This window comes from Siphateles boraxobius, unplaced genomic scaffold, assembly GCF_051911475.1.
Source record: "Siphateles boraxobius isolate OS27281-9 unplaced genomic scaffold, OSU_SipBor_1 20, whole genome shotgun sequence".
NCBI classification, from domain to species: Eukaryota; Metazoa; Chordata; class Actinopteri; order Cypriniformes; family Leuciscidae; genus Siphateles; species Siphateles boraxobius.
The window spans coordinates 3,829,494-3,901,582 of record NW_027508811.1 but is presented as its reverse complement, the minus strand read 5'-3'; the positions used below and the strand labels follow the sequence as shown (position 1 = coordinate 3,901,582).

The 72,089-nt window shown below is 40.4% G+C and overlaps 1 protein-coding gene and 1 long non-coding RNA gene across 2 annotated transcripts in view; one reads left to right on the top strand and one right to left on the bottom strand.

Annotated features, from left to right (window-relative positions):
- LOC143744667 (uncharacterized) overlaps nucleotides 1-984 on the top strand; it is a 1,865-nt gene extending 881 nt beyond the window's left edge. Inside the window, exon 3 of the long non-coding RNA XR_013205877.1 lies at nucleotides 791-984. This is a non-coding gene — a long non-coding RNA (uncharacterized LOC143744667). The remainder of the gene's footprint in view (nucleotides 1-790) is intronic.
- A 20,087-nt stretch (nucleotides 985-21,071) lies between these two features.
- On the bottom strand, nucleotides 21,072-59,494 carry loxl4 (lysyl oxidase-like 4). Its single transcript, XM_077236408.1, has 15 exons — nucleotides 59,373-59,494; nucleotides 57,102-57,417; nucleotides 53,454-53,779; nucleotides 52,843-53,057; nucleotides 45,949-45,987; nucleotides 45,603-45,816; nucleotides 43,610-43,790; nucleotides 33,485-33,639; nucleotides 32,057-32,224; nucleotides 31,169-31,331; nucleotides 30,837-31,080; nucleotides 26,795-26,910; nucleotides 26,574-26,710; nucleotides 24,245-24,356; nucleotides 21,072-24,148 (listed from the first exon to the last, which is right to left on the bottom strand). The coding sequence occupies exons 1-15, from the start codon at nucleotides 59,385-59,387 to the stop codon at nucleotides 24,078-24,080; spliced, it is 2,472 nt and encodes an 823-aa protein (XP_077092523.1). The 5' UTR covers nucleotides 59,388-59,494; the 3' UTR covers nucleotides 21,072-24,077.
- Nucleotides 59,495-72,089: the final 12,595 nt, after the last annotated feature.

Genomic DNA, 72,089 nt, shown 5'->3' with positions numbered 1-72,089 from the left:
TAAATAGTACCAGACAGATCCTGGTAATGGATCTGATAATTATTTTCCACTATGCATGCTACCATTAATGATGTCTCCAGATTCCTGCCACCTGCCTGCAGGGAATTATCAGCTTTCCGTGTGTTTTTTGCTTCGCTTTGCTCTACGTGAATATTCATGCACCGTAACAGCAGCAGTGTGGCCTGCTGGGGAAATTCACTTTCATTTTTTAATTTCAGGATTATTGATCTCGACTCGCTTTATTGCTGTATGACATCCATAATCAGAACAACAGACCGACAGAGGAGATTAATAAGACAGCAGGAGGAAGGAAGGGGAGCGAGTGAGGGGAACTCGAGTCCATCTCTCATAACCTCGCTTTAATTACACATTTCCCTGATCTTGATGGATTCCACTCCATCAGCCATAAATTTTGCCTGTTTTTTTCCCCTGCGTGATATCTGTTTGTTTAAGAACACATTAGATTATGGGGATTTGCCGCAGTTTAAATTAATCAGTTGACTGCTTGTTAAAATCATTAATATGATTATTCCTAAAGTTAAAATGTGTGTGTCACGAACTACAGTCACCAGCCCAGTCACCTTAGCACACTACATTTCCCATCATCCCTCATGTTCCTGACCTGCCCTCACCTGATCCCCATCTTACCTGCAAATCACCATCTCAGTTCCCTCAGCGTCTGGCCTTAAACAAGGAATGTGGACCTATTTCTGTGATCTCCAGATCATCTGTGTATGATCTCCAGTGTACTTTATCCCTAGTGTCTCTCCAATTTTTTTGTTCTCCACAGCGTTACCAACCTGCTCTCCATACTCCATCATTATACTGAGGTGTGTGCTCCACTGGACTGCCAACCATCACATCTGTGAGACAAAGACTTTAAATCTACATCATTCAACCATCCATCAACTGTCACAACCAATATCATCCCCTGCTTTATTCCTGCACCCACTGTGTGATCCAATAAAGTTTGTTTGGAATAACTACCCTCTTGCTCAGTGAGTATATTCTGACACACTGCAAGCTATTGTGCCATGAACTCAAAGCATCTACAATTCAAAACTACAGATACAATTTAATTAATTAGTCAGGTAATTACAGGTAATGCTGAACAAAGGAGAGTGGCTGACCTGTAGCCATTCTCTTAGCAAATGGCATTTCTTCTATTCCAGGTTAATATGCAGCGATGACTAATTCATACCCGAAAAGTGTCAGAGGTCATCTTCAGCTTGCTTGTAAAATGCTAGCTCATAAACTGAAGGGCAGCCTTCCAAAGAGTAACCTGCTGTTTTCCACTCTCTGCTCACAGTAGCCTGCAGAGGGTTTCTGCTCACTGTTTAGTTGGTATGCAGAAAACACTGGCTGCAGGAAGCCATGTGTCACTATCCTCAGTGTTTGCATACAGTAAGCTTATCAGTGCTTAAGATGAATTGAGACGCAGGGCAACAGTACTTTATCTTGGTCAGGAGGGCACGCTTATCCTTGCAGGATAGAAGACATGGCATCATCCCCATCTTAAAACATTTAGGTTTCAAGAACAGGTTCCTTTTACACAGTGTTTATAAAACAATGACTGCTTGAGCTATTTTTGGTACGCTGAAGTTTTTAAAGTTAAATACACAAGAATATAGAGTATATACCCCTAAGCGATTTCTGAGGGTACGTTTACACGACAACTATATGCTTAAACGGAAATGTTTTTCCTTTGAGTTTTCCACGTACAGGCTACACCATTGTCAAAACGATACCCATTCACACGGATCCACAAAAATGACTGAAACCCTGTATTCTGCTGGGAAACACTATAGATTGAACATGTAATGTGCATGTGCATGACGTTTTTTGTTGAAAACGGTGTCGTGTAAACAGCCCCTCAGAAACACTGTTGAAAGTAGAATGGACAAAGCACCACAACATACTTGTAGTCAATCAGCAGTAGAAGATGTTTCCACTGTTGATGAGAGAGGAGAGAGAGTGAGCAGGAGGGAGATTTGAAGAAAGACTGTAGAAAGAGATATGGCTGAGAGACATTACAAAAGAAAAAAGATGAGAGAAATATCACTGGAAAAAGAAGAGCTATGATCAGACAATAGCTTTAAAACCCACGTTAAAATTAGAAACGCTTTCCAGTGCTGGAGAGACCTAAGTGGGAAGGTCTGATAACGGATGCTGAGGTTGTTGCTTCTGCTCCATTAACCAGTAACATTGTTTTCACAGAACTAATATATGCTGTTGTTGTAATGTTAGCTATAGTAACTGGACAGTTTTGAGTGTCATTGTTTGTCTGAAGCTGGTGTACTGCTGGCGAATAATGACTGATTCTTGCTTGTATATAGGCAACTCTTGTGTAGGACTACTGTATGTTCATTTTTGTTCTTCCTTGTCATTTATTTAACTTTTGTGAAGCATTATTTTAGTTCATTTCAACCTAATAGAGACATCAAGTCTTGCATTGTGTGTTCGTGCATTTTGGGGGCGGAGCCATGAAGGGAGGGGTGTGTTTGTTCAGGTTGATTTCAAATATCAACAGTGTTTCTCAAAATCGCTTACTGCACCTTTAATTGGAAAGCTTTCTATTTGTAGAGCTATATAAGAAAAAAAATATTATATATATATATTCTTGCTTGGGTAATTCTCATGCACAAAATCTTGTAAACCCAGTGATTAGTTGCTCTTGCTATTTTTGTGATTTGCATACATGATATACACCATACAATCAGTGTACAGATTATGCATTGTCTGTGGACAGGCTATTTTTTGACTGAATCTATAATAATAAAGGCCTAAACCTTATTAGGCCTGAATGACCTTTGGTATAGTGAATTATAATAATGTTTGTACCCAGTGTAGTTAATGTAAATGTACTGTTTGGGCTGGTGGGCACATTGCAAAGTTAATTGAAAGGAAGAGGAAACAGCAGGAGTAATCTGAGGCAGGTGGGGGCAGTGACAGGATCCCACCAATAAAATATTGATATAAGTCATTTGGCAAGGATGGAGGGTTTTAAAGCTGTGTGGTGATGTGTTTTATTTCAGTGTGGGAGAGGTCAGTCTGGCAGCAGGGCAGAACACAACTGGATCTCACAAAAAGCAGGGGAGGGGCTAAGAAGACCCCGCCCTCTCATGGTTTAAATGACAGCTCCATAATTCTCAATCATAAATGCACAGCTGGAAATTACAAGGCAATAACAGTAAATAATATACTTGAGATGTCTGATGAATGTGTAAACTGTAGAAACTTCCTAGATTCATTTCCTGGCTTCAGTTGGCATCCTTGTTTGTTTACTTTAAAATGATTACCTTTGATTTTCATAGCATAGATTTAACAAGGTGCTGGAAACATTCCTCAGAGGTTTTGGTCCATATTAAAATGATAGCATCATGCAGTTGCTGCAGATTTGTCGGCTGCATATCCATGATGCGAATCTCCTGTTCCAGCACATCACAATGGTGCTCTATTGGATTGAGATCTGGTGACTGTTGAGGTAATTTGAGTATAGTGACTCATTGTCATTTTCAAGAAACCAGTTTGAGCTGATTTGAGCTTTGTGAAATGTCTCAGTTCCCTGTTCTTAGCTGACAGGAGTAGCACGTGGTGTGTTCAAGGTTCGAAATGTTGTGCGTTCAGAGATGCTTTTCTGCAGACCTCAGTTGTAACAAGTGTTTACAGTATGAGTTACTGTTGCCTTTCTATCAGCTCGAACCAGTCTGGCCATTCTCCTCTGATCTCTGGATACAACAAGGCATTTTCTCACATACAGAACTGCAGCTCACTGGACTACTAGATACCACCTAGAGATGGTTGTGCGTGGAAATCCCAGTAGATCAGCAGTTTCTGAAATACTCAGACCAGTTCGTCTGGCACCATGCCATGTTCAAAGTAACATAAATCATATTTCTTCCCCATTCTGATGCTCAGTTTGAGCTTCAGCAGATAGTTTTGATCATGTCTGAGTTGCTGCCATGTGATTGACTGATTAGATAGTTGTGTTAACAAGCAGTTTTACAAGTGTATAAACCACTGGGGAGGGTATATGTTTTTTTTTCAAACAGGATTCTCAAAATGCTCTCTGCTCAAACTTAGGCACATTACTTCACTGGGCTGGTCAAGATCTTTATGAATTGTTTTAAAGTTGTCTTTTACATTAAATTGGAATAGGGAGACGTAGTCTAGCATCAAAAAATGCACACTTCACCTTTAACATCAAGTGTTAAGTTGAAAAGCCCTTTTCTAAGAAATCTGCCCTTGAAATAATTTGCCATCGATATGCCATCTTGGCTATATCTTCATGCATAGGCACTTTCAATTATGCAGGCCAGTGGAGGGAGACAGAGTGTGACGTTTCCAAAGTTTAAGCCCAGCCTATACAGAACGTGTTCCTACAGGACCCTAGAGGGAACAGTTTCACACTTGAGAGATGGTTAAAGGGGAGATCTCTCCACTGCTGCCGCTTCCATTAACTTTCACTGAGTGAGGTTTGGAGATGAAGTAGGGTTATGAGACAGGACTTTTGGAAGCCTGCGAGAGAGAATATGTCATTTCATTTTGCTGTTGTGATGCTTTGGAGGTGACAGACCGTGACTAAAGGAAATACCACCTACTATTCTCTTTACACTTGTAGGCTATTTGGGTATTTCTGCGCAAGAATTTTTTTTTTCTTTTCAAATAATGTATCAAAATGTGTGATAGTGGTGAAATCTGTCATTTTAGGTAACATTTAGGTAACATTTAGTCACATGAGAATATTGTTTAGAACACCCATTTGTTTAGAACAAAGCAGAACATCCTAACTGCAGAGCACTGCACTGAAAATCACTCTGAACACCTTAGCAACTGCATAGGTTTGTTTTGACAACCACTGAAATACCCTAGCATTGTGGAGGCACATTTCTTGATAACATATAAACCCCTATTAAACTACTAGATTTTTATGTGCATGGCATGTGAATCCAGTACAACGCATCTCTGCTTGTCCTCAGGTGCTTGAATTTTGAACAATTGACCACTAGGTGGAGACATATTTGTAATAATCATAGTTTTAATTTATGCATCACTGTAAGATCACCAGCAATGGATTCTCAGTATGCAAACCAAGTACTGTAGCGATGACTTAAACCATGGTAAAAGCAAACTAAAAGAAAGTAAGTAGAAGCTAAGTGTCTTGCTCAGAGGGAGAATGATCATTATTATACACTAGAATTTTCTAAATCAGTGGATCTCAATTCACACCACACACTCAAATATATTTTGCTTGGCGTAACTAGAAAGATGTATAGTCAAACCAAAAATGATTCAGACACCAGATATAAATTTTAATATTTTTTTGCTAGTGCAGGACACTATAGTCTATTTATGTAAGTGAGGATAGAAAAATAAAGTAAACTGTGACATTATACCCACAAATTCTTCATATGGGACTACCAGTAAAATGATTCAGACACTGAACTGACTGTTTTGCTTAAGTGTTTTTTCTTTAATTGCTAATGTGACTCTTTTACACCACAGACTGAACAAAGTTAAGCATTGCTTTGTAATTGGTTGACCTACAGTAAATTGGTATTATCTAATTGTGTACCTAAATTTAACAGCTGACAGCTATTCAACATAATTAATTTGTGAGACAGTCTTAATGGCCAAAACCATATCAAATATATGAAATATCAACTGATTTGAAAATTCTAAGTTCTAAGTCATATTGTATTATCATTTTCTAAACTATAGCGAAAAAACTGGGATAATGTGAGAAATGTTGAAGGTGTCTAAATAAATTTTGGTTTGACTGTATCTAACAATAACAAAATACTAAACACTAGCTTGAGTTTTAGTTGTTTTAGCTAAACTCAATGCTTATTTTGACTTATTTTAAATCAATTTTAATGAATAGGGGGCTCGGGAATAGGGGGAATAGGGAAATCAGTTGGCTAGTGCACTTAATTAATCTGTTATTTTTTTCCAAATAAAAAAGTTTTAAAGAAGAGTACTTTTGAAAAATGTATTGTGAAGATAAATACTTTTTTTAAGATGAATTAAGTTTTTGCAGAAGGATGCATGCTGGCCGCCATATTGAGATCACAATACTATGCTTAAAAGCAGTTTTGCAAGCTACATAATAGTATAATTTTCTTCAAACAAATTAAATTGACAGTCACTAGTGAAGGGCTCGGGAAAATTCATGTTCTTTTGGTGCCATCCAGTGATGTTCGACAAATCACAGATTTAATTATATAATTTGCTTAATTTATTTACTAATTTTAGTGCCAGACTGCCAGTACACTGACACAAATTAATTACTCACTTCGACAATGAACATTATTTATATACAATAAAATTAATCGGTAGCAGAACCAGCGGCTGTAATGGGACTTTGGTAGTTATATTCATTTTTATGGCCACAACATGCACTGTGTTGAAAAGCTTCAAGCAAAGAAGCATTTTGTGATATTGAGAGGAAAGCTTAAAGCAACACCAAGGAACTTTTCCTCTGCTGTCACCCTACAGTTTGGAAGCGGAATTGTCCATTACCGCTGTCGTAAATAATTTAGCCTACCGCAGCCAACTGTCGCACGCACAAGCTCGCTGTATATCCAGCACCGGCTTTGGAATCAACAATGGCCACAGAGAAGGTAGAGTTTGATGCATGATTGTATGAAAGACATCACAAACGAAGAAAAACTGTGTATGCCGTAAAGTAGTCGAATTTTGTAGTTCTTTTTGTGCTCCGGCTACTACCCAAAACCCGAAGTTACATAGTGACAGTAAAAGCGGTACAGACCACGTCAGGCTATGGCAGACGTGTCATTTAACCTATTGTAAGTCGATGTACCATCACAAGGGTCTTGGAAATAGATTATGAAGGTTGAAAAACTACATAGTGTTACTTTAATTTAACCACTACTAGAATCCAGCATTGTCAGGCCGTCATTTTCTTCCAGTGATTAGTCACATGGCAATTTATGGCTCATGTGATTGGCTCAAAAACAGCAGCATCCAGATATCATTGGCTACATCCAAATATGCATACTTCCCTACTCTTAAAAATAAAGGTTCTTTATTGGCATTGATGGTCCCATGAAGAACCTTTATCGTCCATGGAACCTTTCCATTCCACAAAAGGTTCTTTATAGTGAAAAAAGTTTCTGTGGATTATTAAAATGTTCTTTATACTAAGAAAAATAGTTAACTGAAAGATCCTTCAGGGAAGAATAATTTTTCTATGCCATTGCTTCGGAAACCCCATTTTGGAACCTTTGTTTTTAAGTGTATATTTTAGGCAAAATATAATAGCTAATAATGGCACATACTACCGAAATGTGCATCTGATGGATACTTTACTATCCCATGAGGCCACAGAAAATAATTTGTAAATGTCAGTGAGGAGACGCAGCTGATATGTTGACATGACATGGCGGATTTATTACGTATTTTATTGTCACAAAGTAATTATTCAAACTAATTCCCTACTACATATACAGCCAATATGTAAAAAAAGAAAATTGTGTCCAAATTCTTTGATATTAATGGGTAATATCAGATGCTGGCCCTGTCCCAAATAGTAATGTAGGGATGACGTCAAAACCCGAAAGAAAAATTCAACACTGGTTCCCTTGAGATTACGGGGTTTTAATTTATGAGTAAACTAGGACTGTGGTAAACATAACTCGGCGATACTTTGACATTTTGTTCGAGTGTTTAGGGTGCCATTTGGTGCAGGGCCATCATAAACCTTTTAACAGAGCTTCTCTTCTTTCTCATGCCCCCTGCTGGATCCCTAATGGTGTTGCAAAATCCACCTAGATATACTAACAATGCTAGGTTATTAGCACATCTTTAGAGTATTCATTCCTTGCGCGTCCCATAATCCCATTGTGCTGTTTGGGTCTGTGGAGCTCTCAGAGGAAGTCTCCTGGCTCGTCTCTGTGGCATGGGCAGAAAAACGGCTCTGTCCCGATCCCACCCTATAATCAGTGCTTTTAACAGCTCTCATTTTCTGCTGTATATATAACTGTAATTGTCAGGCAATACTCCCATAGCAATGCATATGTTCGGCAGTAAATTTCAGAGCAAAACTGTGAGGAACCAGACAAATTTACTCAAACACGCACACACATACAGTCTAACAAAAAACCTGCAAACAGTATGGCTAAATAATGTCAGCTGAGTATGTTTGCAGAGGAAAATTATAAAAAGCCAACATTTATTTTTATGTAATAGGAATGAGGAATTCACAAAGTTATATAATTCTGTGTTATATGTCAAACATACGAAGTACAAATAAATAAAGAAGAGAATATAGCCAGAACATTACACTTTTCAACAACATCATCTTGATACTGCATTAATATTACCTGATTTAAAAAAAATATGTTTTCATAAATATGATAAGGTCTGAAGTCTGATGCATGGTTTCAAGGGTAGTGAGTGGTTACAGTATGTCATAATTTGATCAAATGAAATGGGACAAATTATTGCCATCTCAGATTATTTTCCATGTTTAAATGTTGCTATTTTCAAAAATAGTGGCAGATAATAGGTTGTATTTAATTTGTGGTCATTTATTAGCTTTTCCTGACACACTTTCATAATGGTTGAGAACAGATTTAACAAAAAAAACAAAATAAACTAGTCTGAAACTGAATGTATAACAGCTCGTAACGTATTCTTGACTTCAGCTGCACTGGTTTTATTGCTTTCCTCTTCGATACAACAGTTTCTTCCCAGTGAACATAAAGCCATACACAAATGACTGTAGAACTGCCATACGCTCTCATAAAAGTGTAACACATCTGTTGATCAAATATAATGTGTCACCTATACTTGTACCATGTGCAGAATAGAGAAAAATGCATTGATATGAGGGCTGAACTGTGGGATGTCTCGTGAGTGTTCAATACTTTCAGTTAGACAGACGTGCTGAATGTGTGCATTGTCCTAAGTGGCAGTTGCAACTTTGGATGAGCATTTTCCATAGCTCTTGCAGGAACTAGGTGACCCTACAGGGAAAATTTAGGGTACTGTCACGGGGTGAAGAATCACAAGACAAGGGGAGCTCATGCAAAGTGCCCAAGAGTGGATTTATTTACAACATGAAGAAAAAAACAAAGAAAAACCCGGTGAAGTGTGTTGCCTCTTCCTCGTAGTGCAGCGAGTCTGAGCTGTGCTTCTTGGAGTCTGAGCTGTGCTTCTTGGAGGCTGAGCGGTCAACTGCTGCTTTCTGGAGAAAGATAGAGTACAGGCATTAACGTTCTGTCTCGTGCAGAGATCTCTCTCCCTTTGACAAAGTCCATGTGGCTTATATAGCTGTTTGCTTGATGGGGCACAGCTGGGGCCGATCAGCCTGTGACGAGGGCATGCAGGTGTTCCTCGTCTGTTTCCAGGGCGACGCTGACGAACCCTCTGGGTGCTCGTCACACTCCCCCCCCCCAAGCGTCGTCTTAGTCCTGTGGATGATTTGAGACAGTAGGGGAGAAATAGGGGGTGGGTGGGCAGTTACCCCTGACAGACCTGCAAAAGCTGCCCAAATCCGAGAAAGGCCGTCAGCATTGGCGTTTGCAGCTCCCGCCCGATGGCGCACAACAAAGTGGAAGTCTTGGAGCGCGAGGAACCATCGGGTTACCCTGGCATTGGTGTCCTTGGCTCGGACCATCCACTGAAGGGGAGCGTGATCCGTGACCAGTGTGAACTTTCGGCCGAGGAGGTAATACCGCAGCTCCAAGACAGCCCACTTGACAGCCAGGGCCTCCTTCTCCACCGTGGCGTAGTTTTTCTCAGCTGGGGTCAGCTTTCTGCTGATATACAAAACAGGGTGTTCCTCACCTTCCTTGATCTGTGACAGGACGGCTCCCAATCCCGTATCGGATGCATCTGTCTGTAACAGGAAGGGGCAGCTAAAGTCCGGTGCTCGGAGTACCGGTTCCGAGGTGAGGGCCGTCTTAATGTTTCGGAACGCTTCCGCCTTTTCTGCCGTCCAGTGAACCTTCTCCGGCTGTCCCTTTCTAGTCAGATCTGTCAGAGGGGCGGCTAAGGAGGAGAAGTTAGGGATGAAGCAGCGATAATACCCCGCCAACCCCAAGAACGCTCGTACCTGGGTCTTTGTTTCGGGTCTTGGGGCTGAGTGGATTGCCTCTACCTTTTTCTCTTGCGGTCGGATGAGACCCCTACCGACCTGGAAACCCAGGTACTTTGCGTCGAAAAGCGCGAGGTGGCATTTTCGTGGGTTAGCGGTGAGCCCAGCCTTCCGGAGCTCTGACAGCACCCTCCGCAGACGGTCCAGGTGGTCTTCCCAGGTCTCGGAGTGCACCACGACGTCATCGATGTAGGCGGCGGCGTAGGCCTGGTGGGGTCGTAGTAAAATGTCCATCATTCTCTGGAACGTGGCCGGTGCCCCGTGAAGACCAAAGGGTAGGGTCCGGTACTGCCAGTGGCCGCTAGGGGTGGAAAAAGCAGTTTTAGGCTTTGCGTTTTCAGAGAGCGGTACCTGCCAGTAGCCCTTGGTAAGATCCAGTGTTGAGATGTACCGGGCCCTTCCCAACCGGTCCAGTAGCTCATCGACCCTAGGCATGGGGTAACCATCGAATTCAGAAACCTCGTTGAGGCGACGGAAGTCATTGCAAAAGCGGAGGCTGCCGTCAGGCTTCGGGACCATCACGATCGGGCTGGACCATGGGCTGCGTGAAGGTTCTATCACCTCTAACTTCAGCATTTGTTGTACTTCCTCCTCAATAGCCTGCCGACGGGCCTCAGGGACACGGTAGGGCCGCTGCCTGACGATGACTCCCGGAGGTGTGCGGATGTCGTGCTGCAGGACGGTAGTCTGCCCGGGAAGAGAAGAGAATACGTCAGAGAACTGATCAATTAGGTGTTGCAGCTCCCCCTTCTGGGCCGCCGAAAGATGGGGGTTGACGTCTACCACCACGGGGTCAGAGGTGGCGAGGGCGGCGAGCTGGTCTCTAGTCCCAACCCATTTTTTTAGGAGGTTGATGTGGTACAGCTGCTCGGCTCGTCTCCTTCCCGGCTGCCGCACACGGTAGGTAACCGGTCCAATTCTTTCTACCACCGTGTAGGGGCCCTGCCATGTGGCCAGGAATTTGCAGGCAGCGTTGGGGACTAGAACCATCACCTGATCTCCGGGCTGGAACTCTCGTGGTTGGGCGGCCCGGTTGTAGTGGCGCTGTTGGGCCTGCTGCGCTTTCACCATATGCTCCCTTACCAGTGGCATGACTCGATCGATTTTCTCCCTCATCTGTTTCACATGGTCCACCACAGAGCGATGGGCTGCAGGCTGTTGCTCCCAGGCTTCTTTTGCTACGTCCAGGAGGCCGCGGGGTTGTCGACCGAAAAGGAGCTCAAACGGGGTGAAGCCCGTTGAGGCCTGGGGAACTTCACGGATTCCGAAAAGGACATAGGGTATCATGAGGTCCCAGTCGTGTTTGTCCTCCGCGACCACCCGTCTCAGCATCTGCTTTAGGGTCTGGTTAAACCGTTCCACCAAGCCATCAGTCTGGGGATGGTAGACGGTCGTCCTCAACTGTTTCACCCGCAGCAGGCTGCAAAGGCTAGCCATTAGCCGGGACATAAAGGGGGTACCCTGGTCAGTCAGGATCTCTGCTGGGATGCCGACTCGGCTGGAGAGCAGGAAGAGCTCCTGAGCGATGGCTTTGGCAGTGGCCTTTCTGAGGGGGACTGCTTCTGGATACCGGGTGGCGTAGTCGACGATCACCAGGATGTGTTCATGTCCCCGGGCAGACTTAGGCAGTGGCCCCACAATGTCCACCCCGATGCGCTCGAAGGGCACCTCGATTATGGGCAGAGGAATCAACGGAGTGGGAGGTGGAGTCCTGGGTGACGTCACCTGACAGGTCGGGCAAGCCTGGCAGAAGCGCTTTACTTCGGCCTCCAAGCCTGGCCAGTGGAAGCGGTCGCGGATCCGCTGAACGGTGTTAGCGGCCCCCAGATGTCCCGCCATGGGGTGTGAATGTGCGAGTTCTAGCACGGTCTCCGTCCTTGTGCGTGGCACGACTAACAACGCTTTCTCTTCTCCCCTTCGTTGAGCGACACAATAGAGCAGGCCATTCTGGACAATGAAGTGTGGGAAAGGATGGGGGCCAGGCTGAGCTTCTTTGCCCTCGATGACACGGACTTGGGTCCAACAGTGTTTCAGCCTGTCATCCCCCCGTTGTTCCTTGGCAAATGAGCCCCCTCGCGTCACCTGTTGGAACACATCATAAAAAGGGTTAGGATTTTGAGAGGGGGACTCACCGTCTCTTCCGCTGTCCGAGGCCAGGAGGACGGGGCGCTAACGAGGTCCCCGAGTCAGCCTCGGTCTTTGGCGGCTTCTTCTACGGCTGGCAGGCAGCGTCGAGGCAGCCAACAGGCGGTCAAACCCGGGCCAGTCTCTCCCAAGCAGAACGGGAACCGGCAGATCCTTCATCACTCCTACCTCCACCGGCCAGGTCCCGGAGCCAGCTGAGATGGTCACTCTGCGAGATGGTACTTGTCGGGTATCCCCGTGGACACAGGTTATAGGGAGGAAGGCGGAAGACTCCGATCGGGGGGACAGAATGTTTGAGTGGACCAAGCTTACCGCACTGCCGGAATCCAGGATGGCCCGAACCGGCTTACCGTTGATCCTGACGTCGGCTTCCGGGGCTCCAATTGGTAGATTGTTATGAACAATGCAGCCAGCGAGCCAAGTTCGGGCCGGAGGCGTAGAGGCCGCCGTTGGCATGGGCTCGTCCCGTGGTGAGGGAACCGCTGGCCTGTCTACTTGTCCCTGAGTGCTCTTTAGCGTGCGTTGCTCGAGGGTCAGCCTTCGAGGAAAGAGCGGCGCTCGCTCCCCAGCCTCTCGCTGTAGGGCAGCATCTGCCAGTTCGATGGCTTCGACAAGTTCCAGGGTGGTGGTTGGGTTTCTCATCCCGACCGCCTGTCGGTGTGAACGGGGAAGAGCACGAAGCAGACGGTCGATGACAACGCGTTCCGCCACTTGACTGGCCGTTGGATCCCCCTCCAGCAGCCAGTGCTGCGCGAACCGCGTGAGTTCAGCGGCCTGGGGACGGGCCGGTCGACGGGGCTTATACTCCCAATCATAGAAGTATTGAGCAGCGCATACTGGAGACAAACCCAGGCGGGCCAGAATTTCCCGCTTTACTTCGTCGTAGCGCTGGGCGGTGGCGGCGGGGAGAGAAAAGTATGTGCGCTGCGCTTCACCAGTTAGGAGAGGGGCCAATACCTGTGCCCAATCCTCGCGCTGCCAACCTTCAGTGGTGGCTGTGACCTCAAACATCTGTAGGTACGCTTCAATGTCATCGTGGGGGGTCATCTTTGGTAACAACTTGGCGGCTTGAGTTCGGGGGTCCGGCAGTGGGACGCGTTGAGCGGCATGCATTGCTGCGAATTCCCTCTCGCTCTCTTCCTGGCGGGTGGCGAGATGCTCAACTATTCGTTGCTGGCGGATGCTAACCTCGGTGAGTCGGTTGAGAAGTTCCTCCATGTTGGGGTTGGATCACTCACCTATGGCAGAACCGGGAGGACAAAAAAAAAAACAAATAAAAAAAAAAAAATAAAAAAAAAAAAACAATGAGACGTGCAGGAGCTCGTTTGTCTGTGATTTTTTTTTTTTTTTTCTTCACTCTCCTGCCAGCATTCTCCACCAAATGTCACGGGGTGAAGAATCACAAGACAAGGGGAGCTCATGCAAAGTGCCCAAGAGTGGATTTATTTACAACATGAAGAAAAAAACAAAGAAAAACCCGGTGAAGTGTGTTGCCTCTTCCTCGTAGTGCAGCGAGTCTGAGCTGTGCTTCTTGGAGTCTGAGCTGTGCTTCTTGGAGGCTGAGCGGTCAACTGCTGCTTTCTGGAGAAAGATAGAGTACAGGCATTAACGTTCTGTCTCGTGCAGAGATCTCTCTCCCTTTGACAAAGTCCATGTGGCTTATATAGCTGTTTGCTTGATGGGGCACAGCTGGGGCCGATCAGCCTGTGACGAGGGCATGCAGGTGTTCCTCGTCTGTTTCCAGGGCGACGCTGACGAACCCTCTGGGTGCTCGTCACAGTACGTTTACATGACAACGATGTACTAAAAAGTTAGCATTTTCAGGCCACCAAAACGCTGCTGTTGTGTAAATGAATGGCCAAAATGAATTTTCAGCTTAATTACTCCAGTCTTCAGTCAAGTGATCCTTCAGAAATCATTCTAATGCTGGTTTGATGCTTAAGAAAAATTTCTTGAGACGCATTTTGTGATGCGATCTGGGAAAACCCATTACATGGTGAACTGTTACCTATTGCAGGTTTTGATACCATATTTAAGCTGGTTTCAGGCCCTTTCCAAATCTGTTTTTATTTCTTTCATCGTTTATCAGTAACAAAAGTTATGGTTATCTGAATTCGGCTGATCGCTATCATTTTCAGGAACGGAATTTTGAGAAAAACGTCTCGGATACTTACGTAACCTCGGTTCCCTGAGATGAGGGAACGAGTATTGTGTAAGGCTAGCTTACGCTATGGGAAAACTCCTTTTCTCGAGAATATTGAAGCCAAATTTTTAAAAGGCAGTGCAGCTGCACAGCAGACACAGATGAGTGACTAGCGCAGTCATTGGCTGTGCTGCGGCAACTGCACGAACCTATGGCGAGGTGACTGAGATGTGAGAACCAATCAGGCTGCTTTGCACCCTGGCGCGTCAGAGCCCGCCATAATGGGCATGGCCTAAGCCTTTATACTGGCCCATTCATCCAAAGGTAGTCAGGTTAACCCCGCCATTGAGAAACGGGAGGGCGCGAGGGGCGGGGTCGCTTTCTGTATGTAAGGAAGCTGGCCGCAAGCGCAGTGAAGAGAACAGCATGTCCTAGTGAGAACAGCCGTTGTGACTGTGAGTGAATGCAGTTTAAGCGTGGCTGTATCCCAGGCAAGAAAACGCATTCATTGTGTCCGTCCGAGTCATGTAGACAGTTAATACATGACGTGCAAATCGGATGTTAAAATGTGCTGTACCCATTTCACCTGCTGTCAGAGCCAGGATTCGAACACGCGTCTCTGGCGCGAAAGTCTTAGATTCCACCACTAAGCCACAGGGCCGGGAATGACATAAGATAGTTAGCGCGAGCACATACGAGAGCGGCATGTTCTCACCCGAGAACAGCTGTCGTGAGAGATGCAGTTTCAGCGTGGCTGGTATCCAGGCCAAAAACTCACTCATAGTGTCCATCTGGGTCATGCAGAGAGCTCGAGAGGACTCTGCATGACGCACTAAATAGAGCGAGGAACGCGGGGACTGGCCTGGCGTGCGTTCGCTCGTGTCTGTCCGCTCTGGCATCCTTTGTGAGCGTCGCTTCTTTTTGCGCGGCTCGATCAAAGGGAGAGAGGGAGCGGGAGCAATGGGTCATCGTCAGCGAAAACAGCCAGTCAAGCACACAGGGTGGGGAGATCCATGTCGTCACACTCAGGGCAGCCGCCCTTAGAGAGTGCAGCTTCCGCGTGGTCCCGGACCAGACAGGAAGCGCAGAGGATGTGACGGTCTCCGCCGAAGAGAGGGCCTCTGCACGGGGCGCATTTTAGAACGAGGCATTTGCAACAATGCCTCGGAAATTGCTCTTTTAGAAAAAGTGTGACGCAGCAGCGAACACACTAATGCATTAAAAGGATATAGCGCACCGGATGGCACAGCAGGCTGAAGAACCAGGAAGCCGGCGTCCACAGAGCTGCAAGGCAGCTGGCTTGTTCCGCTGAAGGCTTTTCAACAGCGGCGAAGGCTTCTTATCGAAAGATCAGCGAAGTTTAGCTTACGCTTCCGGAACACTTTGTCAACGCCGTGCGCGCCAATCATCCACCATGAGACCCCGAACTTTCAGGGGAACCAATTAAGTGGAAAAAATAAGGTGGCCAGCCACGCGGGCCATCACTTGTACATAAGCACACATAGGGAATACAGAGCAACGTGCCGGTCTGTATAGGCACATGTCACATACCCTACTAGTGCACCTCAACCAGGAGTGCTGAGGGACGTGAGAGTCTCAAATCCCACTGGACCACGCCCACGAAGAGGCCATGCCTCTCGTGGAATGAGCCCTGATGCCCAGAGGGCATTGCAGACCTTTTGACGCATAAGCAGCTGCTATAGCGTCCCCTATCCATCTGGACAGGCTCTGTTTCGAGGAGGCGAGATCCTTGGTGTGCCCACCAAACGAAATAAAAAGCTGTTCTGAACGCCTGAAGGAGGCGGAGCGCGTAATGTAAAATATCAGCGCCATGACAGGGCAGAGGAGATTCACCTCACTTTCGCTGTCAGGTGCTGGCAGCGCGGACAGCGAAATAACTTGCGCTCTGAATCGAGTGCCCATCACTTTAGGAACATAGCCATGTCTAGGTCTGAGGATGACTTTAGAGTCATTCGGCCCAAACTCAAGACACGACGCGCTGACAGACAGCGCATGCAGGTCCCCCACACGTTTTACTGACGACAGTGCAGTCAGAAAGACGGTTTCCAGTGATAGACATTTCAATCCCACGGAGTCTAATGGTTCAAATGGAAAGGCTTTCAGGGCCTCGAGGACCAATGAAAGATCCCACATAGGAACCGACAGGGGGCGCGGCTGGTTCATCCTTCTACCTCCTCTAAGGAAACGGATGACCAACTCATGTCTTCCCAGGGACTGGCCGTGCGTCGATTCTGCGAACGCTGCCACGGCCGCCAAGTATACTTTGAGCGTGGATGGGGACCTCCCCTTATCCAACAGCTCTTGTAGGAAGGTTAGCAGATGCGCCACCCCGCATGTCCGTGGGTCCAGACCTCTGTCGGTGCACCATCCCGAGAACACCGACCATTTAGATGCGTAGAGCCTTCTCGTGGAAGGAGCTCTAGGCTGCGTGATCGTGTTCATCACTCCTTCTGGCAGGGCAACGAGTACCCGTTGATCAACCATGCGTGCAGAGATCAGGGCTCTGGATGGGGATACCAGATCGTGCCGCGAGCCTGAGAGAGGAGATCTGCCCTCACTGGAATCGGCCACGGAGCTGTAAGTGACAGCCGTGCTAGTTCCGGGAACCAAATCTGATTCTCCCAACGCGGGGCTATGAGGAGCACCGAGTGGCGCGTTTCCCTGATTCTCTTGATCACCTGTGGTAACAGAGAGACCGGAGGGAAAGCATATAGCGGGAGGCTGGGCCAAACCTGGGCCAGCGCGTCCTCGTCCTTCGAGAAGAACGTCGGGCATTGAGCGTTGTCTTTTGATGCAAATAGGTCAACTTCCGCTCTGCCGAATAGGCGCCACAGCTTCTGGACCGTTTGGGGGTGCAGGGACCATTCCCCTGGGGGAACATTGTCCCTGGACAGTTTGTCTGGGCCGTCGTTCAAATGGCCAGGCACATGCGCCGCCCTCAGCGAACGCAGGTGCATCTGAGACCAAATAAGGAGGCGTGCCGTCAGATTGCAGAGATTTCTGGATCTGACACCGCCCTGACGGTTTACATAGGATACCACAGACATGTTGTCCGAGCGGACAAGAACATGTTGATCCTGTATGAACGGGAGGAAGCGCTTCAGCGCGTTCTCGACCGCTATCATTTCCAGACAGTTTATGTGAAAACACTTCTCTTGGTCTGACCACTGGCCGAAGTTGGACACGTCTGTCGAATGACTTTCCGATAAGAGATGGTTCCCATCATCACTCCCTGCTGGTACCAGTCTGCTACTAACCAGGGCTGCAGAGCCGCTATGCAGGTCTGAGTCACTCTGATTTTCTGGCCGCCAGAAACCCAGGCTCGGCGGGACGCGCGAGCATTCAACCAACGTTGGAGCGGGAGCGGGCGCATGCGCAGTAGGCCCAGCTGAAGCACCGCTGCAGCTGATGCCATATAGCCCAAAATCCTTTGAAATGTTTTCAAAGGGAGAAAGCTGCCCTTCTGGAAAGATGCGGCTTGGTGGCGAACACGACGCGCGCGCTGTGACGATAAACGAGCCGTCATGGTCACCGAGTCCAGTTCTATTCCTAAAAAGAAAATTGACTGGCTGGGCAGTAATGAGCTCTTGGTCCAGTTGACCGTGAGACCCAAGCTTTCCAAGTGACTGAGAAGCACTGTTCTGTGAGATAGCAGTTCTGTCTCAGACTGTGCCAATATCAGCCAATCGTCCAGATAGTTCATTATTCGCAGCCCCTGACTTCTCAGGGGGCGAGCGCCACGTCCATGCACTTCGTAAATGTACGGGGTGCTAGGGACTGGCCGAACGGCAGGACCGTGTATTGATATACCTGACCGTCGAAGGCGAATCTCAAAAATTGCCTGTGACGGGGTATTATCTGAATCTGAAAATAGGCATCCTTCAGATCTAGATAAATAAACCAGTCCCTCGGGCAAACGTGCGCGAGGATTTTCCTGGTCGTAAGCATTTTGAACGGTCTTTTCGCAAGCACTTTGTTCAAATGTCTCAGATCTAGCATAGGTCTGAAGGCTCTGTCCTTCTTGGGTACGAGAAAATATCGGCTGTAAAAACCTGACTCGCTCAGAGAAGGCAGTACCTTTTCTATAGCCCCTTTGCACAGCTGCTTTGCTATTTCTGCGTGTAGTAGGTGTGCTACTTAAGCATTCACTATCGTCGCGGTCCGGGCTTGAAAGCGCGGGGGGCGGCGAATGAATTGAAGTGTATAGCCCTGCTTTATTGTGCTCAACACCCATTCTGAAATCCCTGGGATAGTTTCCCATGCAGCTATGTGAGCCGCTAGGGGGCGAATGGCCTCCGGGTTCAGATCGCCGCCATTTGTGGGCTTGTGAAACTGAACCGGAGCCGAAAGCGCGGCGCGCGCGCTCTCAGTTCTGGGCAATGGCTGCCTGTGAAAGCCAAAACCGGCTGATTTATGTGAGATGTCCCAATTATAAGGGATGGGGAACATTCTTTTTTCACTTTTTGACGCGCGAGCAGCGCTCCGGGCGGAAAAGCTTCCTGTAAGCTAAAGCGCGTGTGCGCGGGCACGAGACTTACAAGTGTATTTGACGCCCCGATCATAATGGATGGGGAACGTCTTATTAATGCCCTGCGTTTTGTGATAACACTTAAACGCGCGGTTGGAGCCCGGGTGGAGGTTTGTGTTAGCAAGTGTGCATCCTTACCACGCATCCAGTACGTCGCGTAAGTTGATGCCCGTCCGGGTCATGCAGAGAGCTCGAGAGGGCTCGCAAACAGCGACGCGAGGGCGGGGTAGCTCTCTTGTAACGTAAAGAGAGCTAGTCGTGTGCTCGATGGTCGAGCAGAACTGGGAACAGTGTTTGTATGAGGGCGCGCGCACTAGTAGTGGGCACGGGACCTTCATGTGACACAGATGATGCCCGTCCGGGTCATGTAGAGAGCTCGAGAGGGCTCTGCATGACGCGCGAAACGGGGGCGCGAGGGCGGGGAAACTCTCTTGTAACGTAAAGAGAGCTAGCCGCGAGGCGCTGTGTTTAAAGACTTCTATTCGAGCCCGCAGGGTCGACATCGGAAGTTCCTCGCAGTGCTCGCATCCTCCATCGAGAGGGCGAGGCTGCGTGTTCCTGGCCCAGGCAGAGAGCGCAGATGGGCGGTCTCCAACGCTGAGCGGCTCTGAATGAGCCATAGGAACTGCGAGACATCTTGAAAAAGACGTCTCGCTGCTCTTTTAGGAAGCGTAGAACACAGAATACAGAGATAAAAGGATATGTCGCCGGATAGCGTAGCTTGCACGGATGGCTGAAGGTGGTGAAGATGGCCGGCTTCCTCAGCGCTGTCCTAAAAAGACAGCGCTGAAGCCAGCGGTGGCTTCTCTCAGATCCAGCGATGCGAAGAGCTCGCTGAAGAGACGAAAAATCAGGGAAGTCAGCCTACAGCCCCTACTTTTATACGCTAAGCCACGCCCATTCTGGCGGGCTGTGACGCTATGAAGGCGCGGATGCCCTTCTTTGGGTGTGACGTCACGCCGGGCTCACTGGTAGGCTGCAGCAGTTGCCCGCAGGGCAGCCAATGAGCACGCTAGATGGCCTGCTCTAGGTCTGCTAGCTGCTGCACTGCGTTGACAATGAATACAAAATTAAGGATAATTTTTTGGCTTCAATATCTCGAGAAGATGAATCTTTCCCGTAGCGTAAGCTAAACTCACGCAATACGAGAGAACCTCTCGTAAGAGAACCCAATTTTGACAAAAAAACTGACATTCAACTTGTTTTTAGACCTTACTGAAAACGTACCAGCGCGACATCTGACAGGTTTTCTCAGACCGCATCACATTTAAGGATTCTTTAATGAATAGGAACTTTAAAAAAGAGCAATTGTTTGAAATAGTTTAGTCTTTTAGATCTTGTGTAACATTATAAATGTCTTAAAAAACGAGAGTTCCCCACCAAAATGTAAATTAGCCCATGATTTACTCACCCTGAAGCCATCCTAGGTGTATATGACATTATTCTTTCAGATGAATACAATCGGAGTTATATTAAATTATAAAATATCATATAAAATGTCCTGGCTCTTCCAATTTTCCCATTCACTGCCGGAAACTAGTTATTTTAGTCGATAAAGTTTTAAATATGAATATTTTTCTCACGCAAACGCATCTCTTCAATTCAGAAGGCCTTTAGAAAGGCTTCAGAAAGCCGTGTGGAGCACTTTTATCATGAATGGATGCACTTCCAAAAAAATATATCCATTAACTCCAAGTATAAAGCGTGGAAGAGCCAGGACAGTTTTTAATATAACTCTGATTGTATTCGTCTTTTTGAAGAATGTAATATAGGATGTCTTCAGGCTGAGTAAATCATGGGGTAATTTTAATTTTTGAGTGAACTATCCCCTTTAATGTCACTTTTGATCAATTTATAAAATAAAAGTTGGTCGTGTTTACTATTATATAACTGATTATATAACAGTTACAGAGATTATATAATTAATTACAACTACAATATAATAGACTTATAAAATATGAGTATTACTTAATTTTATTTGTCAAAGTAAAATGTTTCCATGTATGCCGTCTTTTTTGCTACAACGGTTTCGACCCCCCTCCTCCTCCCCCCTCCTCATCTGAAGCAGCCACTTGTATTACATTTATTGTTATTTGAAAACAAAAACAGTCTTTCACAAACATACATTTATTGATAATGGAGTCCCTGTGCAATGGATCATGGTACACAGTGAGCAGAAAACAGAGTATAGGTAGCTAAATGAGACCTGATACGCCATATTTATTCACATTTGAGATCAGTTTGCATTTACCACTGTAACACTCATCACAGAACATTAACAAGAGTTTTATATCACGTTGGGAGTTTCTGGAATGATTTTGGTATTACTTTCCCATTTATTTGTGTCCTGGCTGTTAAGTGATCTTAAATAATTTTGAACACACATATTTCATCCCTGAGAGTATTGCAAATTACAATAAGAGCTTAAACTCTCATCTACTCCATGAAAAAAACTCCCAGAAAAGTGCACAATTAGCACCAGAAGATAATAATATAAAAAAAAGTTTGCTGTGAATTATGGACATAAATCAATTTATGCACTAATAATACTAAAATTATATGGTAACATGCAAATCATAAATAAAAGTGTAGATGAAATAAAAGTTCAGGAGAAACATGGTGAATGCAAAGCTACACAATAGAGGCACAGAATAAGTCATATTTATGATCTTACAAAAACAGTATTTCGTGAAAAAGGAAAGTACATAAAGTTGATCTATGCACATAAAATGGCCACAGATGATTCACTTAAGAAAAATCACTCGTGTGTTTATGAAATCAACCATTATGGATTATACTGTAAGATAAATAACATGAGGATTTGAGATAAACAGTAGGAACAAATTACATATCAGTTCATTACATGCACAATAACCATTGTTTAACAGCGTCTTGTACTGTGCAAATAATTACAAACATAAAGACTGATACAGTACAGCTCAAAAAAATTACTTTTTAGATTTATAGACTAAGACTATATGTAATGCTCTGGCCCATAAATATTATTCAAGCTAGATGTGAACTCATCATTAAATGCTTTAGTGAGCTCTTCATAGTATTCCCATCATCCCTTTTATGCTTTACACTACTTTTTTATTTTTCAGGACATTATGACAACATACTCCTTTATACTCATAGATGTTAAAAAAAGCTTCAAGTACACGCTAGACTAAGAAAACAAGTTCCATTCATCCACAAATCAAAGCTCCAAGATGTTAAATGACTATTAAAGCAGTCAACCATTTATCAAGCATTTATTAATACTAGGAATTGTCAAACTAATACACCTCTCATCCAGAAACTGTTTTTAACAATGTATCAAATAAATTAATCTTTAGCATATACAACATCCTTTATTATCTTTTAGGATTCAGGAAAGTCACTGAAAAATAATGAAAAGGTCTATCAAAAATGGAAAGAAGGTATACACTAAATTTGTTAATAACCAAACAAACAAACAAACAAACAAACATACAAACAAACAAAGAGATGTGTGTTGAAATATGGTAGTGAATGACCCATTTCTACCAGAATACTGACGGTTCATCAATAAAGTGCTTAACTTAAACAGAAGAATTAAAGATATAAAACTAAAGATATAAAAGTCATGAAGATATAAAACTCATAAATGAGCAGAAAAAGTGAACACACTGCATTTGGATGTCTTATAAAATAGATAATAGTGTAATTAAATGTATTGGGGGTAAATGTAATGAAAAATTAAACATTATACAAATGCATTTATTCTATAACAACATATTTATTATTCTATAATGTCAGGAAATAAATATGTGTACATGTAGACAACAATAAAAAAAAAAGTTATTTTGTCTTATGGTCCCAAGAACTACTAATTGTGCATGTTTTATTTTAAACTCGCAACAATTGCAACTTAGTCTCTTAAAACAATGTCCCAGTTCATTGGATAATAACTAAATCATCAGTTCACCCAAAAATACAAATTCTGACTTTATTTATTATTGGATTCAACTCTTTTGAGTATAATGAAAGTGGGAAAAGACTGTGGCTATCAAACTCTAAAATGACAAATAATGCACTATAAAAGTACATTCCATGTCTTCTGATGCAAAGTGATGTGTCAGGAACAGACTGAAAATTAAGCTATTATTCAATTAATTTTGACGACTGCAACTGATTGGAAAAGAACAACCAGTATGCTACTCAAAAAGGAAAGTCAAATACAAAAGACTAAGAAACATTATGACAGAATTTTCATTTTAGGGTGAACTAATCCTAAAGTTCTATTCTTTCGATTGATTTTCAAACATCTGCTAGACTAAATTCAATTCCATGGAGAAAACCATTTAAAGGGGTCATGATATGAGAAATCAAATTTGCTTTGATCTTATGAGATATGAGGTCTTGTTACCATTACAAAGTCCTGCTAGTTGCATAGTTAAAAAAACAAAGTATTTATTTAATACATCTCCAAAAACGGCTCATTTGGATATTGTGGGATTTGTTGCATCACACAAGCAAATAGATTTGCATATGCCTGACTCCAGAGGAAGACATTGATATAGTTATACATCATCACACCATAGGCCCCAGCCACTGGCGTTCAGTCGCTTAGTGACTATATGTTTGTCCGGAGCATTTTGCTTAGTAAATAAGGAGCACTGTAACGGAGCATCCGTAAAGAAACTTTTGTTGAAAGATGGAGCGGCCAACTTTTTTGAAATTGACAGCAGCTGCACAGACCGTAAGTAAATTATTTCATAATCCGTTGTCTGTAAATTACGGTTTTATGTGGATAAGGTTTTCAGAACACTTACTCGCATGTAATAGCGAGTGGATGTAGATACTGTTTCCTATGCAATGACATTAGCCAATCATAACAGTGGCCATTTTATTTTTTTTTGGGTTTGCAACAAAACTTAATTAACATTATAAGTGAACCTCAAGAAACATATGAAAACAATTAAAAAGAAATCCATGTCATGACCCCTTTAAAAATGTAGCAGATCTCTTCCACTGTGGTGCTACAGGTAGACTGTTCTGAGATCAGTTGACAAGTTCTCTTTCAAACAGTTTATTGTCCAGAAAGCCACATTTTCAGGACCCATCCCCTCCTCTCACCTATCTTTACTATAGGCTCAGATGAAGTTATTGCTGATCTGACGCTGATGTTCAAATAAATCCTCAATTTCAGCGCTGTATGCATCACCTGTTAAAGAAGAGTGCATCAGACAGAGAATTTAGATACTAGTGCGCTTGAGCATGCATGCATGTTGTGAATCATTCATTGATACGGGGATCATACCTGCATGGCAGCCGTACATAAACACTCTGTGTCCATCATATTTACATCGACAACGCATGACGTTGTTCATAAAGTCTGATTCAGCCATATCCAGGGACGGATTTACCTCAACCTGACAACACACACACACACACAAATGAATAGAACTGGTCAGTAATTAGGTCAATTTGTAGGGCAACCCAGAAGGACAAATTACCATGAGTTCCCTCTGGAAATTATTATAATCTTTTTTTTTTTTTTTTTTTTTTTTTTTTTTTTACAGTTTATGGTCTTCTACACCTTGTAATTCTAGAGACTCCAGCTGGTTTGCAGTTCTGGAAAACGGTGTCACTGGAGACTATAGGGTTAATATCTTTCAAATTAATATATTTTCTTCTCAACCTGTTTTTTGTGACCCTGCTGCACCGATGAGCATTTCTTTCCAACGCCTTAAAGGGATAGTTCACCCAAAAATGATAGTTCACCCATTTACTCACCCACATCTTGTTCTAAACCTGTATGAATTTCTTTCTTCTGTTGAACACAAAAGAAGATATTTTAAAGAATGTGTGTAACCAGACAAATGACTTCCATAGTATTTTTTTTTCCCTACTATGGAAGTCAATGGCGTCTGTCAAATGTTTAATTGCCAACATGCTTTAAAATATCTTATTTTGTGCTCAACAGAAGACAGAAACTCATACAGGGTTGGAACAACTTTAGGGTAAGTGATGACAAAATTTCCATTTGTGGGTGAACTATCTCTTTAATTTAGACATTTCTATAGCATCCTTCCCATGGGCATTTAATTATTTTGATAATTATTTGAAAACATTATACTTTTTTGGCCCATTTTACCCGTAAACCCCCCCCCCCCATATATCTCAATAATTACTGTATGCACATCTGAAAGTAAGGTGTTTTACACTTACAGCCCTCGCTAACAATTATAGATCACTTATAAATGATTATATACAAATAATTAAAGTAGTTACTGAGTTTGGAATTAGTAAAATGTGCTTGGGGGAAAAAATATGATCAAAATATAGACTTGCCTAATAATTATATAATGAATTAAAGATGAACTGTATTAAATATAGACTTTTTTTTACAATGCCAGCCTGAAGTAATACTATTGGTATAATTTCATTATGGCACTGTAAAAGTTTCAAAGTTGCAGACATGCAGAACCATTAAGGACGTGGAGCTTGTAAGGAAATGTTATGCAAACAGATTGCTCATTAAACCACTTTACAAATTATCTCCACCAAACCAGACTCTCAAATGAATGTTATAAAATCGCAATATAATAATTTAATAGTCCAAAAAGATGCTGTAAGCAGGGTATGAAGTCAAAAGAGCATCTTTGAGCAACAGTTCGTTATAAATTGAATGTGATTATGCCTACTAGGCTTGAGAACTTTTTAAACGCTGATACAACAGTTCTTATATTTTCAACACTGTTGAAATATTGTTCCTACAGTAGTAGCCAACGGTGATTATTCTGTGAGCACATTCAAGTCTCACTTATCTTTTTTTTTTTTTTTTTTTCACTTTTATTAACAGTGTGCAACTTTAACTCTGGACTGTAGAGATCTGGGTCTGTTTGAGCATATGTTTGAGCTAGAAAGCGCCTGTAAAACTGACGAGCTTAAATTACTCTGAACGTAATTGACCATGTCTAATAGAGGGGGATATAGCATGCTTTTCCCCCTCCAGCAGGGAAAGCTTAGCATTGGGTTATTTTTGGTGCAGAATTAAAGACAAGCAACTCAAGGAAAGAGCAACAAGTTTGTCTGGTTCATGAAGTATAGATGCTTCATTTACACAGCGTCTTTGCTCAGACGGGGTTTGCATGATGTAGCTGGCATCATTCTACATGGAGATGGTAACTCTGACCTTTTGACTATCACCACGGCTCCTTGCTGTGCCATATATAGCAGCATCCCGATGCCGGTTTGTAATTAGCATCTGCCAAAAATGCTTAAAATACAAGCAAATCTATCATGGTGACATTTCGAGCAAATAAATCTTCAAAAAGGTCAGAGCACGAAGGTACACTGTAATTAAAACAAAGCTTCACATCGACCTATATTTTACAACTGGGATGTATAAAAGGCCTCTTGATTGGCCCCTAAAGCGGCTCTTCGATTGGCTGGTTCTGCATGTGAAGCTCAGCTGCGGAAGTGCCCACAGTGATTTGGATGATTAACACGTTTCCAAAGTTAATGACAGAGAAAAAGTGGTAAAACTGCATCCTGAAAAGAGAATCTACTCTTGAAAGAATAGTGCAAAGTGTTTTGTGCGTGACTCCCGTCTTCCACCGTTCAGATTTTCTGAATCATTTCACCTGCATGATGTAGTCTCCAGGTCTCACATCGGTGATGTCTATCCACTGGCAGTCGATGTCGTGGCGGTATGTGTCCCAGCAACCCACTGAAATGCCTTGTTCTCCATAATTGTAGCATGAAAAGCGTTTGTGAAGTCCTGGAGATAAACACAAAAACTGTTTTATTTGCTCTCGTGAACCAATATGCATTACTATAAGGTTTAACATAACTAGTCTTTTACCCTCAGGACAGAAGGTGTCTTCCAGACAGAAACTGGCTTTGTGTCCTTCAGCCACTCTGGTTCCGTTGAGTGTGAGGAGGTCATAATGCGTGAACACTTCAATGCTGTGATAATGCCTGAATAAAAAAAAAAGAATGTAAGTACAAGTAGCATTGTATAATTAAGTGATTGCCAAGGCAAGAACCACAATTACTATTGCCCGTACTGTACATACCTTCACTGCTCGTGCTAAGCACATAAAATATCATTTAAATCATGCAAATTGTTCGAGGACGATATTGAGAATGCATCGAATGCAAACTTGAGAGAATCGAACCATTAGAAGTCCCAGAAGAAGCTGTGGGCAGAAGCCTGTAAGCTTTAAACTTCTTGTATTGACTGTACGATTTCATCAATACTATAAATCAGTGCAAATCACACTATACAAAATGGATCTAATAAACTTTGTACAACATGTATGTAGATTGTACCATGATTACACCTATTGAATCGTAGGCTATGAAGCAAGTTAGTATAGAAGAATAAAACGTCATAATGTATCAAGTGGTAAACAAATAGAGCAACATTAATCACACTTTGGCAATTGTGTTTTTTATGTGTGCTGAAAAAAAGAGGAGGAAGGTAAAAGAGGAGAATATGGATGCGGTCATGGCTAGGGAATAGAGTTTGGCAACTTAGCATGCCAATTTTGCAAATGGAGCTTGAGGTATAGACTTGAGTTTTAGCGCCACGTCGCAATGAGCAATACGCCATTCATGTTGCTTTTTTTTTGGGTTAGTCAGTAAACGTAAGCCGTAGCAGCAAACACACTGAGATGATCATGCTAAATTTCCGACACTGTCAGAAAATTATCGCAGGTCGCAAGACAGTGACAACCTCTCTCACTCGACGTTTAGGAGCCACGAACACAGAAATCACAACGATTAGTCATCTTTCATCTGGGACAGCCCAAAATCGGACAATGGGCTCCGTATTCTTGCTGGCAACCTGGCAAAACAAGTCCGTTCTTTGCGTTCTTGGAATTGAGAAACAGCCTAGTATTAAATGTGTTAAATACCACTCAGAATTCCTTAGCAACTGCATAGTAATGTTCTAGCAACAACGTATAATCATGTTAAATTCTTCAATAAAGGGCTGAGACGATACACCTATCTCCCGATTCGATACTATCACGATACTTGGGTGCCAATAGGCCTACGATATGTATTGGGATTTTTTTAAGAATTGCAATTCTATTGCGATTCGATATTGCAATATATTGCAAATTTTTTTTTAACACTAGACCATTGGGAAAAGTTAAATCATAGGCTACACTTATACAGACTGTACATGATGTATTAGATTAATATTTATCATATTTACAAAAACAAATCATCACATCTTTCTGACTTTTATTTCAGAAGCATAATACAATCCTACATTCTCTTGAATAAATGATTCAATAACAAATACATTTTTAACAGTCCCTTGAAACAATGTAATCGATAAATGCGTATTTTAAGCACCAGGTTTCTATCAAAAGCTGATTTTGATCGCAATCGTAGACAGTGTTCATATTTTAACTTTAAACTTTTATTCAAGTACTTCTATGATAATTTTAACTTTTAACTATTTTAAATCACAGAAATAATGATACAATGAGGTTGTAAAGACTGTTTGTGAAGCTGTTTCATGACAACTCTCTCCGGGTCAGTGGCAGAGTCAGTGACGTTTCCGGCAGTGGCAGAGTGGTCAGTGACCACCGGGTCAGTGGTCAGTGTTGTTTAATTCCCCCATTAATTAAACAACACAGCTTTAAATGTTGTGTTATGATTTTGTCAAAGTTTAATAGACAGACGAATCAAGATTACAGTCTTTAAAAGATGAATCGTGCAGCTCTATTGTCTTATCTCTCTCTCAGCATATGAGTAACGCGAGGGCTTTTCAGTGCTTTCAGTCTCACGTCTCTTCCACGCGTCCACTTTATTACGATATTACGTAATATTACGATTTACGGATATTACGTCTCTCAACACTCAGATAACAACACATTTCATCCTCTGTTGGAACGAAAGTGGCTAACTTCTGTCAACCTCATCTACAAGCAAGGACAAAAATAAGGCAATTCAATTTGAATTAATATCGATTCTGGAATAAAAAAAAATCTATTTTAGAATCGCGATAGCTAGATTAATCGATGCTTTCTCCCAGCCCTATTAAATATGCTATATACTGTACCACCAAAGTCTTTAGATATACAAAGAGAGTGCACTCATAATACTTGAAGAAAGTGCAAAGCACAATATGGCGGAATCAGTGCTGCCTTCTAAATAAAAGAACCAAAATCTAATTGCTAAATTCATTGCACGCCTGGAAAATAAGCTTTTATAACGCCATTTAAGCATTAGAAACAACATTTATGGGACAGTTCATGTCAGATTGTGTTGCTGATTTTAAATGTTATTTAATTGGTAGTTCAGCAAACAGCTCTTGAATTTTTTAGGATTCCCCCATTCAAGTAGATAGGACATGCTCTTGGATGCCCGAAATACAGTAGCTGCCCGGAGGCATCGCAAATATTGGCGCAGAGCGAACAGAGTTTGGCGGGAGTTTTCCCTGACTCTATTCCAGAATATGTAAAAATGTAGTTGACTTATATTTCATGCTGGCTTGTGAACATGGGCAGAACAAAGGTTCACTATGGACCACTGTCTAATGACCTCACTGCTCATACATGAAGGTGTTGGCCGCTATGGTAACACCCTTTACAGGAAGTTGTTGTTATGCTGACAGGGTTACGCTTGCAGAGTTGTTTATTCAGCTCGTCTGAATAGACTGCTTTCAAATGCCAACTTCTCTGGTGTTTTTAAAAGGTTAATAAAAGAGGTTTGGCCTGTGAACACGCAAAGCCCACAACTCCTCCACAACAGAGTGCCTTGTTCCCACAGAATGGGTTTGCAATTATTTTCAAAACACATGTAAAGGGAGTGGAGGTGCTCAAAGCAACTAATTAATCTGAAAGATGACGGCAAGCTTTCTGACCACCCATGACCGGTTTTATAAACAGGAGTCAACGTTCCTTTCATTGCACATTGAAATGACTGAGTGAACTCAACTGAAAGGAAATGTACCCACAAATACTCTTCTAGAATAAAAGATTATCATACGTCAAGAGTTATTCCTACATTATTTGGTTTCATGTGCTGTCTGCATTATTTTAGTACCCAAGTTATTAAAAAGAATATATGCAAAAACTGGTTCTGAGTGTTCCAGTTGTGGAGGATGAGGATGACTCCCATGATGTAATAATCAATGCATTTACTGGGACTGTACACCAAAAACTGCGCTTGACTACACCACATGTCTGGATGGATATATGCTGCACTTATGAGACTTTACATTGCCATGAAAAAAAGCAAGAAAAATAAATTTCATATACAACTCAATTTGAAATTTTTAAGAAATTTAATTTCTTAAATTTAATTCAATTTTAATAAGAATAAGTCATAAAAATAATATATATTATATTATATAGTATATTATATAATATACTGTCACTTTAAGACCTGACGCACGGATCCATTATACTGTTACACATGCATTTTCTTTTTCTCAACTGTTTACGTTCACATAAAACAAAGGACTGTGTTTATGTGAATACTCGTCAAGACCAGCATTATTTTTTTTAACATTATTTTCTGTGTAGTTGACTGTTTAAGAGCAATAAGCAGCGAAAAAAGAACGCAATTTAGTACTGAGAGATGGCTTTATGTGCACACACTTTGGGTGTGAGCACAAAATCTGTGGGAATGAGTAAAATTATGGGAAATACACGCAATCCTATGTCGAAATGCAAGCCCTGTAACACCAACGATATTCATCCAGAGCAAATAAAACGAGTGAGTGAGGAGATGCGGGTTTCAGTTTCCTTTATGCATCATACTCTATTCTCAGATAGGGGAACTTTTCATAAAACAAGATGAGCAAACTATGTTTTCCCAGCAGCTCTCAGGCTGCTGTTTCATTCTGTATAGACATTAAAACAGAAGAAAGAAGGTAACACCTGTGGCACTGGTGCCAGGTCCAGGACTCTCTTGAGGAGCGTGGACGGAAGTCGGCTCTGCCCAAGTTCATGATACGAGAGGAGAAACGCAGAAGCCGGCGGTGTCCGTAGGGCCACTGCATACGGTTGGCAGAGGAGGAGAGACAGTTCTCCTCATGAGCACAGGTGAGCAGGTGCAGAGGCCTGTCTTCCAGGTAAGCGCTCTCCTGCACGAGCTGTGCATCCAAAACCAGGTCAGGTGCCGCTAAAACAAAGATATTGATTCATTCATTGGGACCATTCAGTGCAGATAATTATAATATGCATCAGATTTTGTCATTCCAATCACTTACTTTCAGAACAGGTGACACCTGCTGCTTTAGCCCCGCCTCCTCGAGGACAGTGGACGTGATTATTCCGACGGCACTGCTGGATGGACATTTCTGTTCCCACACAGTGAGTCCCACTCAATGTCACTTCTATTGCCGAAGGGTCTCCTTGCCAATAATATGTGTCCTATACACAGGAAGGCCAAATCTTATTTGTCTGCATATGGAATGCTATGCTTAAAATGCAAGACATTATGTATAGGTAGGTAGTTGACATGAAATACTTTTGGGAAGATGATATGCCCTCTAGTTTCACAAGTTATGAATAATCTTAACTATTTTAATTCAGCACTTCCTACAGTACTTATTTATACCTAATTATGATTTGTACTTAATTAATATGATAATACTGTATGTATGCAGCATTTACTAGTTAAGTGAAGTAACAAGTTGAAGCCAACGAGTTAACCAAAAGAAAATGAAAGAAAGAATAGCTACAAGACTTAGGATACACACACACCTATATTAAGTCTTATTAATTTTAACTTAAAATCTACATGATAATGTTAAGCTACTTATTTATGGCAAATTTAACATTTTTGACATGAAAATGAAGCACATTAATTGTCCAATTCTCCTCCAAAACATAGTATAAATTATACTGAATTTGTACTGAAAACACACAATAATCCTGAATTTATTTAATGCATTTGTTTTGGTGGGGGGGGGGGGGGGGGGGCTAGTCCCACCTCTTCATCTTCACAAAACAACTACTGTATAGCACTTATTTTTCCCAGAAGTATCCTAACCCCTAAACATGCACAGGAAGCTTTCAAATGCACACAGACTGAGGCAACCAAAGCAACATATCCATAGCGATTACTGGAAAACAACATTCTTCAGCAGTCTCACCTGATGAGCACGTGAGGCGAATCCAAAGCCCAGTTGCCTGCACACCACCATAGCTTCATTTATTCCCCAGTTTTCACTGCAAATTGTCCCCCAACGCTTTCTGCCCCCCACCTCCATGAGCACCTCCACACGACCCTCAGCCGAATCCCTGCCGCCTGCCAACCGCACCTGAAACGCAAACATGCTCACAGGAGTGAAAACTACTCATACAGTGGCCTCAAAGAATATACAAACAATTTTGCGAACAAATGATGCTAGAAGTTTTCTCAAAACTAACTTCACTTCCCTATGTGATGTTTAGTGGATTAAGTGTGTATATTTAAAATACATGTCATTATGCATTTAAATGTCCATATTACATGTAGCATTTGGCAGAAACTTTCTTTAAAAGCTTATCTATTTATCAGTTTGTGTATTCCCTGGGAGACGAACCCATGACCTTGGTGTTGCCAGCGCCATGCTGTACTGTTTGAGATACAGGAATTAATAATTATCATATGATACATTATATAAAATAACAAAGTCTGTATATTTATTTAAAATAAATGTAATTTACTGCACTAAACGCAAAGACATTTTAAATAACGTATATTTATGCATTATATAACGCAAAGATATTTTAAGTGTGGCCAAAAGGGGTATTTCACCGCTGGCAAAATGGGCTTTCAATAAAAATGTGCTGCCTATGCAGCATAAAGGTGATTTTTTAAATTATTATTATTGGTTCTTACTTACTATAGAAAACAGAGAAAAAATGCTGTTGAGACGGCGCCGTGTTTACGGATTTTTTTTTTGAACGAGGAAAAAAAAGATCGGATAGGGAAAGCTCTGGCTTCGTGTGGACGTGGCCTTAGTCTAGTAGGTCTGTTTAGTTACTCCAGGTTTGGTTTGTTCAGCCTATGTTAAGGTTATGTTACCTGAGTTAAGTTGACCTCTTTTATGGGCCCAGAACTTTCAGTTTTCTGTAAATTAGTTGTTGTTTTTTTTGTTTTGTAAATAAAAAACTTATATTTTTTTAAAACTTATTTTTTGACTTCTCATGCCTGCCAGCTACTGTCCCTCACAGTAGTAATACAATAACCTTACAATAACGGTTTTGTTATTAACCATCTGTTGATCTGTGGCCAAGTATACAAAAAATGCAGAAGAATAATCTGTAGTTTTCACAAAAGGTCTGGATCTGTAAATAAGTCCTTTTGCTGACAAATAAACATGAATTTCTCTCTCCAGGTAACATGGAGAACAAGTCAACATTATTAATTTACATACTATATACTACCAACGATATTGAAACAATATAAAGCGGGTTGAAAATCTACAAAGCTACACTTTAAGTGTCCAAATATTTTGGGAGACTACTGTGCAGATAACATGACTGATAGGAGCTATCTAAAATATATCAGAGTAGCCTGTGATCGTTTTGCTCACCGTAGTGTCCACGCCTGTCTTAGGAACATAGCACTTGACAGAAGCATCTTGGCTGTGTTTGAATGTCCAGGGAGTGACTTCCTGGAAGAAACAATCCAAAATGGAGCGCTCTGTCCCAGTGCACTGCACAGAGTTAATGTGGATTGGCCCCGTCCCTGTAGAACAAACAAACAGTATATGTAATTGGGGAATCACAAGTTAAAAGTCTCAAATATAAAACAAAATAACAAACACCCGGCCTGTTTGAGTTCTTTCTGCCACAGAGAACACTAGATACTTTCTTACCGACCCTTTCCAAAAATTGCCTTAAAAAAACATTACAGACCAAGTGCTGCCATTTGTCACTTTCTCAAACTAATCTTTGATCTTTACTGATGTAAATCTATTGAGGATCATTACTGAGTAACTGAACAATTCATTGTTATAAAAATGGCAGATAAATAAGCTTTGCATCACAATTCATCCAGCCCTTGTAAGAATAATATCAATTTTTATTACCATGTTGTAAATGGAATCATTCTTATGGGCAGTGTTGGGGGTAACGCATTACAAGTAAAGTGTGTAATCTGATTATGTGATCAGATTACTTTCAAGTAACTAGTAAAGTAACACATTACTTTTAAATTTACAACAAAATATCTGAGTTACTCATTCAAACAAGTAACGTATGTTACTTTGTTTTCCTATTTATAAACGGACACCTCTCCTGACCCCATGTTGAGAGAAACTCTACAAACCTGCAATAATTAAATGTTAAATAACACAAATATACATTATGTAATTAATCTCACTTTATTAACCAATGTCTCTGCTGCTGACCTTTGATGATTCAATACTAATAAGCAAAAACTATTTTAGATAAACCACATTTGTGTATTCTTTTTTTGTTTTTACAAAAACTTTCTCCTGCGTCCTATTCTTCTGCAATCCAGAATGGCAGCACAGCAGAACGGTTTGTTTGAGCCGAGCCCTCTACTGTACAGACGTGAATTTACATTTCCTTCAAACTGAGGCTTATTCATTTCACTTTTGAAATGAGAAAAATTAGAAAAGGTGAAGCAAAAAGTAACTAAATAAAGCAATTAGATACTTTTTAGGGAGTAACGCAATATTGTAACACATTACTTCTAAAAGTAACTTTCCCCAAAACGGGGACGTTCTAAAAGATGTGTAGTGTTAAAGCAAAATTCCTCACACCAGAGGGCCACACATGAGTCTGATCAGATACAGAGGAGTGGATTTGTTCGTGTGAAATCATTATCATCACATTCTTGAGGTTCTATGAAGATAAAAAGCATCAGATGTCACAGTTAATTTCCCTCTTTGTTTACTCTGAGTCCAACATGAGCAGTGTGCTAAAACTTCAGATATGAATCTCACAAGGATGTGAAATCCGCAGCATAAATATACCAGAGCAACATTAGTGTAAGAATAACTATATAGTTTTTCCCCATCTCAGAAATACATGCTGGGGAAATTCAGGGTAAATGAAGTAGAGAGCTGTATGAACTGCTGTGGAAAAAACGTGATTATGTGCTATTGCGGCTAAGTTTGGTAAACGTGCTGATCAAAAACGACAGATTTCTAACAAAGCAATGAAATAATGACCAGCTGTTTAGTTTCGAAGCAAAAATGATAAAGCACTGTAACATGGCAGGTTGGAACATAGAAGGAAGCAGGATCCAAATGCAGCAGTAGTACTTTTATAAAATAAACTAAAGACTAGACAGACTCAAAAACTCAGACATAGCGAACGACAGAACCAGCCTCTAACAACATCATGAACCCACAAACACTGTAACAAGACACAGGGCTTAAATACAGAGACTAACAAGCTAAACAAGATAACAAGAGGGTGTGGTTAATCAGAAACACCTGGGAATACTAATAAACTAGAAAAACTACAAGGACTACAAAACATGACACAGAACAGGAAGTAACTAAAGTTCACACAAGACAAGGGAAACAGACAGGAATCATAACAAGCACCCTATTTGGCCTCACTTGGCCATGCAAATTTCTAGAGATTGGCTAAAACCATGAGGATTAATATGGAAATGTTCCCTCACAGAGAATATTATAATCAATGATTTAAGAGAGTGGAGAGCAAAAGTAAAACTTAAGAGTTACTGAAAAACCCATTGATCAACTACAGAAACAAAAAAAAGAAAAAATGCAATATACGTCTAATTATTGTCCATGTAATTCCTACAGTAGACAGTATGATGACATCATAATTTGGACTCAAATGGCTCAATCAAAACGTTTTCTTTGTGTCATGTGCTACTATATAAATATAGATATACATATAAATAAATAATAGTATATTGTTACAAAATAAATATACACTACCATAATAGTTGGGGGTTTCTAAGATTGTTATTGTTTTTAAAATAAGCCTCTAATGCTCACCAAGGCTGCATTTATTTAAACAAAAATACAGACAAAAAAACAGTAATATTTTAAAATATTATTACAACCTAAAATAGCTGTTCCCTATCAGTCGGTCACTCTCTACGTAGGTTGAGACCAACGAATAGGAATCTCGCTAGAGAGGCCAATCTACTTCGAGTTAAACTAAACGAGCCAATGCACATTGGCGTGGAATCATTTGCATCAGCTGCTCAGCCTCGCAGCGAGGGTATATAATGATTAGCAGGTGCGATTGCACTTCAGCTTTTTGCTTCGAAGCCAAGCACTTCGATGCCTTCTATCAAGACTGTGAAGTCAAGGGTGTGACAGCACAGCAGCACGAGCTTTCTTTTTTTTCTCTCTCTCTCTCTCTCTCCTTTGGTTTTTTTGAGAAAACAAAAAGGCTGTTTTAACAGCTGGTAAGGTGTGCCAGTGAGAGCGCTCAAGAGCTGTTTTTACAGCTGCTAAGACCTGCTAGTGAGAGAAAGACAGGTGCGCATTCCTGTCTGTGTTCGCGGTGACCGTTCCCCTGCATGCTTCAGCACCAGTGAGAGCAGTCCCTAAAAGAGCTTATACAGATAGATTGCGTCTTTTTCAAGATGAATTTCTATCTGTGTGTTTCTGGATGCGGTCATTACCTGGGTTCACGGGTTCACATGTTCGAGGCCCAGACACACAAGGCAGCGATCGTGACCATCACGATCGCTGCCTTGTGTGTCTGGGCCTCGAACATGCTGAGGCAGGGTTCCTAGTAGAGTCATGCACCCATTGTGGGAAGATGACCATCTCGGAGCTACGGTCGAGACTCTCGTTCCTGCAAAGGGGCGGAGTCCCCGTGCCTCTGCCTCGATCCAACCCTCTCCAGAGGGTTGCTTCGGGCAGTGACACGGGAGACCTACGGATTACGGTGAGCGCGCTTCCTTCGGGGAACCAACCCACTAGGAACCCTCATCCCTCTCATGCTCCGCAGCCAGTTGAGCCACCAACGGAAAGTGTTGGACCATCCTCGAGGTGTGTACCAGTCATTTCCTTTGCTTCTCCCCACGACGATCAGATGTCGATCACTGCATCGGAGGGTGGGTCAGATCTCTTCGGGAGTGCCAGCGGTACCCGAGCCTGACCCGGAGATGATGGCCATGCTTTCCCGGGCCGCCAACAGGATCGGGCTCGTGTGGAACCCTCCACCGTGTCCCGAGCCCTCAAGGCTGGAAGATTGGTATCTCGGGTTGGCGCACACTGGTTCTCAGCAACCCACCCCAGTGCCTTTCTTCCCGGAAGTGCAAGAGGAGCTCACAGGAACGTGACATTCTTTCAGAGGCTCCTGGGGCATATGGCAGCGGCGGTAACCCGCTTGGCCTGCTCCATATGAGACTGCTTCAGCACTGGCTTCACGGCCGAGTCCTGAGATGTGCCAGACCTTCAGCCCATGGTCAGACCCCTCATTCCTGCGGCCAGGAGTCCCCTTGGAACAGGTGTCCAGGCATGCTGTAGTATTCACAGATGCCTCTGCCACCGGCTGGGGTGCTGGGTACAACGTGCATGCAGTGTCAGGGGTGTTGATGGACCCCCAACTGCATTGGCACATCAACTGCCTCGAGTTGCTAGCAGTACATCTCGCTCTGAGCCGCATGAAAAGACCGCTACAAGGCAGGGACGTGCTGGTCCATACGGACAACACTGCGACTGTTGTGTACATCAACGGACAAGATGGTCTACGCTCTCGTCGCATGCCGCAACTCGCCCGTCATCTCCTCGTCTAGAGTCAGAAGCATCTGAGGTCGCTTCAAGCCATGTATGTCCCTGGTATACTCAACCGTGTGGCCGACGAGCTATCATGAGCTGTGCTCCCGGGAAAATGGTGACCAGGCGGTTCAGCTGATCTGGAGAGAGTTTAGGGAGGCTCAGGTAGACCTATTTGCCTTCTCAGAGACCTCCCACTGCCAACTGTTTTACTCCCCTGACTCCTGCAAATATGTGTTTCACCCAGTGAGCCTACTTGCACAGACCCTGTACAAAGTTAGGGAGGACGAGGAGCATTTCCTTCTGGTGGCTCCCCATTGGCCTACCCGGACTTGGTTCCCAGAACTCCTCGTGACAGTCCCTCCCTGGCCCATTCCTCTGAGGAAGGATCTTCTGACTCAGCGACGGGGCACCCTATGGCACCTGCGTCCAGACCTCTGGAAACTCCATGTCTGGTCCCTGGATGGGACGCAGAGGTTATAGGTGACTAACCCCCAGAGGTACTTAACACTATCACTTCTGCACGGGCACCGTCCATGAGACGTGTGTATACCTTGAAGTGGAACCTGTTCGACGAATGGTGTTCTTCTCGCCGAGAAGACCCCCGAAGATGTTCGATAGGGTCCGTGCCTTCCTTCTTGCAGCAAGGGTTGGAGCGAAGGGAGTCTCCTCCCACCCTCAAAGTACATGCTGCTGCTATTTCAGCATATCACGACCACATAGATGGCAAAACAGTAGGAAAGCACAACCTGGTCGTCAGGTTCCTTAGGGGATGAGACGATTAAATCCACCTCAACCCCCCTCCATACCCTCTTGGGACCTTTCCCTGGTGCTTCAAGCATTTCAGGAAGCCCTTTGCAATTAGCAGACTTAAAGCTTCTCTCCATGAAGATCCATTGGCCTCTGTCAAGAGGGTAGGGGACCTGCAGGCATTTTCGATCGACGAATCGTGCCTAGAGTTTGGGCCGGGTGACTACCACGTTGTACTGAGACCCCAGCCTGGCTGTGTGCCCAAGGTTCCTAACCACTCCCTTCAGGTAGTGAACCTGCAACCGCTGCACCTGGAGGAGGCAGATCCAGCCCTGGCTTTGCTCTGTCCGGTTCGCGCTCTGCGTTTGTACGTGGACAGAACTCAAAGTCTCAGGACCTCAGACCAGCTCTTTGTCTATTACGGAGGCCAGCAGAAGGGAAAGGCTGTCTCCAAGCAGACGATGGCCCACTGAATAGTGGATGCCATCGCCTTGGCTTAGCAAGCACAAGGCGGGCCCTGCCCGCTCAGGTTGCATGCTCACTCCACGCATCCTCCTGGGCGCTGGCACGTGGCTCCTCGCTAACAGATATCTGTAGAGCTGCGGGCTGGACATACGACGTATGTCCAGAGTGACCATTTGATAGGGAACGTCTCGGTTACATATGGTAACTCTCGTTCCCTGAAGGAGGGAACGGATACGTACATTCCGTCGCCAGGGCGGCCAGCTTTTCAGGCTTGGCTCCTCAGCAAAAAACTGAAGTGCAATCACACCTGCTGCTCATTATATAGCCGCGCTGTGAGGCTGAACAGCGGATGCAAATGATTGCACGCCAATGTGCATTGGCTCGTTTAGTTTCACTCAAAGTAGATTGGCTTCTCTAGCAAGATTCCTATTTGTCGGTCACAACGTTACCATATGTAACCGAGACGTTTTCTATTTCACTATTTTAATTTATTCCTCTGATGCAAAGATTCATTTTCAACATTATTACTCTAGTCTTCAGTGTCACATGATCCTTCAGAAATCATTCTAATAATCTGATTTGGTGCTCAAAATACATTTATTGTTATTACTATCAGTGCTGAAAACTACTCGGTTACTATCGTAACCTCAGTTCCCCGAGATAGGGGACGGGGGCGTGGCCGGCGTGCGTTCACAAACCTCCATGCTCTCCGGTTGGCGTTGATTGCGGTGCTTCTTCCTCCTCGGCTGAAGTAAGGCAGGAAAGGGCAGCGCGGGTGGAGCAGCGTCGCCGTCTCGAGAGAGAGCTAGTCGCGTCCGAAGCATGGCGATGGGCATGCTTTGGCAGACCGAACATCCGCCAACAGAGAGTGCATTCTCCGCGTGGTCGACTCCCAGGCATGAAATGCAGCTCGTGGGATCGTCGGCCTCGTGCAGATTGCATCCGCATGTGGCACAGGTTAAGTGAGGCATTTGAAACAACGCTTCGCAATTCACAGTGAATAGAAAAGGATATGCGTAGTCGCCGGATAGCCACAGGTGAGACTGCGTCAGGAGAAAACATCAGAAAGGCGTAGTCCACTGAAGAGATGCTCGCTCAGACTGAAAGGCTTGTTCGACGGCGATAGCTCAGTAAAAGGTCAGAGACGTGAAGTTGTCGCTGAAGGAGTAAAATCTGCTATAATTGCGAATTCGGGGGAATATTATAGGCCATGGCCACGCCCCTTATTACGGCCCCCGCGCCATTGGATGTGCAGTTGCCGCAGGATAGCCTATGAGCGAGCCAGACACTCAATGTGCTAGCTGTGCAGCTGCAAGTGCGCTTTACATACAAGCTTCAGTAAATCGAGGAAAAGGAGTTTCCCCACTGCGTATAGCTACGCAATACGAAGTGACCATTCGAAAGGGAACTAAATATTTTTGTGGACATTTAAAAAATTTTTTTTTTTTTATGAACCTTATACTGTGATTAGGTTTACGGTTACTTTAAATCAATTGAATGCTTCCTTGCTGAAACAAATGTTTGTTTTTTTTTAAACTTAAATATAAATCTTAGCATAAATATAAGACCGTGTATGCACAAAAAGGCAAGTAAATAAGTAAGTGTTCCAGAAGTGGCTGAAGGAAAGGGACTGGTTCTGTGACTGACTGCAGTGAATACTTTCACAAGAGTGTGGTTTACAGAAAATGGACATTTTCTTCTCCCTAAAATAAAACAACATATATATTCCGCATTAATGGTGTTTTCCTTTCATGGAATGACTATAATCCCTATTTAAAGAGCAGATTAAATAGCTATATAAGAAATATTTGTCTTAGCCAAGTGGATGTCAGCATCAGTTCAAAGCCAGAGGAAAAACTCAGTGTGTATTGCAAACAAAAATATATTCTATCCTTATATGTTTTGCCAGTAAAGCAAAAGGTGAACCGGTGAACGTGACTTTAAATCCCTTGTCTATAGTGTCTGACTGAAGTTAAACCACCTGATACTGCATTCAAACAAATCTCAAAACATGAAGTCATCGAGGGACTTCAGAAAAGCTTACTGACTTCTTACTGGGAGGTCAGACTTAGAGAACACCTCAACAGAATGTGATGCTTCATGCCGCATTGGCCTTAAAAGATCTACATTGTCATACAGGGTTCATGCTAACTCCGCCGTAAAACCATTTTTGAACAAAAAAAATCCACAGAAGGAATGTGCTCCACAATGCAGCCACAATGACATCCAATTTACAAACTTGTTTCCACTACTAAGCACATTAAAGGGATAGTTCAACCCCAAAATGATGTAAATGATGACAGAATTTTCATTTTTGGGTGAACTATCCCTTTAGGTTATATTAAATGTCTGGAAAATCTGGCAGTGCAATAAGCACTGTACCAACACCATTATTCAGGATCATTTCTAAATGTGGTAACCACAGTCTGGTACATGTAGCCCATCTCAACAGATTTACTATTTTTACTGCCTGTCCCACACAGTCCAGTTCTGTTCTGTCATTGAAACACTAATTTGTGTCTCTTTTCACTCACTATATGTTTTTGTGGCCTTGGCTGCACTGGGAAAATTATACATGACATCTAAATACCTAAAGACCTCGACGCTATAGATGGACAGAAATCATAAGCTTTGATCTCTAGTCACTTTCTAAAATAGCTTCTTTCTTTTTTTAGCCACACATGCCGATGAAGGGTGATTAAGAAAATTTTCCAAACAAAATTATTTAATAATTAACATTAAACTATAATTTACATTTTTTATTTTTTATTTAAAATGTATGTATATTTGTCTCGATGACAATGAGATTTAGCTGTTGTTCCTTGTGCGTTATAGCAATCATATAATTTGATATATTAAAGTCACTTATGCTCACAAAGGCAGCATTTATTTAATCAAAAATACAGTAAAAACAGTAATACAGTATTACAATTTAAAATAACTGTTTTCTACTTTAACAGTAGTGTATATTGGCTTACTTACCCTTACAAAAAAGATGTTTATTAAGTGTGCTATTACTTCTTTAATCTAAAAATAACTATGTATTTATCAGAAATATATTTAAAACAAAAAAGTATATAAGTATCCTTGACATATACTGACAGCAAATTCAGTATATTTGAACTATTCAGATATTTGGCCTCTTCTTTTACTCAATTTTTTGATCGAGATATCCACAAAAGTATAATTTAAGTTTTCCAAGTATACTTGGCTTGTAGTTGTGTGTAATCTTTTGACTGAGTAACCTCGTATATACTTTTTTCACAGTTTTATATACTGTCTTATACACTTACATTATAAATCAATATTTACAAACAAAGAAAACTTACAATTATACTTGCAGTATAAAACTACTAAACTAGTAGTTTACTGACAGTATATTTCAAAGTGTACTTTTATAAACTAAAAAGTGTGCAACAAGTATTTAACTAGTTAACTATCAGTATACCTATAAGTTCACTTGTACTGTAGGATAGTTGCAGTACAAACGAAAAACGTAGTTGTAAACTATGTGTACTCAACATTTACTACTGTTACACTTAATATATACTTAAAAGTATAATTTATACACTAAAAAGTGGGCCAATTTAGTCCCAAGTAGTAATGAAATAGTACACTTACAAGTATAATTCTAGTACATAGATATTAGTATACTTACTACATAAAGTATACTTAGAAATATACTTGAACTTCACTTAAATCTCCTTAATAAAATGAACTATTTTTGTGTAAGGGTGCTGCAAGAAATATTCCATCTAAGTGAAAAAATAACCATAAAGTGTTACCACTTAACAGGTACTTAACTAGTTGCTTTGAATTTAAAGTTGCCATTCCTAAAAAAAAAAATATATCAGTTAGTAACAATCATGTAAGAATTTTGCACTTGGCGAGTGTTAAATTAAAACCTTGATTGGATTATTTTCATTAGATGAAAGTAGTCAACCTTAGACAGGTTAATTTCAAGTCTGTACTTTCATATGAGTCACTACTGGTGCATTAAAGCTTATATTTTAAAGTAACAGACCCCTAAAATTATCATGATCCATAAATCAACATTTCATCATTTCAGTTCTTTGAATGGTAGCACCTGATAAAACATCGTTATGACTCAAACGTCATTTCACTTCCTTCCTTTAAAAAAACAAAATCTTCACAACATTAGTAGCTGTGTTTTTCATCAGTGCGATATCTGGAAGTCTTCAATATATTGCTGCTGTCATCGCTTACTCTGACCGGATGAGATAATTGCACTGCCGAAGAGAAAAGATGACTCTCGGAATACAGATCAGCGTTGAGTTTTGTCTCAGTCAGCTTAAATAAACTCACATGCAGTGTGGATCTGAGGCAGAGAAAGTTCAGGGAAAGTTCCTTGGCATAAAGAATCGTCATTGCCGTATGACGTGTGATATCGCATAATGTAAGACATCCTCATGTCACGTCATAAACTGCTTTCATATTCAGCTGCAGACAGGCGTATCCCACAGATAAGCAGAGCTTTCCAATTAAGCTCAGACTCAGACTTCGTTGGAATCAAGTGCCAAACTCAGTATAATAACCATGTTTGTAGTTATGAATCACCTTCTTCCCAAAAACACCATATTGGCAGATTAAAGGAATAGTTCATCCAAAAATGAAAAATCTGTCATTTACTTACCCTCAAGTAGTTCCAACTAGGATCAGAATGAGGGTAAGTAAATAATAACAAATCATTTTTGGGGGTCAACTATTTCTTTAAGCTTAAACTACTGTAATTCTCACCTTGACCCATGTATGCTCCGGAAAGAGCCTCTTTGGCAGAGCCGAAGCCCAGCTCTCTGCACACCACGCTGGCTGAGATACGGTCCCACAGGTGGTCAACCACAGTTCCCCACTTCCCCTCGCGCAGAACCTCGACTCTGCCTTCTCCCAGACGTGGCCCTGACTTCAGGCGGACTGACAGCTATGAGACGAGAAAAGAGATTGACAAGGTTACTTTCAGGAAATCATATTTTTCCACCACAGTCCCAGAGTCCCAGGGTTAATTATAACCACAATAGACGTTTAAAGCAACACCAAGGAACTTTTCCTCTGCAGTCCCCCTACAGGTTGGAAGCGGAATTGTCCATTACAGCTGTCGTAAATAATTTAGCCTACCGCAGCCTACTGTCGCACACACACGCTCGCTGTTTATCCAGCACCGGCTTTGGAATCAACAATGGCCACAGAGAAGGTAGAGTATGATGCATGATTTTATGAAAGACATCACAAACGAAGAAAAACTATTTATGCCGTAAAGCAGTCGAATTTTGTAGTTCTTTTTGTGCTCTGGTTACTACCCAAAACCCGAAGTTACATAGTGCCAGTAAAAGTGATACAGACCACGTCAGGCTATGGCAGACATATCATTTAACCTATTGTAAGTCAATGTACCATCACAAGGGTCTTGGAAATATATTATGAAGTTTGAAAAACTACATAGTGTTACTTTAAGGAGCACCAGTGAGACTGCCTTCCCAAATCTTCAGATTAGTGGTCAACACATTTTTTTTTTTCAATGGTTAATTTAATTCTAATAGCCTCAACCCTAAATATATGTTTATAACCCATGACAAAACGGTGCATTACAACTGTACACGTTTTTAAAAGTTTTTTACGCTCCCCCAGGTTGCATTTATTTGATCAAAAATACAGTAAAATAATACTGTAATATTATGAAATGTTATTATAATTCACTACTACTCTAATATATTTTAAAATGTAATTTATTCATGTGATGGCAAAGCTGAATTTTCAGCATCATTACTCCAGTCTTCAGTGTCACATGATCCTTCAGAAATCATTCTAATATGCAGATTTTTTTCTCAAGTAAAATGTATTATTATCAACATTGAAAACGGTTGTGCTGCTTAATATTTTAGTGGAAACCTTGATACATTTTGTTCAGGACTATTTGATGAATAGAAAGTTTAATTTCAATAATGGCATAATGAGGGTCGAATTAGATTATAGTAATTTTTTGTTATATTAAGTGATTTATTTTTGTGATTTTGAGTAATGTATTCAGTATAACCATTAAAATGTAATGATGATGAGTGGGGACAAATTGGTTATTCTGATGCAAACATTAAAAACATATATTTTTCATTTTAAAAACTATTTAACATTATACACCAAACATCCAATAATAGCTGGTCAATAATAACCAGTCTATTAATCTAAATAACTTTCAAGGGCTTTCAAAACGGCTTTCAAAACGGATGCAGGAAAAAATTGAGGTGCATCATCTCTCTCTTCAAATAAGCGCCCTGTCGAGTCGCGGTGCAGAACGGAACATCACAATATATACCAGTCTCCACCGTTGCTGAGTTTTCTTGTGCAACAGAGGAGACTGGTACATATTGTGATGTCCCGTGCTATAGTCACGGTTGAAACCTTTGGACATACCATTTGAATACCGTACTAATACTTTCGTCGTTTTCTTCACCGACTTTGACGTTATCGTTGTGTGTCACATTAAGAGTGATGCAAAAGACTATTTGAAATCCGATTTGAGCTGACAGAGTGTCCAGACTGAGACGCATTCTGTAAAACTCTGATTAAAAGTCGCATTTCAAACCACCTCCAATTGTGGTTTGAATAAGGTTTGAAAAATTCAGATTTCATGCGTTTTTTTCCTGTCCAGACTTTCAAAATCCATCTGGAGAAAATCTGGAAATGCAAAAAATCAGATTTTTGCTGGCAGTCTGAACAGTCTAAATGTTTCAAGGATTACCTGCACAGGGTGAGGTGCCTGGGGTCTGCCAGAGGACATACGAGCAAATTGCGGTCCTGGGACACAGCGGACTACAGCATGGCGACCGTTCTTGCAGGGGACGGGGCTTCGCGGGATTGACAGCTGCGCATGACACTCCGCTAGGCTGGGCTCGGTACCCAGACAATGTACTTTCTCAACCCAGAATCCCTTCTTTTTGGTCATCTGACTCAATCTAGGAGACAACATAGTTCACAAGAGCATTAGTATATTAAGTTAAATTAAGAGTAATACGATGTTCTGATGTAAAGAAATATGCTTTAGTGTGCATGTAGATATTCGGCAAAGAAGAGTAAACTGAATTCACCTTGTTGTTGAATCCTTGACCTTTTTATCCCATATTTTTCTGTAAATGGAAACAAAAATCTGACAAGTGATGCAATTCATGATCCTGTTAATAATATAAAAATATAATTAATAATATAAAACATATTACACTGGAAATAAGGCAAAATATACAGAAAGCCATAAACCACATGAGATTTTGTCATTAGGAGGCAGTTATAGTAAAAACTCACTATTCCAGGTCTTGACCGGTTCATTACCATTGTGTCTTTATTCAAAATACTTTAAACTTAAGATTAATCTGTTTACATTGCTGTTATAATAATCAAATATATGGCCCACAGACACAGACACAGACATCAAAGAACATATGGTTTAACTTAATCTACCACTAAACTGGCTTTCAAATATGTACATTCTATAAACAGATATTTCCACTGGCATGTTGGTATCCCGGAATGGGCACAGTAAGACTTCCCAAAATACAAACTGAGACAAACTCGAGAGAGCGAGTGACTGAGAGAGAGAGAGATAGAGAGAGAGATAGATAGATAGATAGATAGAGAGAGAGAGAGAGAGAGAGAGAGAGAGAGAGAGAGAGAGAGAGAGAGAGAGAGAGAGAGAGAGAGAGAGAGAGAGAGAGAGAGATGTCATCACAGTGACACATTATATAATCACTGTCATCATCCACCGTCTGTCCAACTAAATGTGGTAGTTATTAAAGATTCTGGCATAACTCAAAAGGATTTTACTCTGATTTAGCTGAATCTGTTTTTCTGACTACACACACAAAATCGTTTATCAAATGTCTACTTTAATAAGGACTTTCAAAATATGTAAATTCAATACAGATTTAATAAACTCATTTTCCTGACGGAAGCGTCTTAAGGAATAAAATTTAAGAGATAATATCAGTCAACAGAAAAGAAACAAGTCAACTGCTGTGTGGAATCTCCAGTTTAATGACCTCATAAAATATTCTGGATGTTTCTACCATATGACATTCTATAGCAGAGTAATATTCTAGTAACTCGTATCTAAAGCTACAGAACTCCATCTTAAAAATTATCATTTACAGCTGAAATTCAAATAAATAATTGAATATAATTTATATATTAAGTTGTCCTTTTATATATCAAATGTAGTTCTCTGAACATGAAGAGATACTCTACAATAACTAATATATATACATTCTTACAGTGGCTGGCACTGAAATACCCACCTGTTCATGTAATTAGTCCAAGAGTTCCACCCTTGGTTTACTGCTGAACCAAGAAAACTTAATGATAGAGAGAGCTGGTCTGTTTGGAGACAACAATCATGCCACTGTTTTAAGCATTAGTCTATACACATACACACACCTCCCTCTCTCCCTCTCTCTCTCTTTCAAATGCTGCTTAAGCAAAATGAGTATATTCTAAATATAGTACATCTTAAGGATCAATCTCTACAGTCATGACATAATAAAATACAAGGACACAAGTTCTCATGAAAAGGTTTCTTTAACACCAGCCACTTTTATGTCTCCAGGGTTGATTGTTATTAAAAATCCCCTTTTATGTATATAAAAAGTGTGCCTCCTTGAACCTAAACATGAAACATCGCCTTTGATTAGAAGAAAAATAATTGTGCCTCATGTATGTGATATAATACAACATATAAATAATGAAAATAATGAAAAATCTCTCACACCACAACACCGAATGTTGAATGCCTAAACTGATTATTGTGCTTGACCCTCCCTAGATTCTCAATGGACTGAAAATTTGTTTAAAATAAGTTTAAATCCTGCAATTAAATGACACTGAGCCAAATACCATAAATATAGAAGGTGATTTATCTTTCTGAACACAGTCTGACTGGGGCACTGCTTTAGACTGAAAGAACAGAATCCTCATTTCTTGAGATGCTCGTCTAAGGATATTTGATCCTTATTGTGGTTTAAGTTTTTCAGTTTCCTCGGTGACAGAGTGTGTCCTGCTGACACAGCAGCCTATGGGGTGCAGCTATAATTGTAATCTGCCTTTCCCTTACTCGCCAGAAATGTGGAAATCTTCTGAGGGACCCAACATTTAATTACAGCATCTTCAGCTGAGGATCCAGAAGAAGCAGTGTCAGGGCGGGGTGGATCGCGATCTCTGAGACGCTGAGTGGGAGTGTGAGGGATCGCTCTTCAGTACATCTGCCAAGTCTGGTGCTCTTTGGAGAATGCACGTAATACATGGTGAGGTCAGGTACTGGGCACGCTCACAGACGAGGAAGAGCCAAATGGAGATTCTCTAGGACGTAAGCCACAAAAGCCACAGCTAGCTCTATAAGCTCTAATTTAAGTTCAAACAGCATCTTCAAGTTGCTGTTTGTGGCATGTCTTTGAGTCATGCATAAACAAAAGCTTGCTTAGGTGTTCCTGTGACCTCAAGATTAGGATTCTCAGGAAAAAAGGTACAAAGCCTAAAAAAAAGATAACAAAAACCTGTCAACAATCTTATCTACTGGGTAAGAATTTTCTTTTCTTTTTTTTAGCATAAAAAAATGTAAACTTGCTCAACACTTATCGGGCCATTTTGTAATGCAGCAGCAGCAGACAGACCTTAGACGAATCGTCAGCAGAAAGCACGTACAACACTTATAACGCCCCAGCACAAACCTAAAAAAGCTTGGAGGCCGCAGACCTATAAGATTAAGGTGGTGCTTTTTATAATGAGCACATGGGATGGCATGCCAGCATGGCCAAAGTACATTCACACGATGGGAATAAAATAGTTGTGCTGCGAGTGTGGTAACTAAAAAAAAATACCTCTGAACCACCACAGCATCCAGGAGGAGCAAAATAAGGCAACAATGAAAATGAAGTGAGAACACAAAGAACAAAAAGTGGTAACTGTTAGGAAACCTATTTCAAACCAAATTATTAACTAAACTAAGAAAACCTGCTCAGAGTTAAATGGATTTACTGCTCAGCATGGTCATGACATAAAAATTTGCTTGTGCAACAGACAAATAAAAAGGTTGGTTGGTAGAAAGGAGGGGAAGAAAATAAGAAGGGAGGTAGGAAAATACTGTAGATTTGGTGGATAGGTGGATAAGTAGTTTGGGTAAAGGTAGGTAGATAAAAATGGTAAATATGTAGAAAGTGGGTTAATAATAGGTAGTTAGACCCCATCCACACTACTGCGTTTTAGTTTAGAAACTGAGAATTCAAACGAATACGATCTCCATCCACACCAGCGTTTTAGCTGCGTATTAGAACTGATCTCTGTCCACATTAAAACAATCACCTCACCCTTCACCTACACTGGGCATGCGCGTGCCGGTGTAAACAGGAAGCGGATTGACTATTCCTCAGATTTCGCTGAGGTTGATAAGTGCCGATCTGGACTTTCGAAAGTTTTCGCACCATTCCTCAGGAACTACAACTTCATTGATAAAATTATCCAACCATGCGCTGGTTCTTCCCGGCTTAACCCAACACCGATGCTCCATGTACGTTCGATACCTCCGCTGCACAAGGGAATTGTCACAGATCGCTCGAATAATAGCTTGCCTCCGGTGCATGTAGGCAGTTATAGCATTGTAAAATGCATAATTTACTTGCACTAACGTAACTGGTAGTCCAGGCTGTTGTTGTATGTTTTCTTCCGTTGTATGACACCCAATCAGAGAGCCGAGCGTGAGCCTCTGCGTCATCATTTCTAAAGTCCTCCGTTTTGACCCATCTTCACTAAAACGCCCTCCGGAGATTCAAAACGCAAAACGGGGTCGGCAGCGTTTCTAAACTTTTCCGTTTTAGGTCTTCGTTTTTGCCGTTTTAGTCTGGACGGGAGGTGAAACGTAGCAAAAAGTCTCTGTTTCTAAACTAAAACGTAGTAGTGTGGATGGGGCCTTAGTTAAACAAGAAGGTAAGTAGACATGAGGGGGATGACAATAAGTAGGAAAGCAGATAGGAGGATACGTATTTAAGTAGGTAAAAAAGGTACAGTAGGCAGTTTGGTAGGAGTGTAAAAAATAGGTAGGTAGGTACTGTAGGTACAGGAGGGTAAAAAAATAGGTAGATAGGTAGGTAAGTAGGCAGTTGACTAAGTAGGCAGGTAGGTATAGTTAAAAGATAGGTTGGTACGTAAATGATTGGTAGATAACTAGAAGGGTAAAAAGATTGATAGGTAGGTAACTAGGTTGCAGGAGACGAAAATATGTAGGCAGGCAGATGGATAATGTGGATAGGTCTATAAGTAGTTAGGCAAGTAAAAAGGTAGGTAGGTAGGTAAGTACAAAGCAAGGTAAAAAAATAAGAAGATATGTAGGCAATTAGGTAAATGATAGGTAGTTATCCAAGTAAGCAGGTAGGAGAGGACGAAAATATATAGGAAGGTAGATTCTTTAGATGGGCAAGTACAGCAAGTTGGTTGGTGGATATATGGATGAGTAAAGTAGGTTAAAAAAAGTAGGTAGGTATACGGGTTGAAAGGTGAAAAGATAGGTAGGCAAGTAGGTGAATGATAGGCTGACTGTCACAAGTGGTTGCAGGCAAACAGATGAAGACAAGGCAAGTTTATTTATATAGCTCATTTCGTACAATATGAGTTCAGTTTAGAATCAAAAGGAGAAATACAGTGCAATCAGTTCGACGTACAGTGGATACAGTTATAAAAAGTATTAAAATAGTAAAAATATTATACATAGATAAGCTTCACATCTGGCAAAACAAGTACATATTTTGCACAGCTGCTTGTTTTACTGTGAGATTTTCCCATGGTGATTACACTGTGTCTGTGGTGTTCTTTCTGCGCGCCTAGGAAATCTATTGGACGTCTCCAATAGACCCAGTTTTTCCCTAAATTCGGACAGGAGGAGCTCTAGGACTGACTCACAGGGTAACCTCGGGTTCACTGCCCCACCAGTCCGCACCCCAAAGAATAAGAGGAATAAAGTTCCAACGTAAGGTAAATAACAAATATCCAAAAGGTAAACAGAAGGTGGCATCACACTTAATCGTAAGACAGACCAGACAGAGAATGAATGCGAAGTAACAATTGATATAGTGACGCAAACAAGATGATTAATTAATCAGCTGAACCAAACAAACTCATAATGGAGTAACTATAGGAACATGCTACATGTTTGGGAATATCAAACAAAGGAACATGAGAATTAATGAAAACAAACTAAAAGTCTAAGACAAACTGAACATAACTTTGACAGTGGCTATGTACGTAGGTCTAACCCAATGCGAGTAAACTAACGATAGATAGATAGATAGATAGATAGATAGATAGATAGATAGATAGATAGATAGATAGATAGATAGATAGATAGATAGATAGATAGATAGATAGATAGATAGATAGATAGATAGATAGATAGATAGATAGATAGATAGATAGATAGATAGATAGATAGATAGATAGATTATGTTGGTGAAAAGGTAAGTTGATGGGTATATAGGTAAAGACAACAAACATGAGCACATAATTTCTCCAAGAAATATGCCCTTTTAGAATAAGAGCTAAAGGTGAAATATAGCCCAGAAACTCCCAACAGTAATCTGCTCTTTACATACTTAAAATAACTGATCAATAAAGATAAGACTGTGAAAGTACAGCTTGGTTGGAAGTAACTAAGGAAGCAGGAGAAAGTCAAGGGTGACAATGTCAATAAAATCATTAAACAAACTTGAAACTCTTTCTCCAACAACAGACACTTTGAAGGCTTTAAACTGATGTCCTTTTCCAATAACAATCAGCAGGAATATTAGACTTCTTACTTAAATCTAAGCGTTCAGAACAGACCGTTCATTTCACTAGCACTGAGGTCTAGATAGCATCAGTACGTTTGAAAGATCTTTTAATCATTGCTTAAGTGCTCGAGTTTGTGAAAGGTGCCTGGGGAACAGAGATAAGGGAATCAGACGTGCTATTCCAACCAACAAAGGAGATGAATCTTCCACTACATGCAGAGACAAACATCTTTTTGTGCTTAGAAATGAACTTTTTCTACTTCCAATATCATCCTCACATCATCCTGTGTGGTCCAACAAACATAGCAAATCCAAAAACAAACAAAACAAGGGGAAAAAAAGAAATAAAGATAGGACTCCTTGAATAACAGGAACCAGACTTTTTATATATATTTTTCCTTAAATTATACTGAAATTGAAATTATTAAGTATAATTTTTCCTCAAATATATATATGTGTGTGTGTGTGTGTGTGTGTGTGTGTGTGTGTGTGTGTGTGTGTGTGTGTGTGTGTGTGTGTGTGTGTGTGTGTGTGTGTGTGTGTGTGTGTGTGTGTGTGTGTGTGTGTGTGTGTGTGTGTGTGTGTGTGTGTGTGTGTGTGTGAAAGAAATTACTTTTATATACTTTTATACTATAAAATATTTGGTAACACTTTATTTTGCAGTGTCATTTTTACATGTTACATGTAGTTATAATTAATAATATTTCACAATAATAATCTTTTTATTGTATTTTTGTATTAAATAAATGCAGCCTTGGTGAGCATAAGAGACTTTAAAAATGTTCAAAAACAAAACAAACCCTAAAATTTAGAATTTTTATTTCAACATCAATATGATACCAAATTTAACCTGTATTTACCCTTACTTAAAAAGCATGAAAAAATGAAACTGTTGCTGGCTGCTACAATTCTGCTACATGTGAACCAGACAGTCTTTTCCTGTCCAAGTGGGCAGTTTTTGGAGAGAATATGCTGCAGTCTGGACTAGATTTTATATTATTAGTCAAAAAGCTGGGAAACCCTGTACTAACACAATGAAATTCACAAAACTAATATCATCCAATAACAGGGAATTAGCGTTAATGTTGGATTTTAATATAATACAAATTATCTCAGGACCAAAACCTCAGAGAATAATGCCAGTGCACATGTTATATTTTTCATTAGAAGTGGAAGACTCACTTGTAGGTGTTCATGTTGGGCTGCTCCGCGTCAGGAAAGCCAAGCATCCCACACACAACTCTGCTGCTATTCAAACTCCAGCCTTTGTCACACACCTGTCTCCATCTCCCAGCATGCTTTACTTCCACCGCACCCTCCGTGATAAGAGTGCGCCTCTTTGTAACCATCAAGACTGGCTTGAGACGGACTTCCTCAATCTTCACCCTACTGGCAGACTAGAGGAAGATTGAAAACATTTTCTCAGGAGCATACCTACAAGTTTGCCCAACAATGAAACATCTAATTGTTTACCTCATATTGATCCAAACCCTTTATTCGTTCATGTGTAATGCATAAAAATGGCAGAAAAGTACTTTAAAAGTATTGGAAAAAGTGGTCAATTGCAACAGATTCACTAGATTCCAAGTAGGATATACTTTAAAAAGTTTTATTTTGTGTTCCACCGAAGAAGGCAAGTAAGATGAATTTGGAACAACATGAAATGTTTAAATTTTCAACTAAATCTAAATTTAAATTTGCAGATGATATTACTTATGGATTAAAACGTCAAGGTCAGGATTTGGTTTAGACTTAATCATAAGCATTTCATATCTACTTCATTCTCTGTTTACCGGATTATTAAACTGCTGTCTGGAGAATTGATCCCATCCGGTATGATCCTGGGAATGTCCATTGCCTTGCCTGAGATGTGCATGTGTTCTTGAACTGGAGTAAATGTCCTGCCAACGGTTGGAGGGGACTGTGTTTGGTCTGAGAGCGATGGTGTGCCCTCTTCTGGTGACTCCAGGATGCACTTGGTCCAGCCTTCTCTCTGGACTACAGACCACCCCGAGATCCTCAGTGTGTTTGCAGTCATGAACACCCCACCCGTTCGACTTGCAGTCTTTCAGTGTTTTCTCTGTTCCTTCACACCTCACATTATCCATCCAAATGGAGCCTGTGGCAGAAGTTACATATTACAAAGGCACTAGATGAATAAAACATCAGTTATGGGTCTTAAAATGCCCTTATTATGCTTTTTTGGATATTACCTTTCATGTAGTGTGTAATATAGCTGGTTGTGAATGTAAAATGTCTTGGGTGGGTAAGGTGGGTTTGTCTAACATGGGTTTTGATCGATCGGATCATCAGTATAGATGAGAGAGACACATTCCCGTTTACACCTGCTGTCTTTTTTCCACTTTCAACCACTTCTGTCCTGATTTCTTCGAGGGGAGGGTATATGGGCAGGTAAATGTACGTTTTTTTTTAGATCTTTCGATCCAATGGACAAAATAAGATTGCGCAATTTAAATATGAATGTGACCAGAGACGACGGAAAAAAACAAGGATGGCAGCCAATTTCGTTAAAGGATAAGTTCACCTCAAAATGAAAATTTCCTAATAATTTACTCACCCCAATGCCATCCAAGATATCCATGTCTTTCTTTCCTCAGTGGAAGATAAATTAAATTTTTTGAGGGATACAGTTCTGGATTTTTCTTTGAATAATGGACTTCAATGAAGTACCGCCCCACTCGACCATGCGAAGGAGGATAGTTCAAATTGTATTGGTCGCTTTGTAAACAGTGGGGCGGTACTTCTGCTGGCGCCGGCGACATCGAGAATGACCTTTCTACGTGATGACGTAGTTCCCGGCGCATTGCAGATCAGCTCAATCCGAACAATTGTAGTTGAAAAGTTTTTTTTTGTTTTTTTTTTAAATGACCAATCGTTTCATGAGAAAAGACTCTCCTCCTCAGCTGCGATCCTGCACAGTCCGCTGAAGCACTTCAAAGACCTTTGAAACTGCATTGATTTGGACTTCAAAATGTTGGTTGTCATTGAAGTCCATTATTCGAAGAAAAATCCACATTTGTTTTCCTCAAAAAACTTAATTGCTCTTCCGCTGAGGATAGAAAGACATGGATATCTTGGATGGCATTGTGGTGAGTAAATTATTAGGAAATTTTCATTTTGAGGTGAACTAATCCTTTAATGCTCTGAGAGCCGCAAGCCCACGCCAAACACAGTGAGTGTGTGTTAGAAATCAGGAATGGTGAGATAACATTGTGCTTGGTACGTTTTTCGTCTTTAAACCAAACTTGGGTCTTCATCCGACAAAGTTTCAATCCTATCTGTCTAGTGCGCTTCCCATGTTTACGCATTAGGTCAGTAGAAGGAGAGTAGTCGGTCTTTTGAGGCTGTTCGAATGCATTCAACCACATGAGCATTTACAGTATGAAAGCAATGTGGTCGAATGGGTTTTCGACTAACACTGGAAGTGGTTGAAAGTGGACAAGCTCAAAATGTTTTAGACCCTGTTTACACCTGTATTTAGCATCATCCACTTGTGATCCGATCAACCAAAACGCATCTTAATATCAGGTGTAAGGAGGGCCTTCCTTCCTTGAACCTACGTACTGTAACTTTGTAACAAATTTGCATAACGCCATTCGTTGGTCCTTATTGGCAGCCACAAACAACTTCTACTTTGATCTGCACTCAAACACTGTAGTTGTAGCAGAGGCCTAGAAAATGTTGGTTCGTGTTGTCAACATGTTGAGAAGACACTGTTTTCTGCGCTGCAAAAGCAATCCACTTTGCATGCACTTCCAAAGTGTGGACTCAGGCTTGAATTGATATGGTAAAATCGATGGCATCACTACTGGTATCATTATATGGTAAAGGACGTTTTGTTTCCGTGCGCTGTAAGTGGTAGACCAAACACAACAGACTGGGCCATCTGACCAATCAGTGCAGAGTAATCTCTTGGAAAGAAGGGGTTCAGAGACATCAAGAGACATCTTGATCGAACCATTTCAGACACTGTGAGGAAAAAGGTGATGCACCAATGTACATTAAGAGAAAAATAATTTTTTGTTTAGTTTTTTTTTTAACCTTGGATGCATGTAAACCTATAATATGAGACCCCAGAAACAAAAGTAGGAATAATATAGGCACTGTAAAGGAACAGTTCACCCAAATATGAAAATTATATCATTCCAAACCTGAATAACTCGTTTCAACACAAAAGGTGAATTTGAAAAAGAAAATTATGACAAAATTAGTCCATACAACTCATATTACAAGCTTTCTGAAGTCATAGGCTATGTCATACGTTTTGTGTGACGAACAGATCAAAATTGAAGTTGTTATTCACTAGAAACCCTGATATTTGAAAGTTCATAAGAAAAGTAAACTAATCATAAGTCAAATATTTTCAGTGAATCAGTTCAAAAAATCATTCATTTTAGTATCAGAATTTAGAATCAGAGTATGGTTCTCAAGTTGATTAACATTCAAGGAGAAGATTATCATTGAATAATGACTTCAGTTTTGGTCTGTTCATAACATAGTTATCATACCTGCTTGGAAGACAACTTACAAGTTGCACCGACCACTTCTGAGACATTTATGGTTCTTTTGAAATTTTTTTAAGTTTAAAGCTTCAGTCTCAAATCGGTAAATAAATCACTATTAATAATCACTATTAAAACTTATTTTGTGTTCAAAAGAAAGTCATAAAGGTTTGGAATGACATGAGGAGTAGTAAATACTGACAATTTATTGGTGAACTACTGTACTTTTAAGCGAGACACTACCAATAGCTCAATTATTGTCATAAAATAATTTTTTAAAGAAAAGGTACATAAGAATACAGCAAAAGTCTGCAGACTTCATTTACACAATACTTCTTTAATATGGGAAAGAAGTTTCACCAACAAAAGCATTACAAAAGAGCTCTGTCTGAAGGGTTTGTTTTAGTTTTAATGACAATGTTGTCCTGCCAACTAAGTGTTATACATGCTTTGGGTTAGTGGCTGTCTTTATAGCTGCCTTAAAGTGAAATTATAGGGAGCGATTAGGGCGATGTAAAGAACAGTAGCTCTGTGCACTTGCACTAGTGTGAAACAGCTATTTAAAACAGCAATGCGCCTTCATACGCAATTGCACTCAAGCCTTTCACATAATCCACAGTTACATGTGAAAATAACAGAGATTACTCTTAAACCTCAGCTATTCAGACAGCAAGTGTTTAAAATACTTAAAGGGATATTTCACCCAAAAACTCAAATTTGGAGCAGGGCAGCTTTCATCATTCATTTTTATTGTATGTAAAAGAGCAGCACTGACATTCTTCTAAACATCTTTCCAAATAAAGAAAGGCATACAGGTTTGGGACAACAATGAAGGTGATTAAATGATGACAAAATCTTAAATTTTGAGTCAAAAGAGATTCATAACCCACATGTATTTTAATAGAGAAATTCACTCACCCTCTCCCTCTCCGTACTTGGCACTGTGCGCCCATGTTATGCCACTTTGGAAACCCAGTTCCCTGCAAACCACATTAGCGAGTTTAATGTCAACCTCGTCGTCGCAAACGGTGCCCCACGACCCATTGTGCAGGACTTCAACTCGTCCCTCGTTTTCACTGTGGCCGATACCTGCCAGTCGCACTTTGGCAGCGGGAGCACGCCTTGACCGGACAGGAGATTCGGGATGTGCATCCGTGCACAAAAAGAGGAGTGTGAAGGTAAGAACACACAAGGGAAAGATGGCCCGAATCATGACTACACACAGATGAGGCCTCTGGAATAGAAAACAACAGGGGTCCATGTTAATAAATGAACTACTAAATTAAATTAACAGTTATATTAGTGAATGGTAGAGATAAATTGAGTAGTAACTAGTCATGTGATCACAATATGGCAGCCTCCATGAGGTGACCCACTACAAGTAAAATGAAACTGCTTTTATTAAGCTACTGATATGACTGGAGTCTTTGTCTAAACATGTTTTGCAAAAGCAATTTTTAAAGAAGTTTTAAAAATTAGCAGAACATTAAACAACGCCGTTAATAAGACCATTTGGGAAATATTAAAGGTCCTTGCACACCGAGTCTGAAATTCTCGTCCGGAATTTTCGTACGTTAAAAAATAAATACGACCTTGTTGTGTCAATCATGTTTAGGCTACACACTGCCTCCGAAACTTTCATTCGTCATGAAAAATAGGATCGGGTTCGTATCCGTAGCAACTTGCAAGCATTTTGAGAGGCTTTTTGACAATTCAGAGCCACCGAATGACGAATACGAAAAAAATGACTTAGTGTGCTAGGCCACATTTCACTTCAACATCAAAACAAAAATGAAAAAAATATTTTTTTTTGTATAAAGACAAATAAATCTATTTGAAGACCATTAGGATTTTTTGCATTATGACAACTAAACTAATAAAATAAAATAAAATAAAAATACATTTATTTTTATATTTTTAAATCTTAAGTTGCATCCCAAATGACGCACTAAACACTGCACTTACACACTGTGAATGTATGCTGCCTTCTTGTGCAATCAGAATTATTGTAAATACAAGTTTTAGTTAAAAATTTAAAATTACATTCACTCAAGTCGTATTTATCACTGGGAAGCTTGGGAATAATTTTAACACCCAAATTCACGAGTTGGGCAGGCCACAAACTTCAAACATGGGGAGAACTTTTGCTGCTGTGACTGGAATTATTTATTAGTTTTTTTCTACAACAGCTACATCGCCTTGTCTTGTCGTTAAAGTATTGCATATATGAATAACCATTTGAAGCATATTGTATGTTTTATACACAACGAAAATTTGACGTAGTTGACTGAAATTCCAGAATTGTCAGCAAGTATAATTTTGGCTTCAATGCAATTTTCCCAATAAATAGGCAAGAATAAACCTGTCCTCCATTATTTCTGTTCTTTCTGACAACAAAGCACTTGAATGCGACGAGCTCGTAATCATAACTTCAGAAGTGGGAAGTAGGACATTTTATGCAACTATAGTTGTACTCAACCGTGTAGAGTAGTATGAAGGTTATTTTGTCAATCAACATCGAGGTCTGTTAGCCCCTCCCCTGACGCTACGTAACTAAAGCTGCGTCAGGTGAATGCACTTAAAGTGCACTTTTCTTTTGGGGATTTTCTGTGTGAAAACACTACTCGCACTATTTATACTACAAAACGTCATTGAATAGCAAATAAGTAAGTGAATTGGGACGCATCTTTAATGTCCCAAATATTATTTCAGATTTCTTTCTTTTTCATTTTGGAGTTAATTATGACTCAGACATGCTTTTAACAGGTTAAGTGAGGTTCACCCAACAGATTTGTAGACATGTTACAGACATGTTGCATTGGGGGGATGAAAAGTTTCAGTAGAGGTGTCATAACAGTAACCTTGTCTATGTAGGCCTAAGAAGCAACATGATTTTATAAGCATCCAAACAACAAACAAGAATAATAAGCTCTTATTTCTCAATCTCTATATGGAGACACATTATCAGAGATACAAATAGATATCTGTGCATATACAAATAGATATCAATGTATATCAAATGCACATAACAAGTGGCAAGAAATCTTGGGCTTAATTCATTAATCAATCAATAAAACCCACTATAACATAAAGCATGCACTAAGAGAAGAAGAAGAAACACATATTTAAATCATATCATTAGGAGCCCAAACAGACGCACCAAAGAGTTAAAAGTCAAATTTCACTCACCTGCCAGCCACACATAAGTCACGTCAGTCACAGACTGTAGGAAGATGAATGAAGGAGAAAGTTGAACATACACTCTGTCCCTTTCCTCCCTCGCTCCCTCCCTCTCTCTCTCTCTCTCTCTCTCTCTCTCTCTCTCTCTCTCTCTCTCTCTCTCTCTCTCTCTCTCTCTCTCTCTCCCTCTCTCTCTCTCTCTCCCTCCACCCCCCATCATCCCTCCCACAGATGTCTCCATCTTTATCTCAATGTGTTTCACATTAATGCCTCTCAAGCAGAATTGTGAATGTTTTAGCAGTTGTTCGCTTTGTAGTATATTTGCACTCAATTTTATACAGTACATACATTCATGACAATTTACCTTTTAAAAGGTTCTAACATGTAACATTTATGTACCGCCCCTGCAGCTTTTGAATTTTTTTTTTTGTGAGTGTATACATATATACACGTGTGATCATTTTCTTCTGAATAACTTATGATATACTAAACTCATTATCAGTAAATAAACCAGGCATTTGTAATTATTTGACTATATGTTTGTTATAGAGCATACGCATGTCACTTTGTCAAGGAGACTCATCTGAACTTCACTCTATTATACTTTCATTAAAAAAAAATACATTTAACAAAGGGTTGTATGCAACGCATCAAATAAGAAGTTGCTATTATCGTTTGACATTTTTAATTGTTTCACAAGTTGTTATGGCCAACTTTGTAACACGAAGCCACAGGAAGATCTCGAGTCCTAAATAACTCCGTATGTCACAATTCCAAGTAACTAAAAGAGGCTGCATAACCACATAGTAGATGTTTCTTCAGTGAGCTGACCACAAACCTCACTACCAAAAAAGCAAGACATCCTTCTCTTTAAACCACAGTAAGGATTGTCTTAAATATCTCAAGACTCATTTTCACTTCATACACATCGTTTGGTCACTCTATAGATAAACTGGACAGCTACTTGTTTTTATTTGTACATACTTTAAATGTTTACATGTCTGTGAGCTTTATGAGAGAAAAGTTTGTGACAAAATTAGCATGTTCTGTTGATAGTGTATTTCAGTTTTAACAAACCTCAGAAGGACTGTTTTAGATTCACAGGCATATTTCTAGCAAATCACATCCATAACTGTGAGCAAGGTGGGCTGTACCTCAGAAACAATTACCGTAACTTCCATGCACAGATTTAGAAACAAACAAGAGAAATTTTAAAACACCCACAGGGAAAAAATGCCCTACCATCAAGAGAAAATATTTAACAATTTCCTTAATTACCTAACCTCTGTTCACATATTCACTGTCAATTGACAAGTAGCAATTTAGTTGTTTTTGTGCCAAAGTTGGTGTGACTATGTGCTTGAATGCAGGTCCTTCCCACTGGGTAAACCAAGAAAGGAGGGGGAGGGGGGAGATCAAAGAGAAATCTTGCCAACTGACTGGAAGAGAGAGAAAAAGGGCCAAAAATATACATCAGCACCTCAAATCAAAAAGATTGCTATTTCTACCTATATACATATACATTATATGTGACTCATCATGGGTGGCATACGTGACATACACTGGCAGCCAAAAGTTTGGACACACCCACTCATTCCTTATTATTAGTGTTCTCCCACATTTTATAATAATGGTAAAGTCATAAAAACTATAAAATAGCACAAACTGAATAATGTAATGATATATATATATATATATATATATATATATTTATAGGCTACAGTAGATTATAGCTGTACTCACTCTATCAACTTCATGAGAATTTACTAAATTAAGAGTTACATTGTGACTCACAAAGTCCCAACTGTGAATTTAGTAACATTTTGAGATATAGATTTGCTATTATATATAAAACAGATATATAAAAACCGTCTGGTAATTATAAAGTCACAATTACACAGAATATAAAATGACAACTGTGAGATTAAGTGGCAATTAAAATTTTTGAGCTCTAATTAAAAGTCATCTGGATTAACTATTCAAAAAAATTACAATAAAAAATTTAGTTTTCTAAAGAAATTTATTTTATTTTTAAATACTTCAATACAAGTATTGACCAAAAGTGACAAAAAATAACATCCTGAAAATTTTCAATACTGATAATAATCAGAAATATTTATTGAACAGAAAATCAGCATATTAGAATGATTTCTAAAGGATCATGTGACACTGAAGAGTAGGCTAATGATACTGAAAATTCAGCTTTGCAAGGAATACATTAGGCTACATTATAAAATATATGATAGAAACAGTTTAATTTGAAATACTATTTTACAATATTACTGTTTTACTGTATTTCTGATCAACTACCGGTAAATGCTTACTGACCCCAAACTTTTGTCTACAATGTACTTTCAAGAATTTAAAGCATAAACCTTTTTGATCAGTAATGTTTATAAGACCACGAGAAACAAATTCAGACAAATGCACCCAAACTTTGACTACTTCACCTACAGTAATATAATACAATGCTAGTAGAAGCATCATTAGCTGAGGCTACATCAGCATGATGATGGTTCCTCAGCAAGTGTGTGCAGTATATCTAATGGACATAGATGGCAAGTCCTCGTTGACTGTGTGTGTGTGTGTGTGTGTGTGTGCGTGCGTGCGTGTGTGTGTGTGAAGGGAAAGCAGAGGCTCTTAAGAGACGCTGCTGTGGTGGGGCGCTGCCTCAAGCTCTGTAATTACCCAGCGAGACCCGGCTCTGCCCTTAGCCACAATTTGCGGTGTCATGAAATAAATACATGCTCTTCAACAATAAACAACTGCCTTTTCAAATTATAGCACCGGTTTACCCCCACCGTCACCTCCTGTTTTCTCTCTCTATTCATGAGTCGCTAGTTTCATAACTTAAGCCTCGCACGTCCATGAAGGGCACCACTTTCTGAGAAAATACTGCCATGGTTTTCACGAAACACTGCATAAAGCACTGGACTTTGTTTTTTAAATGTAATGCCAGACTTCAGAGCAAAGTGGTAAATTACAATATTGCTGCACAATTGTATTTGTTTAAAAAATAAGTGAAGATCATGTCACTACTTTAAAATAGCTTCTATTTACATTTAGTCATTTAGCAGACGCTTTTATCCAAAAGGATACACATTTTATTTGTTTCTCCGTTTCCATCGGAAGTTGCGAATTTAAAGTCCCCATGAAATCAAAATTGAAGTTGTTTTGCATTTAGCTTGAATATGTTAGCCATACTGTAATCTATAGGCTAGTGTGCTCCAAAACAATGACAAATTTCACGTTTAGAAGATATAAGCATTCAAAACTTACAGTCTCTCAACTCCACCAATATGGATCAATATTTTGATCACTCCACTTCTCATCAGATTTTCTGTCCAATAAAATGCTCTCTAGAATCTAAGTGCCTCGCCCCCGACATTATAAATAGATGCTGAGGCTGAGGCTAAAATCGATCATTTGTTCACACTTTTACTATTTTGTGAATGGCACATAGTGCACTACAGTATATAGGGGATAGGGAACGATTCAGACAGTGTAAATATGCTTTCCATTTGGGCGAATGAAGTCTGGTTTCACATTAGTGTCACGCGTACACAGTCTGCTCCGGTCCAGAGACATGATAGCAAAAAGCGGATCGATTCGGCGCGGACCAGAAAATGTATCAAACCCATTCGAATGTTGCACAGAATTCGATATTGTAAAGCGATATGGAGGAGATTAGGAGGAGAAACGGTTAGAGATAAGGAGGAAACTGCAGCTTTACCGAGCTCAACAGCTCTGGCCGAGCTGTGATATAAACTAAACATTATTAGGTATTTTGAAAAGGGGGAGGAGCTGTTCGATGTGTCCCGCCCTGTCTTCCTGTTTCAGTGGAAATTACATCAACACATTGATTTATGGTGCGTGTTTCAAGGCACTTCAGTGGACCTTTAAAGGAGAACTCCGGGCAATTTTTGAGTTAATCGTGATCGTTATACCTTTGCGAGTACTGTCTATAGAAAAAAAAAAAAAACGGATTGGTGCTTGCAACACGGAACTGCTACAGCTAATGCCCAGAGCTCCCACTCAGCTAAAACGGCAGTTATGGGGGCATATACATAAATAGTGTCTTTGTGCCTCTTAACAGACACAAAATGCAATTAAAATGTCTGTCCTACATGAACAGGGCCCTTACATGTGAACAAGACGCATTTAGCAGCCGTTGTTTAAATTCACCTAAATAGTGTTTTAGACGGCTAGCTGTAGTCTCGCGCTGAAGTCTCGCACATAGTACTTGTATGGGAGTTTGCACATCAAGTTGAAGAACAACTAGTCACAACTGCAGAATCTCGAGGTCATGGAAAGGAAGACGATAAAAATATAAGTTCTTTTATTTTCACATTTTGTTGCCACAATTCGGAACGACACAAACGCAAACCATTTCTTCTTCACTTGTGAGCAACTCCGATCATCACTCTTCACACACTACGCTCCTCCCGCATATAAATGCAGGATTAAATCTCAAAATTTAGATGACTGGCACTCGGCCAAAAAGATCACAACAATGTCTTCTCTCAAGTTTGCCAGGATTCTAAAGCCTGCAATCAAAATTCAGAAATCTCAGTAAGAACCCACATATTTCTCATCAAATTCTTTCAAAACCAATCGGAGCTGAAGCCATTTTACTTTCATAATTCATTAATCTATTGTATTTCTATTGTATAAAATTGTGAGACAGCCACAGGACTGTAAATTAACATATTTTGATTAAAGATTATAAAGACTGAAAAGCAAGTTAACATATTAAAGGACAATTCTGGCCAAAAATGAGCCTAGGGCTAAATAACACATGGGTACCAGGTTGACTGTACTCTGGGATGCGTTTTCATAATCAAATGTACCCAGTTTTAACGTTAGTTTTAGTTTAACCACAGATTAGCTTATAACCCTAGTATATGGGGCATCGAATAAGTACAAATAAAAATCGCTAGTTAATACCATTAACAAGGCTCAAAATAGCCCACACTAACACGGTAGCATAAACGAGGGTCCCTACCTGCAAACCGAAGCATTGCGAACTTTGTAAGTGTACAGACAGTTTAATAAGAAGATACTTTAGAAAGTCAATTCAGTATAAGAAACACACATTTCCTGGAAAGGTCTGACTTGGGCCTCTAACCAACAACTGTGTTATCAGAAGACTTTCATAAACAATACACACAGACCACAAACCACTGGCTCCAGGCCACAACAGCAGGCTGGTGGTTGGTTATATGCTGTAGGTCGCATAAGTCTTTGTTTTTTTCCTGATAGAGTTGAAATTTGCTTTTAGACACCATAGAATTTTCCCTGATTCTAATGATTCTCATTTGCAATGAAATGCCTGTGATCACACAAACCACAGGTCACTTTGAAGTGCTGCTGATGAAAGAAAAGCATTTTGTGATGCTACAGTTATTTTGGATATTTATAGTCTGACGCTCTAGAGATACTAGATATTTACAGAAATTAAGACAGTAATATTCAGTCACATTATATCAAGATTTATGTTGGCTATTGGAGCTTATTTTTGAATGTACTTAAAATGTATTGTGAATCCTGCGCAAGGACTCCCCCTAGTGTCAACTGATACACTTGATTTTGGAGTTATTATTCAAAGGTGGAAGAGGACCCTGCATTTATACACCGATTACCGTTCAAAAGTTTGACGTTGCTAAGATTTTGGTATGTCTCTGAAAAGGCTGCATTCATTTGACCAAAAAATACTGTAAAAATGCAATATTATGAGATATTATACAATTTAAAATAGTTTTAAATAGGCTATATACAGGTCCTTCTCCAAAAATGAGCATATTGTGAAAAAGTTCATTATTTTCCATAATGTAATGATAAGAATTTAACTTTCATATATTTAGATTCATTGCACACCAACTGAAATATATCAGGTCTTTTATTGTTTTAATACTGATGATTTTGGCATACAGCTCATGAAAACCCAAAATCTCAAAAAATTACCATATTTCATCCGACCAATAAAATAAGTGTTTTTAATACAAAAAAGTCAACCTTCAAATAATTATGCTCAGTTATGCACTCAATACTTGGTCGGGAATCCTTTTGCAGAAATGACTGCTTCAATGCGGCGTGGCATGGAGGCAATCAGCCTGTGGCACTGCTGAGGTGTTATGGAGGCCCAGGATGCTTCGATAGCGGCCTTAAGCTCATCCAGAGTGTTGGGTCTTGCGTCTCTCAACTTTCTCTTCACAATATCCCACAGATTCTCTATGGGGTTCAGGTCAGGAGAGTTGGCAGGCCAATTGAGCACAGTAATACCATGGTCAGTAAACCATTTACCAGTGGTTTTGGCACTGTGAGCAGGTGCCAGGTCGTGCTGAAAAATGAAATCTCCATAAAGCTTTTCAGCAGATTGAAGCATGAAGTGCTCCAAAATCTCCTGATAGCTACCTGCATTGACCCTGCCCTTGATAAAGCACAGTGGACCAACACCAGCAGCTGACATGGCACCCCAGACCATCACTGACTGTTGGTACTTGACACTGGACTTCAGGCATTTTGGCATTTCCTTCTCCCCAGTCTTCCTCCAGACTCTGGCACCTTGATTTCCGAATGACATGCAAAATTTGCTTTCATCCGAAAAAAGTACTTTGGACCACTGAGCAACAGTCCAGTGCTGCTTCTCTGTAGCCCAGATCAGGCGCTTCTGCCGCTGTTTCTGGTTCAAAAGTGGCTTGACCTGGGAAATGCGGCACCTGTAGCCCATTTCCTGCACACGCCTGTGCACGGTGGATCTGGATGTTTCTACTCCAGACTCAGTCCACTGCTTCCGCAGGTCCCCCAAGGTCTGGAACCGGTCCTTCTCCACAATCTTCCTCAGGGTCCGGTCACCTCTTCTCGTTGTGCAGCGTTTTTTTGCCACACTTTTTCCTTCCCACAGACTTCCCACTGAGGTGCCTTGATACAGCACTCTGGGAACAGCCTATTTGTTCAGAAATTTCTTTCTGTCTTACCCTCTTGCTTGAGGGTGTCAATGATGGCCTTCTGGACAGCAGTCAGGTCGGCAGTCTTGCCCATGATTGCGGTTTTGAGTAATGAAAAAGGCTGGGAGTTTTTAAAAGCCTCAGGAATCTTTTGCAGGTGTTTAGAGTTAATTAGTTGATTCAGGTGATTAGGTTAATAGTTCGTTTAGAGACCCTTTTCATGATATGCTCATTTTTTGAGATAGGAATTTTGGTTTTTCATGAGCTGTATGCCAAAATCATCAGTATTAAAACAATAAAAGACCTGATATATTTCAGTTGGTGTGCAATGAATCTAAAATATATGAAAGTTTAATTTTTATCATTACATTATGGAAAATAATGAACTTTATCACAATATGCTAATTTTTTGAGAAGGACCTGTATTTTAAAATGTAATTTATTCCAGTGATGACATAGCTACAATTTCAGTAGCCATTTACTCCAGTCTTCAGTCGGCGTAGCCACGGGTGTGCCAGGGTGTGCCGGTGCCACCCACAGTGGCAGCTGGCACACATAAAAATAGATGCAGAATTATTTTTTAAAGTCTTAATAAAAATGTTTTTCTAAACTTGAACTATTGTTGTTAACTTAAAAATTAAAATACATTTTAAATGTAAAAATATTGTAATTATTATCGTTAAAAAAATATCAGCCCACATTCGGACTGCCAACCAATCCGCAAACTGACAGTAACAAGGTTGTGCTGTTGAGGCTCGCGCCTCATGAGGAGAAATGGAAACATTGAGCGCAGTTCACACAAAGAAACGAACATACAGCGGGTAAAAAATTCATGCGGAGTTTTTATATTTATAACATATGATATGATACAGTTAAGCAACATAACACGACCATGAGTGCCGAATACCATCACAATTGAAAAGTGTTACACTTATTTCATACGACAGTTCAATAAACAAGTAATTAATATCAAGTCACTTACATTTTAGACACAATATTGGCTGTTTTGTTCTATTTGAGCAGCGAAAATAGTTCAAAACAAAGATCACAGCAGAACCACAGCGCATCTCACCAGAAAACATAACCGCGCTTTGAATGAATCGGTTGAGTCAAAGATTCAATGACCTATTAAACAACATAGATATCATATAGAAACTATGCCCTATTGGCCGCTGTGGCACAAGAAGTGCGGCCGCCATCTTAAACCGGTCATACTCCTATTTGCGTTGCATAGCAGCAGTAGATGCCAAAGCTGCTGTGCAGCATATTCCTGCTCAAATTGGCGGACAATCACTCGGGGATTACTTTTCACAAGTAAGATTTAACATTACCGTACTATTGGTTGTATTTTGTGAACAAAATATTCAATGTGTCCTGTATCGTAGCTACATGTATGACCTTTGCAGCAAAAAACCCCGCGTGAAAATCAGTTCGGTATTCAGTGAGATATGATTAATTAAATGCGCTGGCAGCTCATTGCACCTGCCAAACAGATTACACTGAGCGGAGCGGGTGACCGGTTTAAGATGGCAGCCCCACGGCTCGTCCGCGCCAATAGGCAGTAGCGGTCGATAGGGCGTCTATCTATATGATGTCTATGTTAAACAACTGCCTCATTGCTGAACGATTCAGCCGTTTGAACGAATCATTTGAATAAATGACTCAATAACTCACTCATTAAGGCGGTCACTTGCTGCCCTCTACTGGTGGTTTAGTTTTGTGTTTAAAAGTAGGCTATAATTCTATTTGTATATTCAAAAAATATTTAAAACAACCCCATAACATTATTTAATGCAGTTGTAATATTTCAGTGTAAATTAATTAATTTGATTGGTAACAACCATATAGTTCTTATTACTTCAATTGAATGTATTGATCAAATTTAAGAATTTAAAATGAAACATATTTAAACTGATTAGGGAAAAATGCTCGTTATAAAGGTTAAAATATCATAAATATGCAGATTTAAATATGTAAAAGCTGATTGAACACTGATGAGAATATTGCGTCAATTATATTATATATTAATAATATTATAGCCAAAAATTGTCAAATATTACTTGACAATAAATGTGGCACACCCAGTTTTTCTTATGCATACCCAGAGACGCTTTTCTGGCTATGCTAGTTCACGTGTCATATGAATCATGATCAAGAAATCATTCTATTTGGTGTTTTAAGTGCTCGTGAAACAGTTATTCTTATTATTATTTATGACCCTTTCATGATATTTTCTTCCAGCATTCTCGAAAGAACATAATTTATTTTAAATATAAATCTTTGCATGTCTCTTCTGTGACTTATGATGAAATGCTTCCTTGCTGAATTCTAACAGACTCCAAACCATATTTGAACAGCTAGTCCATTTTTTTTTACAGCATTGATTAATCTTTTTTGTTCATCAGTTAATGCACTGTAAACTAACGTTAAAAGATACAACTTTTACAAATGTTGAAATTGCCGTATTAAAAAACAAAACGCAGAGTAGAGTCTGCTAGCAAACGAACGTGACACAGCTCGTAATAAAACGAGAATCAGCATTGTTTTGGCTATTGGGGGGATGAACTGAGGGATTTGAAATGTTCTGAAGGGCACGCGGAGGTGGTGTTTTTTCGTGGGGTAAGGCATATAACTGAACAGATAAATTGCCATATCTACCATAGTTTATTGTAATGCATTATCTATTGTGAATGGTCATTTCATTATGGTTGTTGCTTTGCTGGAATTTATTTAAGTACTGTCCCTTACTAAAATTAACTATGGTTTATAGTGTAGTAACCATGTTTTTTTTGTGGATAGATTGCCATTTGTATAGCTACAATTTTTTACTACAAATACAAGGGTTAAATATGGTTTAAGTAGCAAACCCATGGTTTAACTACAATAAAAAAAAATTGTAGTAAAACCATGGTTCATTTTCATAAGAGGAAAATTAATGAGTATAGTCAAGTCATCCTCATTTATATAGCGCTTTTAACAATGTAGATTGTTTCAAAGCAGCTTTACAGAGATAAAGATATAATTTAAGGTAACAGAGATTGGTTTGGTTTTATAGTGGCTCTTGAAAAATGTTTTTTCCAGCTAAAGTTAGTTTTTATTGATTCACTTCCATCTAAATGATCATTTGTTATTAAATTAGGGGCCGCAAAGACGACACCGTTCTCTCTAAACAGACTTTAAACGTGAACCTGTGATAGACGCTGATGGCGTTCACATGCGCATTAAGAATTGATTCTATAGTTATGTGCATTTGTATATATGTGCGCAGGTTTGTAATTCCTTACAAACCATCCCTAAACAAACTACTTGTCTATACATTTTGATGCAGAATTTTTATTTTATCTTATCACTTTGGGTAGGTACGCGAACCGAAAAATTCCACAACGCTTTATCTGTAGAGTGGTATATTGATCCTCCATAGGGAGAGGCTAGTTGGCACTTCAGCACTGCATTGTCATCAGGTCCAGGCGAAAGTCCTTCGTCAGATCTGGAAACGGCCTGGATCCAGCAGGCTGCGGGAAAACCTCGGGATAAACAAAGACACTAAAATTAGCGTAGATGCCATTCTTCTTATGATGTAACGAGTACATCAGGATTTGAGGGAAGTGTTCCCAGTTCCGGCTGACCTAATCTAAGCAGCCTAATATTGAATTATAGAAGTCTATAGAGTGTTATGTGAATGCTAGGTCAAAGAGATGTGTTTTTAGTCTAGCTTTGAACTGACAGACTGTGTCTGCTTCCCGGACAATGTTAGGAAGATTGTTCCAAAGTTTTGGTGCTAAATAGGACAAGGATCTACCGCCAGCAGTCGATTTATATATTCTAGGTATTATCAACTGGCCGGAGTTTTGAGATCGCAATAGACGTGAAGGACTATAATGCGTTAAGAGCTCGCTCAAGTACTGGGGAGCTGAACCATTTAGTGCTTTGTAAGTAATCAGCAATATTTTAAAATTTATACGATGTTTAATAGGGAGCCAATGCAGTGTTGACAGAACCGGGCTAATATGGTCGTACTTCCCGGTTCTGGTAAGAACTCTAGCGGCTGCGTTTTGAACTAGCTGTAGTTTGTTTATTAAGCGTGCAGGGCAACCACCCAGTAGAGCATTACAATAATCTAGCCTTGATGTCATGAACGCATGAACTAGTTGTTCCGCATTTGTCAATGAGAGCATATGACGTAATTTAGATATATTTTTAAGATGGAAAAATGCGGTTTTACAGACACTAGACACGTGACTTTCAAATGAAAGATTGGTATCAAAGAGCACACCCAGGTTCCTAACTGACGACAAAGACTTAACAGAGCAGCCATCAAGTGTTAGACGGTATTCTAGGTTATTACGTGTGGAAGTTTTTTGTCCAATAATTAGAATCTCTGTTTTTTCAGAATTTAGTAGTAGGAAATTACTAGTCATCCAATTTTTAATATCAACTATGCATTCCGATAATTTTGTGAATTGGTGAGTTTCGTTAGGTTTGGAAGAAATATAGAGCTGACTATCATCAGCATAACAGTGACAGCTAATTCCATGTTTCCTAATGATATCTCCTAAAGGTAGCATGTACAGAGTGAACAGCAGCGGTCCTAGTACTGAGCCTTGTGGTACGCCATACTGAACTTGTGATCGATAAGACTTCTCTTCATTTACTGCTACAAACTGATAGCTGTCAGATAAATATGATTTAAACCATGCTAGTGCAATTCCACTAATGCCAACTTAGTTTTCTAGTCTATTTAAGAGAATGTTGTGGTCAATGGTGTCAAATGCAGCACTAAGATCAAGTAACACTAATAGATAGGGCTGGGTATTGCGAACAATTTGGCGATTCGATTCTTATTTTTATAGTTTTCGATTCGATTCGATTTCGATTCGATTCAATATCGATTAGTTATCAATATTTTATTTTAAATGGTTTGTTTGATTGACACAAACTTTTGTAGACATGGAATCCATATTTTAATATAAATGCTGGTAACTGAAACCCTCCTACTTAGCTATATTACTGAAATACACATTGCATTAACAACAGGGCCCACACAATTATTTTTAATTCATTTTTACTTTTACTTTGAGTAACAAACATTGTAACAGATTTAAATAATAATAAATGCAATGCAATGCACACAATGTAGGCACAAACTGCACATTACTGTAAAAAACAACAACATTGTAAATGTGCAAAATTGAAATAAAACATTTTTTTTTTTCAAAATTCAAAACGGCTCATAAAGCCCTTGTCTGGACATTGCGTATACATAACTAACAGTTATTTTACAATAATTAATAAATATGCACATACAGTGCACAAAAAGGTAAGTAGCACCAACTGCACAATGCTCATTACTGTAAAAAAATCAAACGTGCAACACTGAAATTCATTAACACCTTGAAATGTTTAAGAAATATTTTTTTTTTTACCATTTTAAAACACGCTCATAAAGCCCTTGTCTGGACATTGCTAACCCTAACCCAAGCATACTAACTGTTCATAAATTTAATGGTCCAACAACTCATTTTTTTATTGCCAAATTTTTCTGCAAGAAGATTAGCTGGTCAACATGGTCTGACCTAAGGCAGCTCCTTTGCATTGTGATTACATCACCAGCAGTTGAAAAAACTCTCTCCGCAGGAACACTTGTTCCAGGCACACAGAGATATCGCTTTGCTTGTTGTGCTAAAAGAGGATATTCTTCTGCATGCATCTTCCACCAGATTAGTGGGTTTTCAGAGAGAAGGACATGTTTGACTTCCCTGTACCTTGCCACTTCCTCCTT

What these genes read in the sequence shown, in the direction of transcription:
- loxl4 (XM_077236408.1), bottom strand. An exon ending in GACAGCAGTTTAATAATCCG is followed by an intron (nt 53,058 to 53,453) that starts GTAAACAGAGAA and finishes ATCTTCCTCTAG; the next exon opens with TCTGCCAGTAGGGTGAAGAT. An exon ending in ACCTGGCACCAGTGCCACAG is followed by an intron (nt 26,911 to 30,836) that starts GTGTTACCTTCT and finishes TTTTTTATTCAG; the next exon opens with GCATTATCACAGCATTGAAG.